A 72,089-nucleotide genomic window follows, 5' to 3' on the forward strand; every position below is an offset into this window, starting at 1 on the left:
TTGAGGCTGGGTAATTCTTTATTTGCGGATCTGTCCTTTGTATTGTAGCACGTTTAACAGCATCCCTGGTCTCTACCCACTAGAGGCCAGTAGCACTCCTTTCCTGAGGTTGTGACTCCCACCGCGCACCACCCCCAACTTCAGATGCTGCCAAATGTCTTGGGAGCAAGGTGCAAAGCTGACTTTGGTTTAGTACCACTGTTCTAGTACAAGGCAAGGAAATGAAAAGGTGCCATGTACAGGAGGCAGACTTTGAAGGAAATGACATTTTCTTTTTAATTTTACCTTTCCCACCTCCAAGCTCATTCCAAAGCCTCTCATGATTCTCAGAATTCATACACTGGTGCTAAGTAAATATTCAGTAAATTCATTCAATGCAGACTACCAATCTGTACATATTGAGCTAATTTTTTTCTTTAATAGCAGTGTAGTAGGTGGAGGATACCACTGGATTTGAATAGTCTGGGTAGCTGCCTCAATTTCCCAGCTCATTTTTTTTTTTATACAGAGCCTTGGAGAGACTAAATCTCCTATTCTATGTGTACATAACACCAAATGAATTATTCATTTTGTGCATTCCAACAAAATTCTCTGAAAATGTAATTTTTATTCATTGACTTAAATTGTAAAATCAGAGCTGCATTTCCATGTGCAATATATAAGAGTGTAGAACATCGGAGGCTCTAGAGCAAGGTTTCTCAACCTTGGTGCTGTTGACGTTTGGGGTCAGATAACTCTGTTGTGGGCATCTGTCCTGTGCATTATAGGACCAGCATCCCTAGTCTCTGCCACTCGATGCCATAAGCACCCTCCCTAGACCCCTTACAAATTTAAAACGTATGCGATAAATATCCTTGAGTCCATACTAATGTAAATAAACAATGAATAAGTATATAAGGCAGAAGAGACAAATCTCTCATAAAGAAGTCCAAATATTTTATGTAGATACCTGCCCCCTCAAGGAGGTAGAGCATAACTACTGACCCTGCAAGTGAGGAATGCACATAGTGACTTGTTTCCAAAGAGTAGAGTATGGAATGAGGTGAAGGGAGGAAATAAGGGAAGATTTACAGTAGAGAAATCTTCACAAACACTATCTTGGACAGGTGGTTAAGATTAACACCATCAGTGATAAGTCATGTTGATAGCCCTAAATATGATGTGATGAGAATGATGCTTCACTTTAACATGCTTCTTAAAAACCCATAACCCCAGTTTAATTATAAGAATAACATCAGACAAATCCCAATTGAGGGACATTCTACAAAAGGCCTGACCTGTATTCTTCAAAACTGTTAAGGTCATCAAAAGCAAGGAAAGTCTGAGAAACTGTCACAGTTAAGAGAATCCTAAGGAGATGTGACAACTAAATGTAATATGGTTTCCTTGATGGGAACCCAAAACAGAGAAAAGATATTAGGTAACAACTAAGGAAATCTGAATGACATATGAACTTTAGTTAATAATAATGTGTCAAATTGTTTCTTTAGTTGTAACACTCTATCATACTAATGTGAGATGTTAACAATAAGGGAAACTTCGTAGAGATATTCAGAAGTCTCTGTACCATGTTTGCAACTTTTTTGTAACTCTAAAACTATACTAAAATTTAAAAGATTATTTTAAAAAATGTCTGCATACATTGCTAAATGTCTCCTAGGGGGTAAAATCTTCCCTGATTGAGAACCACTGCTCTAGGTCAACCTAACCATTTGCTTTTTCATTATAGCACTTTCCACCCTTTACAATATTTTACCAACTCCAGGTTCTCTATATTATCAGCAACTCTTGATATTCAAGAAATTTTCTTATGACCTTAAGATCTCCTGAGTCCTCACCACAGTTTCCAGAACTTTCCTCCTCTCCACTTTTGTCTGGCAATTGACAACATACCAGTTGAAGTGGGGTTCATTGTCATTTTCCTCATAGATAACAATATCTAAGAAATTAAGTCTGTAAATTCTTCTACTTAAAGATGTGGGTTTTCAGTCTGAAAATCTTCATAGTGAGATGACAAATTAAAAAGGGCTACTTCCACTTCCTCACTGTTGCAGTACCTATAGTTTGAAAGTGATACTGTCCTCATATTAAGGCTGCTTTGCCTGCAAAGATACTCCACTGATTTAAAGAACAGAAGTCTTTAGCTTTAGATATAAAAATAGAATTGATTTGAGGCAAAGAAGACTGCCACATTCAACATCATCACTTTCCAATGCATTTTATGGTGAAAAACCATCTTAACTAGTGGTTGTTCAGCTATGAACACTACTTAATTTCTATCCTCTTCTGGATGTAAAGATGAAGAAACAAAAAAGTTTGACTCAATATTGGAATTAAAACTAAAAAAAAAAAGAAAGGAGAATAGTAAGAAAGAACAACAAAGGGAGTCACTGACTCTTTCTGAAGTGCTGGTTCCTTTTATACCACTGTTTCCTTCCTCTGATATGCTCTTCCTATTCCCACCCAGGCTCTAATAGAAACATAGCCTATGTTTTTATTATATGTGCAACAGAGTATCTTGGCTGGGCTGAAGCTTGTGCTAGAACTTTGTCTGAAAGAAATCAGGTGACACTTCCCCTTATCACTTCCTTGACCTATTAGTGTAAATCTAAGTGCATGAAGCCTTTGGGGTTTGGGCTGAAGCAGGAGTGATAAATTGGAGGTTGGTTTGCCTGTTTGTTTGTTTGCTGGGGCACGCAGAAGAAAAGAGAGCTGGAAAGAATAAAGGGTAAAGTAGAGCATTGGTGCTCTGGCTAGTCTTTTGGATTCAAGGCCCAATGGGGGAAAATAGAGCCAAAAGCTGAAGTAACCATTTTCATGAAGCATTTTCTGTGATTCTGGGCTCAAATAATGCTGTGTAGGGCCCGAGTGACAAAATTAATATAAAGTTGGGTGAGGGGCCAGTTCTCAATACCTCAAGGACTGGAACCCAGTGCTATGTGCACAAAGGACATCAGCAACAGAGGCAGTGATGAGGTACCTTGACTATTAGGTCAGATTAAAAGAACATGAGTGAGTTTATTACAAGTACACGTGTGATATGTTGTTACAAGCACATTTCTCTTGCCGAGGAAAAACTGTAGAGTCTTTGGAAGAAGGTTAAATTCCTCGTGAGCAGGTGGCTGATGAAATTTGGATAGTATTGTTCATGTGATCTCATTTCACCATGAGGAAAAATCCAGGATATTTCTGTTATATAATTCTTATTTTCTAGGCCTCACTTCTAATAAGAACTGAAACTTCTTAATCTAGCTTCCATTGTAGAATACTGCTCCAATCATAAGCCATCATTGCCCTTCCAGATCTAAAGGAATTCTACAGCAGATAGCTGAGAGCCCTTCCAGCTATCTTATCTAATATCGTAGTAACTAGCAACAGCCCTCATCCTCTAAATTCCCTAGAGCTACTCTTTCTCAGATAGTCTCTTAAGTCAACAGGACACTCCTTCAGAAGAGTCATTTAGCTTTATTCCCCTTGGTAAGCTCTAAATATTCTCTTACAAACACTTTCAACTGGGAGCCACTTGCTTCTTTCAATAACCAATGTTTCTTTTTATGAGAGTGGGTCTTCTTCAAACCACTACTTTTCTGAAAACCCAGACTTTTGTAATTCTTGGATAAATATAACATTATGTTACTCCTTGTCTCAATTACTTTAAACCGTTTAGTCAAAATGAAATAACAGACATACATACTCTTGCATGGTGACAGATGCAGGAAAAAAATTCAGCAAACATCATGATATCTAGACTATATTAGCAACTAACAAAAGATTTAGCAATTTTCCCTGGACCTTTACCACATATCTTGCTGCTACGATTCATATGAGATCCATTTAAGATTCTATAATAATACAGTCAGTTATATTATAGATATTGGTATCCTAACCAGTCCCTTCTATCGCTAAGGATTTAAAAGAAGGTTGTGTAGTAGGCTCATTTTTATCTCTGACAGCTTGGACTACTAATCCAACAAGAAATTTAGAACTAGTGTTTGGAGTAAGCTTCCAATCTGCTTCACCATTAACATTCTTGTAATTCATACAAGATCCATGTGCTGCTGTAGTCAGTGTTTGCCATGGAAAATAGTCACAAGATGACATGCAAAGGAAAAAGAAAACAAATATGGATACTACTAAACTATATCATAGAAATATTACATTACATCCTGAGATATTTATGGAGATAGACAACTAAAAACTAGTGACATATCCTATCTAGACAAAGTAGAAAACCAAAATTATAAAGTCAATGTCTCAGGAGATTAAGTAAACAGAAATAGTGTTAAAGCAACATCAATCTTTAGATGTATGTGAAGATCTTCAGAGTTGGGTCTAGGGTTTCTTTAATAACTATAATATCATTGCCTTTAAAATCAAATGAAAACTCAGGATCACCAAGGAAGATGTTTTAGAACAAAGGTAAATGGAATTATACTAGATCTGGTGATCATACCAATAGTTCCCACATAGCAAACATAAGTTGGGTAACTATAAACAAATAGCCCCTCCCTTCAAGAAAATGCCATAAAGTCAAAGTAAAGCAAAGCTCTGAGGATGTTCTCATTACTATAGAATTTCGGACATTCATAGTAGTAAATGCACCAACATAGAAGGCAGCAATCACATGAGTCATGAACAAACAGAGCTGCAATGCACATTCACTGTACTAGCGGCCACGTGGGATGTTAAAGAGACATAAGATATAATCTTTTATTGTGGAGACAAGATTTGAATACATAAATCAGAGGAAGCTATAAAACAAAACCAAAAAAAAAAAAATGGGTCAAATGTTCTGATGCTGACTAGAAGTGCCAGAACAGGTCCAAAAATGCCAGGGTAGTAGAGAGTTTCACAGAGAAGTCTGGATTTGAGCTGGACGGACACTGAAGGAGGGCAGAAAGGACAACAGAGTGTTTTCTCGGAAGAAGAGACAATATAAGCAAGGGAAGAAACTGAGAATATGTCATGGCAAGGATAGTCTAGAGATTGTTCTAATGGGAGCAGAAGATTTGTGTTGGGCAACAAATGGAAGGAAGTTGGAGAAAGACAGACTGCAAATTGGAATAGACCTTTTGAGCTACAAACCATGAAAAACCACAGAAATGGCAGCTAGATCTCCTTACACACATGAATGTAGAGAGGACCGCATCACTTATGAGACTCTTCAGTGTCTCTTTCACACAAGGAGGACTCTGCCAACATCTTTTAATAGTGCAAGAGGAAGTGATTATACTGCAAAAAGGAGCAAAGTAAACATAAGAAAGAATGGCTTGTGCTGTAGTCCCTGTCTTCTGAAAGTGAATCATTAATTCTCCACCCATTGAGGTTGAAGTTCTTTTCTTATAGACAGCCTTTGTCTGGATAGAATAATAACTATCTGATCAATTGTAGAGTTAACTTACAATAAAGTGCTTATCTTTCTCACCTGCCAATACTTCAGTAAGAAATTCACTCTTTAACACAGATCAAATTACTTTCTTTTGTTTTTAAAATAATAATCTAGGGGATTCTAAGAAATGTGACAGAGTGAGAGATATCCTCAGATCTCTCCCCTTGAAACAACAATAAGCTGAACATCTAAAACTGAACAAAAAACATGCAAACTGCACACCAGAATGTCTAAGCGTGGGATCTGTGCAGAAGACCTACCACAGGTCAGAACCCCTGGGTTTCGGGCGGTGGACTGGAAGAAATAAGGAAGCTGCCTCTCACAGCCGCCCGAGCTCCCTGATCATAATGCTTTGAAACTAGAGATTAACTGCAAAAAGAAATCAGGAAGAACCAAAATACATGGAGATTAAACAACATACTACTGAAGAATAACTGAGTTAGGGAAGAAATAAAAAGAGAGATCAAGAGATACATAGAAATGAATGAAAATGATAGTACAACATATTAAAACTTTTGGACATGGTAAAAGCAATCATAAGAGGAAAGTTCATATCATTACAGGCCTATCTCCAAAAACAAGAACGAGCCCAAAGAAACAACCTAACACTTCATCTTAAAAACTAGAAAAAGAAGAACAAATGAAGCCTAAAGTCAGCAGAAGAAAAGGAATTGTCAAAATTAGAGCAGAGATAATTGAAAACAAACAAACAAAAAAAAAACAATAGAAAAAATAAATACAATAAGGAGCTGGTTCTTTGAGAAGGTTAATAAAATTGACAAACCCCTAGCTAGATTCACTAAAGAAAAAAAAAAAAAAGAAAGGACACAAATAAACAAAATCAGGGATGAAAGAGGGGAAATTTCGACTGACATCGTAGAAATGCAAAAGATCATGCAAGAATACTATGAAAAAGAATATAATACCAAATTTAATAACCTAGAAGAAATGTACCTGTACTTAGAAAAAATATAATGTTCCTAGACTGAATCAAGAAAAACAGGAAAATCTAAATAGACCGATGAGCAGTATGGAAATTGAAACAATAATAAAAAACCTACCAAAAAGTAAAAATCCAGGATCAGATGGCTTCACCAGTCAATTCTTCCAACATTCAAAGAAGATTTAATACCTATTCTCCTCAAACTCTTCCAAAAAATGAAGATTTAATACCGATTCTTCTCAAACTCTTCCAAAAAATTGGCAATACTTTCCTACTCATTTTATGAGGTCAATATTATTTTGATACCAAAACCTGGTAAGAATAACACAAAAAAAGAAAACTAAAAACCAATATCTCTCATGAACGCAGATTCAAAAATCCTAAATAAGATACTAGTGAACTGAATATAGCAAAATATTAAAAAGATTATACACCACAATCGAGTGGGCTTAATCTCAGGGGCACAAGGATGATTCAACATATGCAAATCGATTAATGTGACACACCACATAAACAAATTAAAAAAATAAGAATCATATGATCATATCAATAGATGCAGAAAAAGGCTTCAACAAGATACAGCTTCCATTTATGATCAACACTCTTAACAAAATTAGTATAGAAGGAAAGTAGCTTAACATAAAAAAGTCCATCTATGGCAAATCCTCAGCCGACATTATACTGAATGGTGAAAACCTAAAAACCTTCCCTCTAAGATCAGGAACAAGGCAAGGCTGTCCAATATTACCACTGTTAATTCAATATAACATTGGAGGTTCTAGCAAGTGCAATCGGTCAAGAGAAAGATATAAAAGGCATCTAAATATGAAAGGAAGAAGTCAAATTGTCACTCTTTGCGGATGACATGATTCTCTATATAAAAAATTCTAGGCTCCAAAAGAACACTACTAGAAACAATAAGCAAATACAGTAAAGTCTCTGGATACAAAATCAACCTTCAAAAATCCATAGCATTCCTATACTCTAGTAATGAAGCATCAGAAAAAGAAGTGGAAAAAATAATTCCTTTGCAATTGCAAAATACCTAGGAATAAATTTAACGAAACATGTGAAGGACTTATATAATGAAAATTATAAGAACCTATTAAAAGAAATTGAAGAAGATACAAAGACATGGAATGATATTTTGTGTTCTCGGATTGGAAGAATCAACATATTTAAAATGACCATATCACCTAAAGCATTATACAGATTTAATGCAATCCCCATCAAAGTCCCAGCATCATTTAAAAAAAAAATAGAACAAAAAATCATCAGATTTTCATGGAAGCACAAAGGACTCCGAATTGCCAAAGCTATCCTGAGAAAAAACAATGAGACTGGAGGCATTACTCTGCCCCACTTCAAATTATACTACAAAGCAACAGTAATCAAAACTGCATAGTATTGGCAGAAAAACAGACACACGGACCAGCGGAAGAGAATCAGAGTCCAGAAGTAAACCCATATTTACATGGGCAAATAATTTTCAACAAAAAAGCCAAAAATGTACAGTGGAGAAAGGAAACCTTCTTCAATAAATGGTGCTAGGAAAATTGGAAGGTCACTTATAAAGAATGAAAGTAGACTGTTGTCTATCACCGCACACCAAAATTAACTCACAATGGATTAAGGACCGGAATATTAGACTTGAAACAATAAAATGCATAGAAGAAAACATAGGAACTAAAATCAAGGACCTTGGACTTAAAGAGGATTTTATGAATTTGACCTCACAAGCAAGGGAAGAAAAAGCAAAATAAATGAATGGGACTACATCAAATCAAAAAGCTTCTGCTCAGCAAAAGAAATCGTCAACAAGGTAAAGAGACAACCATCTGAATGGGAAAATATATTTGCAAGCAACGCTTCTGATTAGGGCCTAATATCCAAAATATACAAAGAACTTTTATGATTCATTAACAACAAAAATAACAAATGATCCAATAAAAAAAAATGGGCAGAGGACCTGAACAGACACTTCTCCCTAGAAGACATACAAATGGCCAACAAATATATGAAAAGATGCTCAAAACCGCTAGCTATTAGGGAAATGCAAATCAAAACCACAATGAGATACCATCTCATACCTGTTAGAATAGCTATAATCAACAGGAAAAGTCATAACAAATGTCAGAGAGGATGTGGAGAAAAAGGAATCCTCATACACTGCTGCTGGTGGGACTGCAAATTGGTACAGTCACTATGGAAAACAGTATGGAGGTTCCTCAAGAAACTAAGAATCTATGATCCAGCAATCCCTCTACTGGGTATTTACCCCCAAAGACTTGAAAACCCATATCCAAAAAGGTTATTTGCACACCAGTGTTCATAGCAGCACTATTCACAGTGGCCAGGACATGGATGCAATCAAAGTGCCCTACGATAGATGATTGGCTAAAGAAGCTGTGGCACATATATACAATGGAATATTACTCAGCCATAAGAAGAGATGAGATATTGCCATTTGCGACAACATAGATGGACCTTGAGATAATCATGCTAAGCGAAATAAAACAGACTGAAAAAGTTGAAAATCACATATCACTTATATGTGGGATATAAACCTAAAAGCAACAAATGAGCAGGACAAAGAAACAGAGACTCATGGACATGACCTATAGACTAGTAGTTACCAGAAGGTATGGGGTTAGGGAGGAGAGGGGAGGGGGAGGGCGAAGTGGGTAAAAGGATCGATTATATGGTAGCTGAAGAAAACTGGACTTTGGGTGGTAAACACACAATAAAATATACAGATGTCAAATTATAATGTACACCTGAAAATTATATCATTGTATTAACCGATGTTACCCCAATAAACTTAATTTTTAAAAAGTTAAAAATAGAAAAAAATAAGAATAAAGTGTAGAGTTTGATGAAAAAAAAATAAAGAAAGCTAAGTTATGAGTAAAACACTCCCCACCCAGAAACAAGGCCATCTGGCAGGTCCTTGGCAACATCAAAAATGAAACAAAGAATGTTAATAATGAAATCTCATTCAAAACTAAAAGCCGTTCTTATTTCTCATCTAATGAATAAAAATGATGCATATTTATGTGGAATATAAACTGCAAATGCCCATCTCACTTTCTCTGAATTTTTTCAAATGATTTGAGAGGTTTGCTGTTTTAACAATTGAAATGAAATTATTCTCCTGCTGCTATCACCCTCTTGCTGGGTGGTTTGTCAAGCATTCACATTGAAATGATCTACTTCCTGGTTGGAAGCCTCATCTAGGAAAACATGCTGTCTGTAGCCACATATTCAAAATCAATTAAAGAGACAATGAAAAATAATAGAAGAGTCATATAAGGGGAAGTCAGTCTTTTAATAAGACAGAACTATAGAGTGTCCCCCAGGAGGCCTCAGGTTTCCTTGTGTCATTTTCTAAAAAGGCACAGTATAAAGCAGCCACTAGTGAGTGTGAACACCTTGGTTCTGATCCAGTGGAGTCCTTGAGTGTCTCAGGCCACAGTAAGAGAATATTTGGCTAAAATATTCTTGCAGCCTAAAGCCGCCAACACACTGTAGACACCACCAATGTTCCCATGGCATTTAGCCCTCATCTACACCCCAAATTCCATATGCCATAGATGATTCATCTGTCTATATTCCTCCTACCCTTTGAGATATTTTTTTGGTTCCTTCATTTATACTTCATATTATGTGGCATTTAGTTATGTAGGAGTCCCCTTTGGTTAACAAATAACAATACTCTGAAGATGTTCCAGTCTTTATTTCTTTATTTTTGGCTGAGTGAATCTTCTCAGCAAGGAAGAGTCAATGGTTTTAATATTTCTCTCTCTCTTGTTTCTTTTTGGCCTGGACCTCTTGAAGTTACCTGAGAGCTGATCCAGACCTCCATCCAGATTCTTGAACAGTCACTGCTTTCCTAGCATCCTCATGATTCTTGACCTGGCCTAAATGCAGGGTGAACCTTATACAGTAACTGTGTTAGAAAGGGTTTCTAAACTTCACTTGACTTTCAGAGGAAATTCAAGGGCCTCTTAAACCATCCTAAGGATTTGGGATGACTAAGTGGTCTAAAACCAGTTTGGGGACAGCAAGGCTAGCTGCCTTGCTACTGAGGTATAGAGAAAAAAAAATTATTATACTTAACACTTATATACTTCTTTATCATTTTCGATGTGTTTTAACATGTCCTCATTAAATCTTCCCAAATCGTGAAGTGAGAGAGTAGATATTCCCATAAAGAAACCAAGGCCAGAAGGTTAAGTAACTTCCTTAAATGTACTATTTCAAACTCTTTCAACTGTAAGAGTAACTTAAGCACAAAAGGGGATTTATGTGTTCACATAACTTCGTGGTACGTGGAAGAATTGTAGGGAGAAAAGGTTTCCAAGAACCAGGGCCTCAGAGATTAAAATAAGAATTCAACATTGCCAGAGCTTTCTCTCCACTCATCTTTATTTCTTCTTTTTTCTGCTTGGATTCATTCAATAGGTAGGCTCTCTTTATATGGTGGGAAAGATGGTGGATAGTAGCCGCAATAATATGCCTTAATAACCCATGATCAAAGTGGGGACTACCTTTACCTCAAACAATTTTGGGTTAAGGATTCCAATTCACTCAGCTTAGATTATGTGCCCTCTCCCTTGGACCAATTACTGTTTTCCAAGAGATGTAGTGCTATCGTTGGGCCAGGCCTGGGTCATGTGCCAACCCTGTAGTCCCACAGGGTTGGGGGTGAGGATAGAGCACTGTGATTGACAGCTTCACCAGGAAGAGAATTATTGTTGATAGAGTTCTCTAAAGGGAAGGGAATAATGTCACTGGGCAAAGAAGAATGACAGTGAGTGGGGAGTAGACAAAAACCACAACTACAACTGCTCACTACACCAAAATTCTAGAAAATACAGGTAACTCTTTCCAAAATACCACACTAAGAGAGAAGGAGAGGAAAAACACACAGGAGAATGTTTAAGGAATTTTAGGTTATTTTAGAACCGTTTAGTCATTATTTTTGAGAAGTCACGAAGAAGAGCTAGACCTATAGATTTGAAAGGTCTGCATGCAACCCATAATTGAAGAGGAAACTTGTTTTTATATTTGGAAAGTTAAGAGAGCAGATGTTCTCAAATATTTTGGTCTGGAGAGCCCCTTACACTCTTAAAAGTTATCGAAGACTCCAAAGATCTTTTGTTTACATGAGTTATAGTTATCTATATTTATCAAATTAGAAATTAAAACTAATTTTTAAACTAATTAGTTTAAAAATAAAAATAATGAATTGCATGTTAATAAAAATAGCATTTTAATGAAAAATAATTATAATTTCTAATGCTTTGTCAAGGACATTCTTAAGCAAATTGGTATTTCTTTTTCTGCAAGTGCATAGTGGCAAATACTAATACAATGACAACGAATACAGTTTCATGCCTCTGCCTTGATTTATGCTCAGGCACCAACAGTTTTACCCACCACTGCTTTTTCATCATCACCACAAATGTCAACACTCCAAAAACAGCAAATAATATTTTTCTGTTATTATAAAAGTAATTTTGACCTCTTCAACAGCCTACAAGGGTCATGGGAACCCCCAAACTTTTGTGGACTACATTTTGAGAACATAACTGTCGTGGTAGGGGAGGTCATCAAATAATCTATTTACCCATCCAGACCAGCATCAAGTACTAAATAGCAAGTCATTCCATGACATTTTAATTTCTCTCTTTGGTAGAAAAGTAGGTCAAGGAGTTAAGAATGAAACAATATCAATGTAATGAAATCACTTCGCAACACTTTAAAAGTCTTGTTAAGTTTTCACAGTCATCAATATCAAAAAAGCACTTGTCAAGTTAGTAATTCCCTAGAACAGATCACTATTTCTTGTAAGTGTTTAAAATGTGAGCTAGATTACGTTGACAGAGTTCACCACAAGTCTAAATATGTAAAATAAGCAGGTAGCATCTTTCTTAAAAGAGATCTGATTTAAACAATTGAATTCATATGTCAAATACTCAAATCTAGTTTACTGTCACACTCTTGCCCATGATACCATCTTCAATAGCAAGTCACAAAAACTTGTCATTATAAACGGCACGAGGGCCACATTGTTCTGAAATCTCACAGCCAAAAATAAAGAGACTTTTAGTGACTCCTTATTAACCTGGAAGTGATGTGAAACATGTTGTTTCACAGTCTGAGCCCTGGGGATGACATATCAAATCTATCTATGACTGCAAAAAGAAATAGAGTAATATATTTTCATATAGCTTTAACCAGGGTACTTTGTTAAATTGGGACTGCATCTTGGGAACAAGTCAGGTAATTTTTTAAAATGTTATCAAGCCACTGGACAGTTTCAGGGCATGGCATTTCTACAGGCAGAGCTTTGTAATTATAGATTTATTTGTGTTTGTTCAACGTCTGCCTTTCTCATTCACCACAGTATCCACAGAGTCTGACATAGCGTACTGTTCAGTAAATATTTGTTGAATAAATAAATAATTGATTACTACCACATGGACCTTCATAGTTTGACCTCTGTCTACCTTCCCAGCACATCTCTCGCCATGCTCCACCTGGCACGTCTGGACTCAAACCATACCGACCTTACTTTAATTCCTTGAATGCACCATACTTTCTACCATCAAAGAGCCTATGCTGTTTCCTTTGCTTAGCGTTCTAAGTGGGGTCTCCTACCTCATTCCCCAGTTATTACTCATTTTTCAGATATCAGCTCGGGTTTTAGGTTTAGGTTCCTCAGGAAAGCCTGAGCTCCTTGACTAGAGCGAACCTCTTATAAGCTTTGGCAGGACAGAACACAGATGCACAGTTTGATTTGTTTGTGTGGTTACTTGACTGATGCTAGTTCCTAACCCTACCTGACCAGATGGTAAATTACATGAAGACAGGGGCGAGGTCTGTTTTCACTCAGGATTATGTCACAGCATAGTGCCTGGGGCATAGTAAGTGCTTCAGCGTTTTGTTATGTATTAAATGAAAGGGAGAATAAATGAAGCATGCCGTTCCCTTGTCATGTAAGGAGGCATCTAATACCATTTAGAATGGGGGAGGGACATTAAAGGAGTCATTGCTTATTCTCTAATTTCTTCACTTCTTCTCACTCCCTTTATTCTCCTCTTCAGTTTGCTTTCTGTGGTTACTCAGCTGAAGGGACCATTACAACCCTGATAGGCTAGGATAATTATTTAGAGCAGGGGTGAACAAACTATGACCCATAGGACCATGATTTGTTTTTGTAAATAAAGTTTTATTGGAATACAGCTATGCCTATTTATTTACACAATACCTATGACTATTTTTGCCCTATAGCCGCAGAGCTGAGAAATTGCAACAGAAGTGGTCTGTTCTGTGAAGTCTAAAATGTCTCTTATCTGGCCCTTTATGGAGAAAGTTTGCCAATCCCCTTTTTACAGAAGTGTATGGTTTTTTTTTTTTAAACCCTGGATCTGAGTTTCACTTCCCATATGTCATTGGATTGCCTAATTACACACTTATAATGATCACTGCGTGTGAGGGTTTGACACAAAAGGACATTAGGCAACTAATAGTCTTTCCACACAACCTTCACAAAAGAAGATGTTCTTTGATTTATAGCCAGTATTACTCCTTTATAGAACCTGAAAATTTTGAGTTTCTTATATAATAATAGCTATTATTTATTGAGCACTTTCAATGAACCAGGCTCCGTTCTAAGCACCTTACATGGGATTAGCTCATTTATTCCTCACAATAACTCTGTGGTGCACAGATTATTGTTATTATTCATGCTTTACAGATGAGGACAGCAAGGCACAGAGAGGTTACACAGCATGCCAGTGTCACACAGCTTGAGGAAGTACTTAAGCAAGAATTTGATTTGGAAGATTTTGACTCCAGATAGTACCTGTGCTTTAAACCACTCCACCATTCTGCCTATCTGAATCCTTTACTCCAAAAGAGCCACCCTGTCTCTGATTTCTAAATGTCAAGACGGTTTATATGCTGTTGTTTCCAAGTGGGACCACTTAGAGTGTTGAGGTTTAGAGGTAAGATATAGAAAGCCTTTTAAAATCCCAGTGCTTTGCAAAGGGCCACACACATAAAATCCAGTGAATAAATGTCTTTATTGTTATTGAAGGTAGGGTGATATTGAAGAGGAAGAAGAAGAAAAAGAATTCTCTACTAGGAGTTTCATCTCATCCTAGGTCATTACTAATGAATAAGTAATTTAAGGTATTGAATTTACTGCTTAGGGATCTGCATGAAAGAGGAAGTAGAAATATCTCAATTATTTGATTAGTTTTTCCTTGTAAATAAAAAGGAAAATAGAAACAAGCTGTAATTAATTAACTATTATAATGAATCAATAAGTCATACTTCATAAGTTTTAAAATAATAAGAACATAGATACAGAGAACATATCGGTGGTTGCCAGATGGGAGGAAAGAGTGGGCTAAATGGATGAAGAGGGTCAAAGGTACAAACTTCCAGTTATAAAATAAATAAGTGGGGATATATAAGTGAGGGTGCAATGTACAGCATGGTGACTATAGTCAATAATACAGTATTGCAATTAGAAAGTTGCTAAGAGAGTAAATTTTAAAAGTTCTCATCACAAGAAAAAATGTTGTAACTATGTATGGGGACGATGATAACTAGACTTATCACGACCATTTCACAGTATAGGCAAATATTGAATCATTATGCTGTACACTCGAAACTGCTATAATGTTATATGTCAGTTATACCTCAATTAAAAAACGAGAACACATTTCACTAAATAAAATGTGATTGCAAAATTTAACCTATTTGATTCAGTTTTTTGATATGACTTAAAAGAGTTCATCAAAGCAATTCTGTCATGACTACCACCACGATCGATGCTTAGCTCTACTTTTCTTTTTATAGTTATTCACTGTTCTTATGGGCTATGGTTAGTTCCGTGATACACTCCGACAGACCATCATCCCCTTCTCTCATAAAGCAGTCGTATGATCTCAGACATGGGACTATGTAAAGACTAGATGCCCAAATTCCAACAAAATTGAGATGACTTCCCCCTGCCCCCAACAGATAGGCCCTACTGTATGCACGAAGCTTTGCTTCTGCCTTCTGTGGTGATAACTGGACCATCTGGAGTCAGCATGGGCAGCAGTATATTATGTTGTACTCTATTCTCTGGTTTGTGTTGCAATGAACTAACATTTTTTTCAATGCCAATAGCCTGGTTGTATTCCAGGGTTTGGTTATTGGTGAATCTATCCTGATGATTAATGCTAGTTAGAGCTTGTAGCTGACCCTAACACATTTAATTTAGCAAGGTAACAAGTTTAAGGGACATCTAGATGAGATGTCCAATTTCCACTAACAGGACCATACTGTTTTAGTGTTGGGGAACTTGTGAACATGCTAGGATTTTCAAGGCAGTCAGAATTATTGAAAAGTTGCCATAGCCCAGTTCTGTTGATGGCATTAAAGACCTCTATTAGGTCAAAATACCATGTGCAATTTTGATGTTCTTCCCCACATTTTTGTAAAATCAGGCAAATGATCATGCCCAACAGAAAGATCTTGATGCTTAGCATCCCATTCTAATTCCTAAGTTCATGGTTGTGAGGTGCTATGTTAGGAAAGATTTTGCCAGGCAGAGGAGCAGTAGGAATATGTTCTTTCATTCTTCCATTCAACAGCTATTTATTGTGTGCTTACTATAGCCTTACTATGTGCCAGGCTATGTTCTAAGCACTAAGGATACAGCAGTGAAACAAACCGGAAAAGAATCCCCTGCAGGGCTAATAAGCGTGAGGAGTGTGTGCTACTTTAGGTAAGGTAGTTAGGGTAGTTAAATAGGGTAGTTAGGGAAAGCTTCTGTATCTACCAAGATCTGAATGAAATGAGGGATGTCAGAGGGAATTGCATTTTGAGTAGCAGCTTGGGTTATTTTGAGACACTGCTTGGGTTATTCAAGGAACGGCAAGTAAAACTTTATTAAAAGGTTAAAACAGATTGAGAGAAAGGGGGAGTAGTACAAACTGAGGTCAAAGAGATAATTGGGAAGTAGCTAATGTAAGGTCTAGTGGGCTAAGTCAACACCTTATAACTCATAATAAAAATTAATCTTGGTTTTGCATTTGTTTTAGAGTTTCCATTTGCAAGCTGGACCATTGATTAATATAATAATGTTTTATTTAGATATTTTGATATTTAGTTGTAGTGGTAGTAGCAGCTAGTATGTCTCTAAGCATCTCAGAAGGCTTCGTTTTCAAAGGAAACATGATTTAGAAATAAGACAGCACAGGAAGTGATACAAGTATAGTGTAACAAAGTTGTATCTTATTCAAGACAGACCAGCTTTCAATGGATGGCTTACTTTATGGCATAATAATGTCTGACATTTTCAAAATGCTCTCAGATATGTGATCTCATCAGACTCATAACAACCCCAAGAGATAGGGAGTACAGGTGGTATTAACTGATATAGAAATAGAGGGAGTTGATATGGTTTACCCCAAGAATACCCAGCATGAGTCAGTATCAGAGCTGGAAATTCCTGACTCTTAACACACCGCCCCCTCATTGCCTGCTAAAGGATTATTGAGTAACTTCTTGATTCAGAGGTCAAAATGTTGAATCGACCAAATAATTATCTTGTTCTTTCGTTCCAGCTCTCAAGAACATAAAAATATGCACTACAAAATTGAGTAAGGGAGGGGGAAGAAACTCTCTCTCTCTCTCTCTCACAGTAGGGTCATTGACTGGAAGCCTATATACTTTGAAAGCACGGCTCTGCTTTCACAGAATGTCTGGGGATATAGAACCCCACTACCTTGAACATCACAATAATACAGGGGCTATTCTTTCCTCACCTGGCAGAAACCACTCTGGAAGGCTACAGAAGCTGTCTTTGAGTCCACGTGTTTACAAATAAGGCTCGGCATTTTACCAAGTTAAACTTCTACCATCATATTCTCAACAGTATATTTACTAGCATCTTCCTAATAATATTTGGCAAAAAGTAAAAGTATCCCTTATAAAAATGACACCATCCCCTTCAACAAATGGAATGCTGATTTAAAGAGGAGAGAGTTAGTTTTGGATATTATCAAGTAATTGAGTGGCAAAGCAAAAGAAATAATTCGGGCTTTACAAATTTCAGAAGTAGAGAGATAATTTAGGTATTGTCACAGGTACTTTTTCATTGCAAATGTTGACTTTTCCTGAGTTCCAGTCCTCAGTTGTCTCCCATCTCACTCTATACTCTCTTCCTGGGCAAGTTCGCCCACATCTACAGCTTAATTAACACTTGCATTCACATGGGTTACCCAATTTATATTTCCAGCTCAGATCTTTCTTCGGACATTCACACCAGTATATCATAATGCCCACTAAATCTCTCCTTTAGGATATCCAAAAGCCTCCTCACACTCAACTTGTTCCTCAAGCCTGGTCCTTTTCCAGCCTTCCCTATCTCAGTGGATTGCCCTACCATTCCATCCAGTTGTACAAAGGGGTCTTTTGATGCCTCCCTGCTCCTCCCTTATTCTGAAACCTGGTTTTAGTAGGGGTTTATGGTCCCATTTTGCTTATTTTACTTCCTAACAATCTCCAGAATTCTTCCATTTCTTTCCATCTCCATTACCACATCCTACCATCACGTCTTTCCTAGATTGCTGCAATAGCTCTTAATCTACTCGCATTTACTCTGGCTCCCCTTATATCTGTTCTCTTGATTGCAGCCAGATGGTCTTTGTGTAAGAAACTCCATATCACCCTTATGGTTAAAAGCTTTCTGGTTTCCCATCACTGTTACAATAAAAACAAAACACTTTAATATAGCCTTCAAGGCTCTCGATAATCTGGCACATGCTTATTTCTTCAGTCTCATCTTGAACACCATCACTCTTTGCACTACAATCACATTTGTCTTTAAGTTTTTCATGTCACCATGCTCCCTCCTGCTATGGGGCCTTGTAAAATTTTGATTTCATTGTTTGATTCATTTGTTGTTCTTTCCTTTATCACCTCTTAGTCATCCTTCAGATTTCATTTTGAGTAACTCCCTTGGGGTAGCCTTCCTTGATCCTCCTGAATAGGTCAACTCCAGCTGTTATAAGGTGTCTTAGCACTGTGTACTAGCCTTTGTACCACTGGTCACAATCCTTTTGACATGTGTTAGTGTGATTACTTTACTATTGTCAGTCTCCCCACTAGATTGTTAGTTCTTTGACAGCAAGAACTTACCACAGTATTTCTAGTGCCTAGCATACATTGGGTCAGCACATTGAAGAGAATACCACTTTATTAGTGCCATTAGAATAATTTAATATTTAACGATTTCTTCATTGTGAATTTTTCCCTTTTTAAATATAGTTTATTTTTAGAGCAATTTTAGGCTCATAGCAAAATTGAGCAGAAAGCACAGAGAGTTCCCACATACTCCATGCCCCAACACACATTGCCTCTCCCGCTATCGACATCCTGAACAAAAATGGTACATTTGTTACAACTGACAATCCTACGCTGACACATCATAATCACCCATAGCCCATAGTTTACATTAGGGTTCACTCTTGGTGTTGTACATTCCATGAGTTTTGATAAATGAATAATGACATATATCCACCATTACTGTATCATACACAGTATTTTCACTGTCCTAAAAATAGTCCACGCTCCACCTCTTCATTCTTCCCTTCACCACACCCTGGCAACCATTGAGTTTCTTACTGTGTCCATAGTTATATCTTTTCCATAATGTTGTGTAGTTGGAATCATACAGTATGTAGCCATTTCATATTGCCTTCTTTCAATTAGCAATATGCATTTCAGGTTCCTCCATATCTTTTATTCGCTTGATAGCTCTTTTATTATTATTATTTTGTTAATGTTTTATTTATTTATTTATTTTTAAGTTTATTGGAGTAACATTGGCTAATACAACTATATAATTTTAAGATATACATTATAATTTGACATCTATATATTCTACTGTGTGATTACTATCTGGAGCCCAGTTTCCTTCAGCTACCATATATTTGATCCCCTTTATCCTGTCTAACTTTGCCTTCCTCGCCCACCCCCTACCTTCTGGTAACCACTAGACCATTGTCCATGTCCCTGAGTCTCTGTTGATTATAGCTATTCTAACAAGTGTGAGATGCTATCTCATTGTGGTTTTGATTTGCATTTCCCTAATAGCTAGTGATGTTGAACATCTTTTCATTTGTTTGTTGGCCATTTGTATGTCTTCTTGGGAGAAGTGTCTGTTCAAGTTCTCTGCCCATTTTTTAATTGGATCATTTGGTTTTTTGTTGTTATTGAGTTATATGAGTTCGTCGTATATTTTGGATATTAGGCCCTTTGGATTGGAGGCACTGCTTGCAAATATATTTTCCCATTTGGATGGTTGCCTCTTTACCTTGGTAAGGGTTTCTTTTTTCTGTGCCGAAGCTTTTTACTTTGGCATAGTTTCATTCATTTATTTTAGCTTTACTTTCCTTGCTTTTGAGGTCAAATTCATAAAATCCTCTTTAAGTCCATGGTCTTTGAGTTTAGTTCCTATGTTCTTCTCTATGCAATTTATTGTTTCAGGTCTTATATTCAGGTCCTTAATCCATTTTGAGTTCATTTTGGTGTGTGATGATAGACAACAGTCTGGTTACATTCTTTTGCAAGCGGCTTTCCCGTTTTCCCAGCACCATTTATTAAAGAGGCTTTCCTTTCTCCACTGTACGTTTTTGGCTCCTTTGTCAAAAATTATTTGCCCATATAAATGAGGGTTTGCTTCTAGACTCTCAATTCTGTTCCACTGGTCCATGTGTCTGTTTTGCTGCCAATAAATACCATGCCGTTTTGATTACTGTTGCTTTATAGTATAATTTGAAGTGGGGCAGAGTGATGCCTCCAGCCTCGTTCTTTTTTCTCAGGATGGCTTTGGCAATTTGGGGTCTTTTGTGCTTCCATACAAATCTGATGATTTTTTTGTTCTATCTCTTTAAAGAGTGCCAATTAGATTTTGATGGGGGATTGCATTAAGTCTGTATAATGCTTTAGGTAATAAATATTAGCTATGTTGATTCTTCCAATCCAAGAACACAGAATATCTTTCCATTTCTTTGTGTCTTCTTCAATTTCTTTTAATAGGGTCTCACACTTTTCATTTTATAGTTCCTTCACATGTTTCTAGGTCTTTTGGCTAAAATTACAAAAGGTACTTTGTGGTTTTTCTTTTTTTTTTAAGCTTCTAATCATAAAATTGCCAGTTAACCAAAGAATTAGGTCAGAGTAGTCTTTGCCTTTTTTAAAAAAACGTGCTATAGAATTCAGAAAGTTTACAAACTAAAATTCTGCTGTAAACAGTTGGGGCAGTACTTACTAAGTTCCAGGCACTATGCTAAGTGCTTTAGGTAGATTATCTCCGTTAATCCACCTTAAGACTCTGCTAGATGGGTCCTGTTATCCACATTTTATAAAGAAAAAACTTGCCTAAGGTCACAGAGCCCTTAAGTGGTAGAGTTAAAGCTTGAACTCTACCAGCCTGATCCCACATTGTTTTGGTTCTTTTTCGGGGGAAGAAGTTTGTTGGCTTTATTACCCAAAATACAGGAGTCCCTAGTGAACCCTATCAGAGAACATAGTTAGGGAGTGGGAAGGGCTGAGAAGTTTAAATTTAAGAAGTCATATCTGAATTTAGGCTTGAAGGATAAATAAACAAGAGTTAGCTGATAAGCTGTGTATCTTCTAATTACCCATCCTGAGTTTGTGTTTTGAGAGGCTAACATCTGGGAATGAATTACCAGGGCTTACCTGCCTTCTGACTACTGGTTGGGTTTAGCCAACTGTTGGCACTCTTGAGAGATCAGGAGGCAAGGAGAGAGAGGGGTCTGCATACTTACTGCCTTTGCTCCTTCCCTGCTGGGCTGCAATTTGGGGCAGTTGTGAGTCACCCATGGGACACCCTCTTTCCTATTGGCTGTAACCAGGTCTTTCCTGTGGCTGCAGCCCTCATTCAGGTTCTAATAACACTTCTTTCCTTCAGGGCTAAGAATAGGAAACCATTTCTCATGTTGCTAGTCCATTCAAGCTTCGCTGGTTCCCTTAGCATCTTATACTCCTCTATAAATAGGTCTTAAAAAATCTTTTTATTGACAATTATTTTTGGTAGGTTCTGTTTTCTGAATTTGTTCTTTTCCTGATCTAGAATAAAAGATACATTTGGTTTTGTAATATTCACAATGTGAGAATTTAGATAAATCACTACTTCTTTTAAGGAGCAACTCAATTGAACATGTAATATTAGGTTGAAGTAAAGGGTGACTTACTGTGCTAAGGATAAATCCCGCCAACTTGTTGCAACTGTATTGTGTTTCTTACTCACTGAGGCCTTTCTGTGCCTTTGATGGGTATTTAGTATTAGAAGGAGCAGTGGAAGTGCTTCTCACATGTCTGCTCACTCCTGTATGCTTTTTTTTAACCCAACATCCCATACATTTTTAAGAGGAATTGTTAGTTATAGGATATTAAAGCCGTTTTAGAGAACTTTTGAGATTTCTCAATCATGGATCTAGACAAATATTTTAATTATACGATAGCGATTCCTTTTGGGGAAATGGAGAAAACAACATTGTACTATGCTTGAATGCCAGGGTAGCCTCCCCACCCTCCAGCTTCATTGAGATATAATTGACGTATAACATTGTGTGAGTTTAAGGTATACAACATGACGATTTGATATATGTATATGTTGTGAAATTAGTACCACAATAAGATTAGTTTAACACATTAAGCAGTTAAAATAGTTCCATTTGCATGTCTGCTGTGAGAACATTTAAGGTTTATTCTTAGCAGCTATCAAGTATACAATACAGTGCTGTTAACTATAGTCAGCATATTATACATTACTTTGTACCATTTGATCAACGTCTCCCCATTTTCTCCACCTCTCAGCTCCTAGCAACCTATCTGTTGCTATGAGCAGCTTTTTTAGATTCTACATGTAACTGAGATCATACAGCATTTGTCTTTCTCTTCTGACTTATTTTACTTAGCATAATGCCAAGGAATGGTTCTTCGTCTTTGTCCCCCCCTTTTATTAAGAGTCATTCATAAATTTATTCATTGTAGCACGACTGAATTTGTACTAATTGTTATTTTAAATATTTAAAATTAGATATTTATAAATAGGTGTGTTTTATACAATAATTCATGTTAATTTGTGTTAAGTAATTTCAAGAAAAATAATTTAGTGATACTCTGGGCTTTTTTATTTGTTTTGTTTTTTTATTTTGCATGTATTAATTAGCTTGGGAGTCAGTTTATTCCAAACCTAGTCTTACTTCTAATTTTCCAAGGAGTTGTGACCAAGATTCCTATTCTTTTTTTTGTTGTTGTTAGCTTCTATTAAAATGGAATTGAAATGTTTAAATTAGAGGGAGAAAAGAATTTTATGAAACTGAAGCTCTCTGTCATGCTCTAAGAGTCACAAGTTAGTAGTAATAAAGAGAAAACATCAGGATTAGATTAGATTACTTGCGTGTTTTGGTGCTATTTGAGAATAAGTGAATTTATTGGCGAGGATAGAATTTTGAGAAGAATACTTTTATGTATGACGCGAATATTTATATTCTACTTATTAACGTTTTTAAAAATTTTAGATAATCTAGTGTATAGAACTGAAGAGACCCCAATTTATAGTGTCTTTGAAATAGTAAACAGGTAAAGTCAGTGAAATTAATTATATTATAAAGTAAATATATCCATCATACATAAGGCTTGAATAAGATGTTATACACAAGGTATCTTCAACTAAAGACTGTCTCAGTGTTGGTGTATTCTTTCCAGATCATTGAGCATTTTGCTTACCTTATAGGAAATCATGGATAGAATTTATAAGAATGTTATGAGCAAAGTCCAAGAGATGAATTATATTCAGAAAACTCTGTTCAAGATAGGGTATGACTACAAACTGGAACAGATTAAAAAGGGATATGATGCACCACTTTGTAATCTGTAAGTACATTTTATAGTTTGAGCCTCTAATCTTTTTGTGTTTTGTGTGTGTGTGTGTGTGTGTGTGTGTGTGTGTTTACATCTGGAAGTTAAATAAGTAAATGGTAATTTAATTTAATTTGAACATCACCACCATGATTATAAAGTTGAGTTTCTCTTTTATTTACTTTGAAGCCTCATTGCTTATATAGCAAGCAGATGACCCTGAACTCTGATCTTGGCAATTTAATGAATTTTAATAATAGAATAAATATTTAATATTTAATTATAAAATGTGGTCTCAAGAAGAAAAACTAGAATACACTTTTTTAGACATTTTTTTTAGAATAGGCTTTTGAATCAAGACATTTGAGTTTAAAATCTGTCATTTCTAACTTTAAAAAGTGATTTTTCAAGTTTATTCTGCATGAAGGTTTCTGATTACTGTTTTCATAAAATATTGTAGTAAGTATATAACAGTTATTTTATTTTTTATTTGTTTTATTTTTCAATTATAGTTGACATTCAGTATTATTGTATATTAGTTTTGGGTGTACAGCATAGTGTTTAGACGTTTATATAATTTATGAAATGATCCCTCTGATCTAGTACCCACCTGGCTCTATACATAATTATAATATTATTGACTGTATTCCTTGTGCCGTACTTTACATCTCCGTGACTATTTTGTAACCATCAAGTTGTACTTCTTAATCCCTTCCCCTTTTTCACCCAGCCCCCCAAACCCCGCCCCTCCCATCAGACAACTATCATCAGTTTATTCTCTGTATCTATGAATCTGTTTCTGTGTAACAGTTACTTTAAATGCAGTGCTGGGGCATGGAGATAGGGGAGCATTTTTCACTGGAAGGGAGATTAGATAGATGCCGAAATGTTCCAAAGATAATTTAAATTTTTTTTCCTTTGACATCATCATTTTCATTTACCATATGTCAAAGCAATTTCCTGACAGTGCACTTTTTTGGTGTTTTTAAGAATTTATCTGGCATTTTTTTCAAGGCGTTATTAGTTGTTGCTTTGTTAACTTTTCATTATCACCATGCTTTTGAAATTTAGATGTTTCAATTGAAGTTTAGAAATCTTCCCAGAGCTTATAAATTAGTGTGTTTCCAAGAATAATGTATACATGTACTAAAATAATTTATCCCTCCTTTTATTAAGGATACTATTTAAAAAGGTGAAGGCTCTGCTAGGAGGGAATGTCCATATGATGCTGTCCGGAGGAGCACCGCTGTCTCCTCAGACACACCGATTCATGAATATCTGCTTCTGTTGCCCAGTTGGTCAGGGTTATGGATTGACGGAATCATGTGGCGCTGGGACAGTTACTGAAGGTAAACATTTTTAATGTGGCAAATAATCCTATATTAGTCACTACTCATAAAGCCCCTTTGCATTACTTTTAGGAACCATGATCATTTTATGCCTCTTAAGTAATGTCAGGATTTAATGCAAACCTGCCTAGTTTTAATTTTAGAAACTTTTAGTTCAATATCATATGTACTCTTTATTTTTAAGCCTTGTAAATATTTATGCCACATTGTGAGTCCTCAAAATTCTGTCACCTTGATTCTTTAATCTTATTTCTCTAAATGATTGCTTCCTTGGAGAACTGCACTCTTGGAATAAACTATTACTTTTCTGGTCCCTTACAAATCTATATATTCCTGCCCTGACCTCTTGTTTGCTTTCTCTTCTGTTATTTCCAACAGCCTATAGCAGGATTTCCCAGCTTCGGCATTATTGAAATTTTGAACCAGATAATTCTTTATTGTCGGGGGCTCTCTCATGCATTAGAGGATGTTTAGCAGCTAGGTAGTAATAGTAACCCACTCCCCCTGGTTGTGATAATGAAGTATCTCCAGACATTGCCAGATATCGATATCCTCTGAGGGGCAAAATCACACTAGCTTTTGAAACAGTGGGCATAGAAAATTTTTTGGGGGTTAACCTACTTTTGCTTTAAACTTATTGTGTCCAAAATTAATGCCATTATCCCAAACTGTTTCTCCATTGCTGAATTGTTTGTGACAGTGGTGTTATCATCTTCAAAGTCATTCAGGACATTAGCTTTGAAGTCCTCTGATCATTTTTAATATCTTTAACTTTCATCATATCGTTCTATTTCTTCATTAGATCACTCCCTCTCCTACATGCCACCTTCAGCATCCAACCTTTCATTGCTTCACACTGCTCTGAGGTAACAACAGCCTTTCAAATGCTGTGTCTGCCTCCCTTATATCAGTTCTGATCCTGTATACTTCTGTCAGACACATCCACCTCAAACACTGCTTCACATCTGGTGAGCCTAGCTTTCAAGACAGCTTTAATCTGGCACCATTGTTCCTACCCATCGTTGTTTTCCATTTTTTCCACATCTGTATGCATACCTGGCTCTCCTCTCCAGACAAAATAATCTTCTCACCCTTTCTCATACATGCATTCTTGGTCTCACCTTTCTGTATTTTCTGTTCTGTTCTCTTGGAATACCCTTCTTCCTAACTGGTCATAGCCATCTCCAAATGTATAACTCTTCAATTAAGTCTCCTCCATCTATTTTATTTTACATCGATCTTTCTAGTCTCAGGTTCTGTGGTGCTTACCATCAGTGCCATGCAGTTTAGTGTTTAAATGTGCTCTAAATTGTTTCACATGCATTTTTTCCCAGGTAGTTTGTTTGTAAGCTCATTGAGGGCAGGGTCTCCTTACCCGTATGTTGCCCTCACAATATTTAATAGTGCTAAGTACATAATAGGGTGTTGATAAATACTTGATTATTGCTGGCAATAATCACAAATTCCATTTAAAAAAGGTCATCATCATCATCTTCGATAATAGCAGCTAACATTTATTGAACAATTTATTTTTGCCAAGAGGTGTTAAACACTGCTATGTATCATCTCATTTCATTTGCACAAAATATTTCTATATAAAATAGAGTCTGTTACTATCCCCATTTAATAGATGAGGAAATGGAGGCTTTGAGAGGTTAAAAAACTTGTCTGAGTTACACAGCCAATCAATGAGTGAGTGGTAGAGAAGGATTCCAATCAAAATCTGTATTATCAGAATCCTAGGTAGGTAATGCTGGAGCCAGCTTTCCTATTTATCAGAGATTTTTATATTTAATTATCTGAAATAAAACCAGGAGGAGCAAAGATGTTGTAACGACATTGGAATCAATTACACTGTTGAAGTTTTCATATTGAAAAATATGGTACTTCTTTCACTATGGCTTATTCTTTTGTCATCTTTCAGAATCTGGCTATAACTCCAACATTCCTCTTATCATGTTGGTGCAAGTCTGGAATGTGGTATGCTAATATCTTTGTTGCTTTTTCCCTCGTAGTTACTGACTATACTACTGGCAGAGTTGGAGCCCCGCTTATTTGCTGTGAAATTAAGCTAAAAGACTGGCAGGAAGGTAAGAATTTTACAAGTGCTAGTGATTCTAGATATGCTGAAAACCACTGTGAGCCTCATGACTTCCATTTCTTTAAAGTATTAGGTCGTCTGTTGTTGCTTTTTCCCAGAGCTTTCTTTTTCCTCAGTTATATCTTTAGGTTAAGTTTCCAAGAGGAAAAGAAAACCTCTAGAATTTAGGCATGCTGATTCTGAACTTGGGAATATTTGATGGTAAAGAGGAAAAGAGGGATAGGAGGATCTGGCTTGGACCCCTCTCTCCCTTTCTCCTCCTCCTCTCCCCTCCCTTCCTCCCTCCTCTCTCTCCTCCTCTCTCTCTCTCTCTTCTTTTCACACACAGCCGTCACACTCCTACACACAATACACACACACACACACAACTTCTTAGAGCTTGACCCCAGCAAATATTTTCATAGCGGAGACTTAACTGTTCAGCTATTTGTATAATCGAATTTTTATATGTAACTGTAAAGGCAAGCTACTTAGAAGAAACCTGCACTATGCAGACATTGATGTAATCCTTTTAACATATCAGCTGAAGACAAAAGGAAACCAGTCTTCCTATGATGAAATTGTGAAAAATACTAAACATATACATTAACTGCAAAATATATAAATAATTAACAGCCTAGCCTTTCCAAATAAAGGAAGAATAATTAAAATTTAAGATTTTAAAGGAGAATATTCACCTTGGTTTGGTGCCACAGACTGAGAATTTGAGGGACCAGTTACCTTATGGGACATCATTAAGTTGGTCAGACCCAAGAAAATGAATAGTCTTTGTCTGACATAAACTCAAAGTTTTTAACAGTGTTTCTCTTATGTGACTTTCTTATTATGTGCATTATTGTTGATACTTTATGAGCAAATAACCATTCCTGTTTAAATACCACATTGAAGAGCCAATTTCATTCCATAGAGTTTTATATCTTGGGAATAAGTCCTCCTTTATCTCATGATAATGCCCTTCCAATTTTAGAATGAAAATCTGAAGAAGATACAGCTAGTATGCATCTTTGTGTATTGGGCATCAGCTTTAAAATTCATTATGAGATGGGTTATTTACTAGGTAGTGGAATCAGAGAATTTTGCCATTAATTTTCATTTAATGATTTTCTCATTGTACTTCAATGTCAATTTTCAGGAGTGGATTTATTTTTGGACATGTAATTTATTTGGAGGAATCTTTGCCTTATATAATAGGAACTATCTTAATATTTTACATAAAATTGGTTTTGTCATAATGAAATATTGAATAGTTTTCCATTTAAAAGAGCATCTCGACCACCCAAGATGGTGTAGAAGGTAGATGCTGTACACATCTCTTGTGACTACACCAAAATTATAATGAAATTACAGAGCAACAATCACTGGGAGTCGACTGAGGTCTGGCTGAACAGAAGTCATACAACTGGGGACATACATAAGAGGTCACCTCAAGGCTGATAGGATGGTAGAGATGCGAAATGGCCTGGTCGAGAATCGAGAGGGTCATCTTAACTGCAAAGCCCTTACCCTTTCCTGAAGAGCAGGGCTTCCAGGTCCCACACTGGGCTCCCCAGCCCAAGGTTCCATTGCTGGGAATAGAAGTCCCCACAACTTCTGTCTGTGAAAACCAGCGGAGATTGTGGCTGAGTGAGACAGAGGGCTACGGGTGTCACAGACATTCCTCTTAAAGGGCCCAAGCCCGCACTTCCTCACTGACAGACTCACTCACTCTGAGTTCCAGCGCTGAGGCAGCTGCTTGAGGAGCACCAGGGACTTAACTGGAAGACAATGAGTTGTCGGGCTTCAGTGCGAGGGCTGGAGGGGTGGCTTTCTCCCAGAAAGAAGTGCTGGCAATATCCATTGTTCCTTGATTGAGCCTTTCCCGCTCCCTGTGTGCCGACACTGGTGGTTCCCGTACCTGAGTCTCCATCAACTTGTATAACACAGGTCATGCCACCCAGGTGATTCCCTGAGACCTCATCCCATCTCTCTCAACCTGTAAACCCACCCAAGCTGCCTCCGGTGGTTTATTCCATACAAATGCCTTGTCTTGGCTCTCACTGCTGACTTTCCTAAAATCTCTCAAAGGCTCACAAAACCCAGACAAGCAGTATCTAGCCTCAGCATGCTTTATACGTCTTGCTAAGCAGCACCAAGTCCAGCACTAGCAGCAGCCTGCCTCAGTTTCTGGCTTGGCCTCTCGAGTCACCTATAAACCCAGCACAGGTGGCAGCCATTTGCGGATTGCTCGAAGACTCTTACCAAGTGGCCCCAGAAGTACACAGGCTACAGCTGAACTTGACCTGCAGCTGGGCCCCTCCCAAGAGGCCCTTGGGCGGGCACACCCAGTGGCCTGCTTCGACTTGCGATGGAACCCGGCACCACCCAGGGGTGCATCTGAGGAGAACACACCCGAAGGACAGACTGGGCAGGCACCAGAGCCTTGCTAAAGTGAGTCCTGCTCTGCAGGGTCAGCCCCTCACCGGCCAATCCTCACAACCAGTCAGCCAAAAGGTCAATCCTTTCCATCGAAGTGTAAATAGCAACTAAGGCTCAACCACATCAGGAGGGCACACACAACCCACACAAGGGACACACCTTGAACACCTTGCTCAGGTGACCAGAGAAGACTGTGCCACTGGAACCCACAGGACACCTACTCTACTACATAAAGCCACTCACTAAGACTGGGAGATTTAGGGGCCCTACATAATACATAGAAACAAACACAGGGAGACAGCCAAAATGGGGAGACAAAGACACATGTCCCACATGAGAGAACAGAACAAAGCTCCAGAAAAAAATCTAAACAAAGTGGAGACAAGCAATCTATCAGATGCAGAGTTCAAAACATTGGTTATAAGGATACTCAATGAACTTAGGGGAAGAATAGATGAACTCAGGGAGAACTTTAACAAAAAGATAGAAATCGTAAAAATGGAGATGGAAAACAACATAAAAGGGAACCAGTCAAATGAAGAATACAATATCTGAGATGAAGAGTAGATTAGAGGGAATCAACAGATTGGATGAAATAGAGGATTAAATCAGCAATTTAGAGGATGGGGTAGCAGAGAACACTGAATCAGAACAGCAACAGGAAAAAAGAACTCAAAAAATGAGAATGGTTTAAGGGGCCTCTGGGATAACACCAAGTGCAACAACATTCGTGTCATAGAGATATCAGAAGGAGACGAGAGAGAGAGAGAGCAAGGAACTGAAAATCTATTTCAAGAAATAATAACCGAAAACTTCCCTAACTTATTGATGGAAGTAGACATAAAAGCCCAAGAAGCACAGAGTCCCAAACGAAAAGAACCCAAAGAGGCCTACACGAAGACAGTCATCATCAAAATGCCAGTGATTAAAGACAAAGAGAGAGTCTTAAAAGCAGCAAGAGAAAAGCAATTAGTTACCTACAACGGAGCCACCCATAAGATTGTCAGCCAATTTCTCAACAGAAGCTTTGCATGCCAGAGGGCGTGGCACAAAATATTCACAGTGATGAAAAACCAAGACCAATAACTGACCAAGATTGCTTTATCCAGCGTAGCTATCTCTTAGGATCAAAGGATAGATAAAGAACTTCCCACACACAAAAAAGCTAAAGGAGTTCATCACCACCAAGCCAGTATTACAGGAAATGTCGGAAGGACTTCTTTAAGAAGAAGAAAAAATTACGTATCAAAAATATGAATAAAAAATGGCAATAACTATATATCTATCAACAAGTACTTCAAATGAAAGAGAATTAAATGCTCCAATCAAAAGATAGGGTGCCTGAATGGATAAGAAAACAAGACCCTTACATATGCTGCCTACAAGAGACTCACTTCAGATTGAAAGATACACACCGACTGAAAGTAAAGTGATGGAAAAGGATGTTTCATGAGGGACCAAGAGGGTATTATGCTGAGTAGAGTAAGTTAGATAAAGAACAAAATAAACAGAAACAAACTCATAGATACAGAGAACATTTTGAGGGGTACCAGGTGGGGGGGGTCAGTGAAAAAGAGGGAAGGGATTAAGAAGTTCAAATTGGTAAGTTATAAAATAGTCATGGAGATATAAAGTATAGCATAAAGAATATATTCAATAATGTTGTAATAACTATATATGGTGTCAGATGGGTACTAGATTTATTGGGATTATCACTTTGTGAGTTATATAGATGTCTAATCACTATATTATACATCAAACATAATATTGTATGCCAACTATAATCGAAAAATAAAAATTATTATTTAAATAGAGCATCTAACAGCTGAAGGGAGTCCTGCTTTTAATCCTTTTATGATATAAAAATCTAATCAGCATGTCATTTTATGAGTTCAGATTTTTGTATACTTTCCTTAAAGTAAGCTTTATTTATTAATAAACAGGTAATGAATAGTAATCGAATATTTTAAGTTATTGTCAATTCCTTTAATTTTTAAAGTCAAGACTGGCTAAAAGCCAAATTAAGAAAATAAAATGTCCTTTCTGCTCCCCATAGTTGCCCTTTCTCTCTCACTTAATGGCATTGCTTTTGGTGGGCATTTACTACCTGCTCCCTTTGATTAAAATCTCCTTAGGATAAATCTGAAATGCATTGATATTAGCATATTATTAATTTACTTATAACAGCTTCCAGTATTATCCTTCTTGTGGGTAATTTTACCTTAACAGAGTTCTGTCAACCATAAGCTTTAATTGGTTCTAAGTGTGAAATTTTAATGGTCATGACAAGGTTTAGGATGGATGGTGGTTGGTGATTATCACTCAGCCTTCCCTGGTTCTCCTGAAATCACAGTCACCCACTATCCTCACATAAATCTCAGTAAATACAAACTAATATTCTCCTATAAAGTGATGTACAATTTGATCAGCAGAAAAAGATTAGCAGAAGACCTTTAAGAATTAATGCAAGTAAATTTTGTTTTAGAACAATAACTCATTTTGATTTAATGACTTCCAGGTGGTTATACAATTCATGACAAGCCAAACCCAAGAGGTGAAATCGTAATCGGTGGACAAAATATCTCCATGGGATATTTTAAAAATGAAGAGAAAACGGCAGAAGATTATTCTGTGGATGAAAATGGCCAAAGGTGGTTTTGCACTGGTGATATTGGAGAATTTCATCCCGATGGATGTTTACAGATTATTGGTCAGTGTATTATTATTTTATGATTTCCTTGGTTTTTGCAACTGCGGCATATACAAAAGGTGATATTGGTCAAGTCATTAATAGGGTTGATGATTCCATTGGTTTAAAGTTTGGGCAAGTTATTTAACTTATGTCTGTGCTTCTCCATCTGTAAAATAGGGATAAGAATACTGACCTGGTAGGATTTTTATTAGGATTAAATGAGTTGACATATGTAAAATGGTTAGAGCAGGGCAGTGCCTGTACCTTAGTAAGTGGTAGCAGCAGCAGCAGCAGCAGCAACATTGAGGTTAGGGAGGATGGGCAGGAAAATAGCACATGGGTAATGAGAATACTAAAATTGTTCATAAGAAGTATATTTTTTGGTCAATAACATGTGGTTCTGTATAATAGTCTACTGTAACATACCCTATTCTAGGCCTTCCTCACCATTTACCTCCCCACACCAAGGGGCAGTGTAGACATTGTTTTCTCTAGTGTCCATTTATATGGCTCTAACTAGCCCTGAACCTTAGAAAATTATAGCATCAATCCTCAACATTAATTTGCTCTGAGAATGTTCATTGGTTTATCACTGCCCTTATTGAGCCTACTAAAATATTAAGTCAAAACATTACTCCAAATGGTCCTATACTATTCACTTTAATCAGGTAAAAGTTAAGATAAAAATTTGGCTAATTGATAAGGACCACTATGTCAGGTCCCAGTCAGATCCTTTTCAAGCCATAAAATTTCCTCAGTTATATTTAAATCTGTCTCTGTACCCATATCTGACCTGAATATAGTTAGAGATTTCCAGGGACAATTGGTTCTTCATCGAGAAGTTTGATTTGCTGGGGATATTCCCAGGAAACATGGTTCAATCTAGAACCAATAACAGCTTCCCTTTTTTCCTTTTTCATTTTTTTGGCATAGAGTGGGTTCCCAGGCTATGGGTAAGCGAGTCAGCACTCCCATGATGATTATTTATGCTGTGCCAGCATGTTCTTAGAACACTGTCATTTTAACAAGATAATGTCAAATATGAAAAATGAGGAATTAACATTTATTCACCATGTTCTGTATGTAAACACTGTATGTATGAATGTATGAGATAGGCTAAATGCCTATATGAGGTAGGCATCATTACCCCTGATAAAATTGAGTATTGGAGAAGTCAACTGACATACCTAGGATCACATAGCTAGTAACAGGCAGAGCTGTCATTCAAATCTAATGCTCTAAAGTCTTTGTTCCTTCTATTAACTTCATTATAATGTTAAAGATTATAATAAGATATTAAAGCTTTCGGTATAAGGTATAACATTTTATCCAGTACTTCTTTAACTAGGCATTTTCTTTTTTAATTGATACGTCTGGGCAAGCATTATGTTTAACAAAATTTTAGAAATATCTTTGTGAATAAAGATTAAGGCAATAATATTGAAAGAAAATCAAAATTGTACAGACTGTAATAAAATGGATGATGTATAACTTTTCATGACTTAACAGATCGTAAGAAAGATCTGGTGAAGTTACAAGCAGGAGAATATGTATCTCTTGGGAAAGTGGAAGCTGCACTGAAGAACTGCCCACTTATTGACAACATCTGTGCTTTTGCTAAAAGGTAATTTTAAAAGTTAGATTTGTGTTTCATATACTTAGAGTAAAAGAAAAAATGGGAAATTTTTTTGATTATATTTTATCGTAAGGGAAACATCAAACTCTCATCAGAGTTGGGGAAGGCTATACATTCCCAAAATATACATTCTTGAGTTCATCAGCTTGAAGATTATATGAGATAATCCGATATTTTAAGTATTTATTAGACACCTACTGTGTTTTGCTAAATACTTAGCTGTGCTACAAAAGTTATTTCATTTAACATCCATTAACAACTGAGACTTAAGTAATTTTCCCAAGAAGGTAACACAACTAGCATACATTTTCTAAATAAAAAAAAACCTGAGCGATTGAACCATTTTCTTTATATTTTAATATGGTTTCTTTTTATGGGCTTTATTACTTCCTTTAAATTTTTTAATTGTAAAAAAACACAAGATAAAATTTATCATTTTTTACCATTACAGAGTGTATAGTTCACTAATATTAACTATTCACACTGTTGTACATCTAATCTCCAGAACTTTTCATCTTGTAAAACTAAAACTCTATAACCATTAAACAATCTCCATTTTTCTCTCCCCCTAAACCCTGGGCACCACCATTCTACTTTCCGTTTCTGTGAATTTGCCTACTCTAGATACCACATATAAATAGAATCATACAGTATTTGTCTTTTTGTGACTAGCTTATTTCACTTAGCATAATGTCCTCAAGGTTCATCTATATTGTAGCATGTGTCCGAATTGCCTTCCCTTTCAAGACTGAATAACATAGAATTGTATGTATAGAGATTGGATTTTGTTTATGCATTTATCTATCAATGGATAACTTGGGTTGCTTCCACCTTTTGACTTTGTGAATATACTGCTATGAACATGGATATGCAAATACCTCTTTAAAATCCTCCTTTCAATTCTTTTGGATATATACCCACATGTGGGATTGCCAAATCATATGGTAGTTCTATTTTTATTTTTTGTGGAACTCTCATACTGTTTTCCATAATACAGCACCATTTTTACTTTTACACCAGCAATGCACAAGGGTTATAATTTTTCCACATCCTCACCAACACTCATTTCTATTTTTTCATAGTAGTCATCATAATGGGTGTGAGGGGATATGGCTCCCTTAATGATTATTGATGTTAAGCATTTTTTATATGCTTGTTGGCCATTTGTATATCACCTCTGGAGAAATGTCTAGTTAAGTCCTTTGCCCATTAAAACATTTTTTCTTTTATTTTCAATTATACAATACAGTGTTAGCAAGTATATTCACTATGTTTTACATTAGATCCTCAGACCTATTCACCTTATAGCTGAAAGGTCATGCTCTTTTATCAACTTCTCCCTTTTTCCTCCACCCCCAGCCTCTGACAACCACTTTTTTTTTTTTTACCTCTGTTTCTATGAGTGACTTTTTTTAATTTTAAGATTCTACATATAAGTGTTACCATGTAGTATTTGTCTTACTTTGTCTGGTTTATTTCACTTAGCATAATGACCTCAAGATTCATCCATGTCATTGCAAATGGCAGAATTTCCTTCTTTCTCATGGCTGAATAATACTTCACTGGGTACACACACACACACACACACACACACACACACAGCACGCACACACAGACGACACACATCGACATTATACTCCATTACACACACACCACCACCCCCCTCTTTATCCATTCTTCCGTTGGTAGACACTTAGGTTGTTCCAGATCTTGGCTATTGTGACTATTGCTGTAGTGAACATGAGAGTGCAGATATCTCTTCAATATTCTGTTTTCATTTCCTTTAGATTTATACTGAGGAGTTGGATTGCTGGATTATATGGTAGTTCTATTTTACATTTTTTGAGGAACCGCTATACTTTTTTCCATAGTGGCTAAACCAATTTACATTCCCACCAGTAGTTTAGAAGGTTTCCCCTTTCTCCACATCTTTGCCAGCACTTGTTATTTCTTGTCTTTTTTTTTTTTTATGATAGCCATTTTAACAGGTGAGAGGTGGTATCTCATTGTGGTTTTGTTTGCATTTCCCTAACGATTAGTGATGTTGAGTACCTTTTCATGTACCTGTTGGCCATGTGTATGTCTTTGGAAAAATGTCTATTCCATTTCTCTGCCCATTTTAAATCAGATTTTTTTTTTTCTTTCTTTTTTCATTTTTCTTTTTTTTTTTTTTTTTTTGCTATTGAGTTGAATAAGTTCTTTATATATTTTGGATATTAACTCCTTATCAGATATATGATTTTCAGATATTTTCTCCCATTCCATAGGTTGCCTTTTAATTTTGTTGATGGTTTCCTTTGCTGTGCAGTAGCTTTTTAGGTTTACATACTCCCACTTGTTTATTTTTCCTTTTTTTGTCTTTGCTTTTTGAATCAAAATAAAAAAAAAAAATCATTGCCAGGACCACTGTCAGAGTTTACTGCCTGTTTTCTTCTAGGAGTTTTATGGTTTTAGATCTCCATCCATTTTTTAATTGGGTTTTTTTGTTGTTGTTATTGAGTTATAGGCATTTATATATATTCTAGATATTAACCCCTTATAAGATATATGATTTGCAGATATTTTCTTCAATTCAATAAAAATAATAATAATAATAATAATAATAATAATTATTATTATTATTATTATTATTTATGCCTACAGCACTTGGTCTTCCTAGGTGGTCTCCCATCCAAGTACTAACCAGGCCTGACCCTTCTCAGCTTCCAAGATCAGACATCGGGCTTGTTCAGGGTGGCATGGCCGTAAACCATGGACCGTGGCTCCACTGGGGCACAAACCCAGGACCTTTTGCGTGTAAAGCAGATGTTACATTATGGAACGTTACATTATGGAGCCGCTACATTATGAAACCACGTCCAACATTTTTTATTTTTGTTGTATTCCCATTTATTTTTTGTTGTTGTCACCTGTGCTTTTGGTGTCATATCTAAGAAAGCATTGTCAAATTCAATGTCATGAATCTTTCTATATGTTTTCTCTTAGGCATTTTGTAATTTTAGCTCTTACATGTTTAGGTCTTTGATTCATTTTAATTATTGTATGTGATATAAAGTAAGGGTCCGACTTCATTCCTTTGCATGTGGATATCCAGTTCTCTCAACACCATTTGTTGAAGAGACTGTCCTTTCCCTATTGAGTGGTTGTGGCACCCTTGTTGAAGATCATTTGGCCATATATGCACGTGTTTGTCTCTGGGCTCACTATTCTAGTTCATCAGTCTATATTGTCTGTCTTTATTACTTCTTAATGAAACTGTAACAAATAAGAAATTATACATATATTTCATATATATAAATTCAAATATATGTATATATTTGAAACTAATCTGTACTGTATCCTCGAATATGGATAATTGTTCTCAGAGTTTTAATTTCTATTTTGTTTTATTCTCTAATATTTTAGTGACCAGTCCTATGTGATTAGTTTTGTGGTTCCTAATCAAAAACGGTTGACACTTTTGGCACAACAGAAAGGGGTGGAAGGAACTTGGGTTGATATCTGCAATAATCCTGCCATGGAGGCTGAAATACTGAAAGAAATTAGAGAAGCTGCAAATGCCAGTAAGTAAAAAAATTGCTTGTCTATTGAAGTCTCTCACAATCATTTAATGATATCTTGTGCATTAGGCTCTTCAAGATGTCTATATTTGTTTTGTTTTCATAATAAAATACAGGATTTTAAAAACCTGTCTCTTAAATGTACATAATCAATTTCCACATTGGAAGGATTATTAAACCTCGTATAATAGAGTAACCTATCTAGTTCTTTATTGTATGTTATAGCATCCCTGCTAAGTGGTCATGTAGGTTTGTTTGGAATGTTCACTCTTTGTTCTGATAGTTTATAATGATGTGCCCTTATGTGGATCTTTTATTGTTTATCATTGTATATACTTACTTGGTGTGGGCCTGTTCAATCTAGAGGCCTATGCCCTTCAGTTCTGGGAAATATCCATCTGTTTATCTTTTGTTTGTTTGTTTGTTTGCTCTTCTTTCATAGTTTTCCCCTTCGAAATTCTGCTTGTGTTTTTATCTGGGAATACTTTTATATGGCCATTGGACCTCCTGCTTTCAACATCTAATTTTATCTTTTTTTCGTTTGTTTTCTATCTCATCCTTTTTGCTTCATATTCTGGCAGAGTCCCTCAACTTTGTTATCTCTTCTGTCTTTTGCATTTCCAATTTCCAATATCAGAATTTTAATTTAAAGAGCTCTTTCCAGCTTTCTCAGTGTTCTTTTAATAGCATCCTGTTGTTTCATGGATACAGTCAATATGTTTTCTCTTATTCCTTGAAAGATGTTAAAGGAATTCCTTTTATGAAGTTTTCTCCTGCTGCTGGCTCTATTTCCTCCAAGTTACACTGTGCTTACTTTGGTCATGGCCTTTCATATAACTACTGATCCTTTTATGTCCATTCACATTTGGGAATGAGGTACTGAAAACCTGTTTGGAAATATTACTGGGCTTCATTGCAAAATTATTCAAATGTAGTGTCTTGGGTCATTCCATTCTTCCAAAGAAACTTTCTCCATTCTCTTGCCTAGAGGATATTAGTCTGACTGCCAGTATTCTGGTAGCCAAATAGAAGACACTGGAAAAAGGCTGGGGGTGAGGCAGGTGGGTCTTACCTTCACTGAATCCTGTTTTCAATTCAGCTTTATCTTTTCCCTTTATTGTACCTAGTGTCCTTGAATCCAGAGTCTCTAGTTCAATTTTTTTTTTTTAAATAAACCTGTCTCCAGCCTGGCTGGGAAAGGGCAAGATGAAGAACTGTCCTCTCAACAGGCTGGTGGCCAACCCTCCTGTTTTTGGTGTACCACTCATCTCTGTCTTCAGAGACATGGGCTCAGGAGGTTGCTTTGCTTCTTGTGAGCTTCTCGTTAGCGGTTAGCTTTTAGCTCTCTTGGCCCCCAATCAGTTACTGCTAGTCTGTTTGCTTTTGGTCTTATAAAATTTTGTTGAAGTCTCTCATTCAGTGTCCTCTTTCTCTCTTTTTCGTTTTTTCATTGTGGTTAATACCTTTTTAATTTTTAAAATGATTTTAGACTGTCTAAATTATTTTTCCAAGGGAAGCAGAGATAAACTGTAATTTTCTTGTTTAATTGGAAGCTGTGAACCTAGTTTTAATCTGTTGGTTTCCATACTAAAAAAATAAAAGAATCATTGTTCTGATTATAGCTTATCTATATTCATTATAAATATTGGGCAATATGAAAAGTTATAAAGGAGGAAATAAAAATCACATGATAGTTATTTTCGGGTGGTGACATTACATTCTGATATATCTACACACACACATACATACATACGCACACATACTTTACATATCAACATTATGGATATTTTTCTAAGTCAGTAGTAGATACAGAATTGCATTATCATTTTCAGTAGCGAAATAATATTTCAGTATAAGAGTATACACCTAAGTCCCTGTCGTTGGTCTTCTAGGTTGAGTTCTACTTTTTACCCCTACTGTAAACAAATATAACATATCTTGTATACTCAATTATTTTTTTATGTAGTGATTTTCTTAGTATGGCTCCCTAAAAATGGAATTTCTGAGTAAAAGGAAATGTGTATTTTCAAGGCTTTTCTTTATGTTGTCAAATAACTCCCTCTTTCTCCAGAAGAACTAGGCTAGTTTATGCTCCTGTCACAGATACATGAGCACACCTATTTCCCTAATCAGGCTACTATTTTTTTTTTATTTTTTAAATTAACTACTTAGATTCCATTTTGGTTTAAACATATAGTTTGTAATATTAATTAGCATGTTGAAGTTGAAAAACTAGTTTTCCTTAAGAATATATTTTTTTCATCAAGAATATTCTTATAGTCAACTCTGGACACTGTAAAGTTATTTAAATAACAGTTGCATATTAACAAAATCAGACTGAAAAGTGAGTTACTATATATACTTAAAGACAGTGGCTTAATTTTTTTTCTTAAAGATGGTTTTGTTAATTATGGTATTATTAATATAGCACACTTTTTATGTTACCAGGCTGCCAGAATTGTCATTGATATAAATCCCGAATTTTTCTTTAAAGGTATTATTTCAAAAAGTATTTTAGCCAATAGGCTGTTATTCTTAGTAACTTTCTGAATTTACTAATGGCATAGAATGTGACTTGAGTAATTTGCCATTGCATATCTAACTGTGTAAAAGCAATAATGGGAAAAGTCAAGCTGGATCACAAACAGGTGGAAAATGGAATAAAATTCTAGGACCCACTAGGCCCCTATATAACTTTCCTGTGTTTGGAATGAGGAATGAAATTGAACATTTCACAATTTGGATAATGAACACTAATCATGAGCTAAATGTATAAATTATAAGCTTTTCTGTGCCACAAAAGATTTATGGCAACCTTTTGCTTGAAACTGTAACTTCAGAGAATTATGCCAAAAAGTATAAAATAGCCTTGATTGTTTTCAGGTAATTCTATCTGAAATCATACATATTTTATAGCATTCTTCTTCATGTTTTAAATATAAGTATGAGGTGTAGGTAGTATCATAAAAACATGAAGTACAGAATCTTTTGGGAGTGATTTGACAACTACCAATGGCCAGAAAAATTGACATTTGCTGCCACCTACCAGTCAAATTTCATAAGGTTCTAGGAAATTGAGATAAAATGCCACATGTAAAATCACTTTTCTTTTTTCTTCCCCATATTCTTTCTCACTTGTTGGCAATTTGTCCCATTTATAGAAAACTGCATGATTGCTTTTTGTGGTACCAGATAATGTTGAGGGTTTCCCAAAATGAAATCTTTAATGTAGCTTCTTTTTTGGGGGGTGGGCTTTAAATAATAATTTAGTTAATAAAGTGTAAATATAGAAACTTATAAATATGCTTAATTTGCTTGTGCGCAACTTAAATGATGTGCCTGCCTAGTCCCAATTTTGTCAATGTTTCTGGAATAGGACCTGGGTAAGTAGGGAAATTAATATGAAATAAAAGGTTTTGGAGCCAAATCTGTACCTGACAATTTAACAGTTTCCTTGCAATCCAAATATGACCTTTGGGTATAGATAGGCTTATTTTAGGCATCTCTGCACAACTGAGGTGTATCAACAGAGTGGCTATGGTTTATTTGAACAAATTTTTGTTCTTTCCTATTCAGGCATTGCTTTTAGGAAGTTGGTTCTAAGTAATTTGAGAGATTATTTTTCACACTTAGCTTTATATTTTTCTCTCATTTTAATAAGAAACTCACAATTCGACCTTGCTCTCATAAAACTCAGGCTAGTATTAAAACAAAAACTTCCATGAATTTGAATTTTTTGTGCTTGTTACTGAAACCAGTTTCTTTCTAAGGTCACTTGGCCGTTAGCTGTAGTTTTAAAACATGTAGTCATTTGCTTCTTCAGAATTGCTGTTTTAAATAATTGGACATAAAGTAAAGCTCATCTGTAGGTTAACATTAATATTAATGGGCCTTTAGAAATTTAAGGATGAGCTTATATTAATAACAGGTAACTTGATCAAATGTAATTTATTGAATTTAAAATTGAATATTGTACTAATGCTTCTATATCCCTAATCCCTACTTATATTTCCTTCATGTGTTATGTTGTCTACCTCAAATACAGTATTGCTGCATCTTATACCATCTAAAAGTATGAAATTCACAATCCCCTTTTTTATTCTGACTTGAATGTATAATAAAGCTTATGAAGGACAGTTGTCTAGAGGATTTGTTTTCTGTAGAATGAATGAATAAACATGTATGTATTTACTGAGGGCTGTCACTGTAGCCCTATGGATGACAGTGAACAAAACAAACACTGCTTTCATGGAGCATACATTCTAATAGTTGAGACAATATGTGTTGGTGGTGAGTGTTTTGAAGAAAACATAGTGTAAAAGGATATAGAGAGACAAAAGGACTTCTGTTTTGTTATGAGTGGTCAGGAAAGTCCTCTCTGAGGAGATGGCATTTGAGTGGACAGCAGGATGAAGTAAGGAAAAGAAGTGAGCCATGCATCTACAAGGGGGAAGACCGTTCCAGGCAGAGGGAACATCAAATAACAAGATTCTGAAGAGGATCTGCATAGACCAAAACAATTCAACTGAAACAATTTAAATATACTTTGAGAAATATAAAATGAAATTGTAAGATAGTGGTATCATTATGTTAACTAACATATTATTAAATAAGTTTTCTTCATCACCTGCATCATCTAGGTAAATCCCACAAAATACATCCTACTAATTTTCTCTCTCCCATTCTCCACTTGCCCCAAACTCCCCCCACCTACCCCCTCTCATTTCAGTGAAATTGGAACGATTTGAAATTCCAATCAAGGTTCGATTAAGCCCAGAGCCATGGACCCCTGAAACTGGTTTGGTCACTGATGCTTTCAAACTGAAAAGGAAGGAACTGAAGAACCATTACCTCAAAGACATTGAGCGGATGTATGGGGGCAAATAAAATGTTGCTCTCCTATTTACAGTTGTGCAGGAGGTTGCCTGGTGTTTTTTCAGCTGTCTGTTAGAATATAAGGTATATTGTTTAAAGAAATGGTAGTAAAAATACCAAGTGATTAAGATAATTGTTAAGTCTACTTTAAGTTAGTTTTGTATAGTTCTAGTGAAGCTTAAATTGAAAAGTTATTTCCCTTTAGCTGTGTTATTAATTTTGGAGCAAAAATTTTGTTTTTAAAAATTAGCCTAAGATATACCTGTTTTCATAAGAGAAATATGTAATGTTCAACAAAATAAATTGGAGTTGGAGTAGAATGCAGTTTGAGGAAATTTGCAGCTTCTGAGGTCTATTGTCTTTCTAGTTCAGAAGAAGCTTAAATATCAAGCATGACAAAAATATGTATTAACACTACTCAAAGCAGAAGTGCTACAGGCCTTTAAAATTCTCTTGCAGCCATTTATCTTAAAGGAATAAATTCAATCATAATATAATATACAGAATCAAATTATACTTTGGAAGCCATCTTAGGATTCATAATTATTGCATAGGTTAGACATAGAATCATTGTAATACTGTGAATAATTACAGTTCCTGAAGTAAGAATAAAACAGCATAAACACCAAAAATATCTAGTAATATATTTAAAGGGAAATTGAACTGCTTTTTTGAAACTTGGAGGTCTGAAATCAGTAACTGTAATTATTTGAATGACTTAAGAGTATTTAAATACATTTGAAAAAAATGCTGAAAATTGTCTTTCTCTCTTCAAAATATAAGACTGAGACCAAGAGTAAAATAAAAGAAGTTAATCAAATTTTAACAGGAAGCATTTTCTGTTAGAAAAGGTGAGGAAACTATAAATGTTTAGAGTCAGGACCCTTGCACAGCCCTGAACCTGGGAGAGGATTTAAACTCTGAATTTATCTTTGATAACAGGGACTGATTTAAAATGTGCTCAAATTAAATTATACTTGTAATTTCAGGTCTGTTTGCTGTTGCTGACTGGATTCTTGAGCAATAGTTTATATTTCAGAAAGCCTTTCATTTTGCTTTAACTTTAGCAAAGCAGGTTGTGATGAATGACTTCTCCAATATCATGTTTGAATCTATGAATGATTAAGTAACTTGGTCGAGTTTGGGGAAGTTAAAGGGAAGAACACACTGTTACCACTGTTTTCCTGTTTGTGAGAAGAGTTTAGAAACTGGAAATGCCAGATTCAGGAAAAGGGAAGTTACTTAAAAAGGGACTGATTTTTGTGCAGTAACTTGGAGTATGGGCTTCTTCTTGAATCAGGGATTATATATATATCCCTGATAGATATTCACACTTGACCCATAGTTACTGTAAAAAGCAAAAATTATTAATACTGTTACTCTTTGCACTTTTTTCTTATTCACTATATATACACATATACATATACATATATATGTATACGTATATGTATATGTTGCTTACATTGCTTTGTACAGATGTGGGCCACCACTGCAACAAAATACATTCTTTTTGCTCTAAAATATTTATAATGAAAATATTTAAATGTTATGTATATGGTGATAAAAAAGAAAAAATCATCTGGTGTTGTTATAAGCAAGAATGAAGGTTTTGTAAAGATTTCTGTTCAGTGTTCTGCAGTGTAAAATTTGAGGTATGTTCTCCCTGCAGTTATGTATATGTGAGTATTCTCATTCTTCTCAGCTTGCCTTTGAAGAGTGAAAAAACATTATCATCAAGTAGACTACTATTCAGCTTCTGCTGTTTCTGGCCCACTGTTGATCCTTTAAAGATGATTTTCTTAGACTTTTTCAATATGCGATTTTTTTCCCCCCACTTGGAATTGTGGTTTTAAACGTGCAAGTGCATGCATATTCACATATTTGCACCCCCACCCACTCCATCTCCCGAAAGCTAGAACACTGCCAACTAATCTGTTGTATAGGTCCTTTAGAAACACGTAATTAACACTTAAGGTTAGGTGCTGCTAATTCTTTGTGAAAATCCAAATATTGTTTAGGGACCAGGGAGATGCCAATACCCCCTAATTTTTCATTAGGAAATATACATGTTTATGTAAACAGATCTTTCCATATTCATAGTGACTTTTCAAATATTTGAGCCTAAAGATTTTGATCCTACTCTTTTATACCTGTTTAAATCATTCACTGTTGTTATTACATGTCAGCTGGTCAAATAAAGTTGTACTTTAAAAATGTACTACAGTTATATACATTTCTAAGTTGAACATGTGTGACTTTTACATTAATTACATGGAAGTATCTTGCCTCCTTGATATTTGTATTGATTTTTTTCCCTCTAGAGTGAAGGTATAATTGTATGGCTTTTCAGAAATGAGATACAGATGACTGATTCAAAAAGTCAGAAATTAAGAACAGTAACATTTCTTTGATCATAAAGACTGATTAGTAATCCTCGCTTATATTTTCCTGATAGCATATGACAAATGTTTCTGAAATAAGCAGACGAAAACAGGATAAAGATTGTGTGGTATTTAGAATTTAGAGAGAAATATTTTAATTTTCAAATATAGTTACAAATTAGAATGTATTCATATTTGTACTTTCTGTTAAAATGCACGATTGCAGGATTGTTACTTAGATTTTTGTTTATTGTTGATGAAAAGCTTTGTTCTTGTTTTTAAGTTTGCACTCAAATCTTAAATAAATCCACCCATGTTACCAAGCTAGTTTGTGCTTAATTATATACACTGAGATAAAGTCTGTGAGTTTGAAGACTATTAGTCAAGACATAGTCATGTTGTGTGGATTATTAGTAGGTATTAATAAATGACAACTGTTACCTTTAGGCTAATTAAAATTTAGGGGAGAAATTAGTTAATCTGCATTATGTGAGGGCATCTATAAAATAGTGTTAGAGCTCTGGAACCAGACTGCTTCCATCTGTTTCCTGGCTTTGCCACTCACTGGTTTTGTGACTTTGGGAAAGTGAACTAATATCCCTCAGCTGCATTTCTCCACCTACAAAAGTGGAGTGGACTGATAAGATCTATCTCATAGCATGATTATGAGGTAACGTGAGTTAGTCCATATAAGGTGTTTACAACATAGTGAACTTATGTTAGCTATAATCATCATCATCCATCATCATCATCATCATCCATCATCATCATATCCAGACAATATTCATCAGCCAGGTTGTTTAACATATTGGCCAGCACATTCAGAGCCTTAAAGGATTGCCTGCCCCTGAAGACTTGGTGGAAACAGTTCTGGCTTTAGAGGTAAGAAGACCTGGGCTCATTCTATCACTAGCTTTGTAAACATGGACAAATCTCATAACACCATCTTAGCCTTAGTTTCTTATTCCCTTTATTAAAAAAAAAAGACCGGACTTCAAAAAAGATCACCTTTGCAAGAAGGGAAAGATGAAATGGTGGAAGAAATGGGGAATGTAATCATCCCTAAGGTCCATTACATCTAGCTTTAATATTGTAATTCTGCTGTCCTAGGTGTGTGTGTGTTTTTTTGTTTTGTTTTTTTTTTTTAATAATTATGCTCTCGGTCCCAAGTTTCCTGTTAAGGATATGAGGCTGTGGATGATGCCATAAGGAAGTGGAGATTCTACTAGGTACAGGGAGTCTGTCATTCTCATATTCCCTCTTTTTTTAGTAAAAAATCAGATTGTGCACACATAATTTAAAGCAATGCTTTCAAACTTTTCTACTGTGACCCACAATGCTGCACACTTACACTTACGTGTATATAAAACTATTTTAGGACAATGTTTATGTGAAAAATATTAATGAGATGCTCACTGACTTTATATTCTATCTCATTGATCTAAATGCTGGTTGTCACTATGAAATACTATTTTCTACCCTTTAGGATGGCTATTATAAGCAACAACCACCACCAAAAAGTAACAAGTGTTATGAGAATGTAGAGAAATCAGAACCCTTGTGAATTGCTGATGGGAATGTAAAATGGTTCAGCTGCTGTGGAGAACAGTATGGTGATTGCTCAAAAAACTAAACATAGACTTACCATATTATCTAGCAATTCTACTTCTGAGTATATAACCCAAAGAACTGAAAGCAAGGACTCGAATAGATATTTGTAAACCCATGTTCACAGCAGCATTGTTAACAACCAAAAGGTGAAAATAACCCAAAATTTCTACCGATGAATGAACAAAATGTGATATATATACACAATGGAATATTATTCAGCCTTGAAAAGGAAATTCTGACATACTATAACATGAATGAACCTTTAGAAGATTATGCTAAATGAAAAGCTAGACACAAAAGGATAAATATTGTACAATTGCACTTATATAGTACTTACAGTGGTCACATCTTTCTAGAAACAAAGGTGGTTGCTAGGAATAGGTTGGTGTAGTGGGGAGTTAGTTTTTAATGGGTATAGACTGGGAAGATGAAAAAATGTTCTGAGATGGTGGTAATGGTTGCACAACAATGAAAATATTTAATGCCATTGACATGTATGCTTAAAAATGATTTATAGCAAATTTTATATACATTTTATCATAATTAAATGAGCAATTCTAATTTGCAGCCACAGCTGAGAACTGGTGTTCCAAATTAAAATGGGAGTATGTCCAGTAAAAAAAATGCTGGTCATGACCCAAACTGAGTTCATGCCCCTACATAATAATGCTGTACAATAGAACTCTGTGAAGTTGAAAATGTTCTATGTCTCTACTATCCATCACAGTAGAGACATACCCACATGTGGCTATTAAGCATTTGAAATGTTAGTGTGACTGAGGAACTGAATTTTAAATTTCATTTCAATGTTGGACAGCACAGTTCTAGACAGTTTGCAAGCCACAGTTTGGAAAGCATAGTTTAAAACGAGCTATTCTACAAAAGTCTGTTAAAGAAAGCCGTCCCCTGGCCTCAAACTCCCCATTTCCTCTGCCTCAGGCAACCACATTGAACTCTTAGTGGATTGTTTGGGTGTTTTTACTGCCTTGTATCTAAGTAATGTACTTGTATTGCTGTTTGTCAACTTTGTCATTATTTACTTACCTTACTATACACTTCTTATCCTCCCAATATCAGTGTGTAGTTAGATCAATAAGTGTTTAAATTATAATAACTATGCTACTCAGAACTGAAACGTGTAGTAGGAAAACTGATATATTTTCCTTTCCTGCACTTTTAATCCTACGGCACTCTCTTGCATTTGTTTGGTTTTCGATACTTGTCACTAAGAATTCAACCTCAGACTCTCCGCCAATTATCTATATCTTCTCAAGACTTGCAGATAACAAGAATTTTAACAATTTCAACTTCTAAGGCCAATCGAATTCTGAGGTTTATTCTTATCTTTTGTATGGAAGCTAAATTTTGAACTACCAGTATTCTGGAGGAACATATACAAAAAGAAAGCTGAGGAGGGGGTTGTTTCTGTATTCTTCATTCATACAATTGCTTAATTGCCCTGTTTTCTGTATAATACCCCTATGCTGTGCCCAATGCACTTCAGTTTTCCTGCTTCGATCTACTGGGGTGAGAGGAGGGGCGGGGCAGTCATCACCCCAGTGGTATGGATGAGAGAAGTGATTGATGGGTCTGTGTTTTTTTTTTTTAATATACCTCAGTCTTTGTCTGCTATAACAGAATAACATAAATGGCATGGCTTAAACAACATTCACCTCTGGGGGCTCTAAGTTTCATATCAGGGTGCTAATATTGTCAAATTCTTAATGAGATGCCCCTTTCTGGTATACAGATAGCCAGTCTCTTGCTGTATCCTCATATGGCAGAGAACAGAGAGCTAGGTCTTGTGTCTTGTCTTGTAAGGAAACTAATCCTATCATGAGGCTTCTACCCTTATGACCTAAACACCTCCCCAAGGCCCCACTTCCTAATATCATCACATTGGAGATTAGAATTTCAATGAGTTTTGGGGAGACACAAAACTTCAGTTTATGACAAAAGCTTTCAACCAAACCTTATTTTGGCTTTAGCCCCTTCTACTTTTAGAAGTATGTGGTGCTGCCATTTTCAGAGACTTTTGGACATTCTATACAATATAGAAAGCTTGGTTCTGTTTTCCTCACTGCCCATTTATGATTCTGTTAATATTTGACTTTCCATCGGCCTTCTGACTTTCAAAAATCGTTACTGTTATCATTTCTATTTCCCCACTCCTTGTGGGTTTACACCTTTAAAAATTTATTTACTGTAGTTTTGGTGGGTTTTCTTTCTTCCTGAAACTCCTTTATTCTTTACCCAGAAGTCACCCCCAGATTTCTTTATCAGATACGATGAAATCTGTATCTAAGTTATTAAGAGGCGCTTAACTACACACTAGAATAGCTAAACTTTGGAAAACTGACAATACTAAGTGATGGTGAGAATGCAATAAAGTATGTCAACTCATACATTGCTGAAAGGAGTGAAAATTGGTGCAACCATTTTGGAAAGCTGTTTGACTATTCATAAAGCTAAATATACATTTAACCAATGACTTAGATATCTCACTCTTGGGTCTATACACAAGAGAAAGAAGTACACTAAGTCCTCACTTAATTTTGTCGATAGATTCTGTAAGTTTAAGTAAAATGTATAACAAAAGCAATTTTACCCTACACTAATAGATAAAAAGAGTTAAGTTTCTATGGCAAAAAAAAAATTGCATCAACATTATGGCAAAGTGACATTGAATGAAATAATGCTATTCAAGTATCTGCTGTACTTCTGTACACATACAGACCCCATAATAACCCCAAATTGGAAACGACTACAATGCCTAGCAACAGGAGAATAGATAAAATAGTTATATTCATAAAAGGAAACACTACATAGCAAATAAAAAGAATTAACTACTACTACAGGCAAAAATACAGATAAATCACAGATTGTGTCATACAAAAGTTAGTCACAAAGGAGTACATTATGAGTCCATAAGAAGTTTGAGAACAGGCAAGACATCCATAGTGATAGAATACCGAATAATGTTTGTTTGTTTGTTTTTTTCCTGAATAAGGTGGTGTTATTGCCTGAACAGAGGCATGAGAGAACCTTCTGGAATGCTAGAAATATCCTTTATCTTGTTTATAGGAGTACCCTGGGTAGGGTCAGATGTATTTGGCCTAGGCAGGTAAGATTGGTAGTATAGAGGAGAAACTGAAGGATGGGTGTATTTGGGTGTGTTGAGGGAGAAGAGCATGAACCAATTAGGTTCATTGTATTCTGTCCAGCATATGCTAATCCTCGAACTGATCAGTCTTTGGAACAAGTGTGTTTAAATAAGGATGCAGAAGAACTTGAAAGACTCATCTGATGAGGAGCATATTTGTAGGCCTAATGGAGAGGAAGCAGATACAGTGTGAAATAAGGGGCCCAGACAACTTGGGTGAACTTAGCAATAAAAAAGGAATTCTTTCCATTTGTGACAACATAAGTGAACCTTGAGGGTATTATGCTAAGTGACATAGGTCAGACAGAGGAAGACAAATACCATATGCTCTCAATTATACTTAGAATCTAAAAAAAAAAAAAAAACTTTAAAAACAAGCTCATAGATACAGAGAACAATTGGTTGTGGGGGCAGGAGGGGACAAAATGGGTAAAGGGAATCAAAAGGTACAAACTTCTACTTATAAAATAAGTCTTGGGAGTGTAATGTACAGCATGGCGACTATTGTTAATAATATACTATATTACATATTTGAAAGTTGCTAGGAGGGTAGGGCTTAAAAATTCTCATCACGTGAAAAAAATTTTAACTATATATGATGACAGATGTTAACTAGATTTATTATGGTGATCATTTCACAACATATCGAATGATAGGATGTTATATGTCAATTATAATACCTCAATTTTGAAAGTGAAGAAAATATTTCCTGAAGGAAGGAAGGAGAAAATCTAGACCTTGAAGGATGAGTAAAATTTGGATAATGTGAAAGGGTTAAGGGTTTGCAGGGAAGAACAACATGAATAGAGCCAGATATTGTCATGGTGTGTGCCAGGCACAATTTAGAGAATAGCTGAAGTTACCAGAAATGTTTATGTTTTGAAGCAGTGGGAAATTAGCAGGTTGCATACTGCCTATTTAACATAATGCTGGATGAACAAAGAGCTGCTGAAGCATTATTGTCCCCAAAACAAAGTCGAGATTAAAACAAACACACGGTAGTTGACAAGACTGTTCTGGTTTTTCTCTTAGCATCTAATTTTAAGTCAATCTCTGCCTATCAACTGTGGGAACCAATTTCTCAGGTGGTCTGGGTCTTCATTCCAATAATTCCATAATTGTCCCATATCATCTTCCAGCTCAGAGGCTGTCACTGAAACCCCTGGCACCCCCGAGGCAAAGGACGCTGGGCCATCCTTCATAATGTAGGGGTGAGGGGAGGTGACCATCTTGTTCTATTTACCCATACGTTGCAGATATTGCTTTCCACATGGAGAAGGTGTCAGAGTGGCTACTCAAAGCATCTCAAGTGTCACACCCTTAAGGACGTCTGCTCTGAGCTCTCTAAGTTAAATGCCCCTCTTCTGGGTCCCATAGCACCGTCTGCTTATTGCTAATGATGAAACAACCACAGCTGACATTATAGAATATTTTTTAAAATTAGTTTTAAATATTTTTCCAATTATATTTGACATACAATATTATATTAGTTTCAGGTGTACAACATAGTGATTAAACATTTATATAACTTCTGAAGTGATCACTCCAATAAATCTAGTGCCCATCTGACACCATACATAATTATTCAAATATTATTGACTATATTCCCTATGCTACACTTTACATCCCCATGACTATTTTATAACCGCCATTTTGTACTTCACCGAAACCCCAACCCTCTTCCATCTGGCAAGCATCAAAGTGTTCTCTGTATCTATGAGTTTGTTTCTGTTTTGTTTATTTTATTCTTTAGATTCCACATATAAGTGAAATAATATGGCTTTTTCTTTTCATGTCCGACTTACTTCACTCAGCATAATACCCTCTGGATCCATCCATGTTGCTGCAGATGGTAAGACTTCATTCTTTTTTAAATGTGAGTAATAATAGTCCATTGTATATATGTGCCACCTCTTTACCCATTCATCCGCTAATGGCCACCAACGTTGCCTCCATATTTTGGCTATTGTAAATAATGCTTCAATGAACATATAGATGCACATGTCCCTTTGAAGTAGTGTTTTGGGTTTCTTAAAATAAATACCCCAAAGTCGGATTATTGAGTCCTTCTTTGTCTCTTGTTATAGCCTTTGTTTTAAAGTCTATTTTGTGGAAGTATTGCTACCCCAGCTTTTGTCTTTGTTTCTTTCCATTTTCATGAACTGTCTTTTTCCATTCCTTTACTTTCACTCTGTGTGTGTCTTTTGATCTGAAGTGGGTCTCTTGTAGGCAGCATATGTAAGAATCTTGTTTTCTTATCCATTCAGCCACCCTATCTTTTGGCTAGAGCATTTAATCCATTTATATTAAAGTATCTGAAGAATAAATATGTAGTTATTGCCATTTTATTATTCACATCTTCAATATTGTCAGATGGGGGGTGCTGGGATCGGTGAAGTGGGGAGAGGATTAAGGGGGTACAAATTGGTAGTTATAAAACAGTCATAGGGATGTAGAGTATAGCATAAGGAATAAAGTCAGTAGTATTGTAATAACTATATATGGTTTCAGATATGTACTGGATTTATTGAGGTGATCAATTCATAAGTTATATAAATGTCTAATCACTGTGTTGTACACCTGAAACTATTATAATATTGTATGTCAACTATAATTTAAGAAATAAAAATATAAAAATTACTATATTGCTTGGCAATCCCTCTTCTGGGTATCTACCAAAAAAAATTGAAAACTTTTATCTGTAAAGATATATGCACCCTGATGTTCATTGCAGCATTATTTACAGTGGCCAAGACATGGAAACAACTGAAATGTCCTTTGATAGATGATTGGATAAATAAGATGTAGTACAGATATACAATGAAATATTACTCAGCCATAAGAAAAGATGAAATACTGCATTTACGACAATATGGATGAATTTTGAGGTTATTATGCTAAGCAAAATACATCAGACAGAAAAAGTTGAGAACCATATGATTTCACTCATACATGGGATATAAAACTGAAAGTGACAAACGAACAAAAGAAACGAACAGAGACTCGTGGAGACAGACAACAGTTGAGTGGTTACCAGAGGGAATGGGGGAGGTAGAGGTAGATAAGGGTAAAGGGGGTCAAATATAAGGTGACAAAAGGAAACTTAACTTTGGGTAATGAACACGCAGTGCAAATACATATGACGTATTATTGAACTGTACACTTGAAACTTAAGTAATTTTATTAAACACTGTCATCCCAATAAATTTAATTTAAAAATAGGATTATAATAAACAAAAAGTACAATAATGTTTCAAATTCCCTATTATACAAAGAACACTGCAAATCGAGAAGAAAGCACTAAAAACCTTTTCTTTAGAAACAAGTCAAAAGCACAAAAAAACATGTATAAAGGAATATGTGATTTAAAAATATTTTTAAATTAAAAAAAAAAAACTAAACTATGACCCACTCCTAGGTATTTACTCAAGAAAAAAGAAAACATATGTCTGCAAAAGGATCTGTATGAGAACATCCATAGCAGCTTTACTTTTAATAGTCTATTAAATGTCTATTGACAAGAGAATGGATGAACAAATTGTGGTATCGTCATACAATGGTATATTAGTCAGCAGTAAAAAAAAGTACTCATACTTGCAATGACATGGATGATTCTCAAAAACATCAGACTGAGCAAGAGAAGTCTTATACAAAAGATTTCATATTATATGATTCCATTTATATGAAGTTCTATAATATGCAAAACTAATTAGTGATGAAATTTAGAACAGTCGTTGTCTCTGGGAGTGAAGGAAGAGGATTACCTGAAAAGGACAAGAGGAAATTTTCTTGAGTGATGATGATGTAGGGGTTTAAGTTACGCAGTTACATTTGTCAAAACTCAGCAAATGTACAATTGGTATTTACATATTTCATTGTATTACATATTGTACCTCAAGAAGGAAAAAAAGAATAATAGTCAAATATTGAATTCCAGTTAAGAGTAGGTTTATGGAAAGGGTTTAAGAATGAAGTGTACTGATATCTGCAACTTCAAAAAGAGAAAAAGACAATGGATAGATAGATGGACAGACGGATAGGTGAGGGATGGATAAAGCCAATATAGAAAAACATTAGTGAGAGAATTTAACTAGTGAGTAACGAGGTGTCCACTGTAAAATTCTTTCAACTTTGCCTTGTTTGAAATTTTGCATAATAAACATTTGTGGAAAAAAAATGTTACCTCAAATTCCCACATATTGCACAGAACAAATATTTTTCAAATTTGAAAGGCTTCATGAGAGGAAAGCAGACCTCAGACCTAGGTAAATATATCCTGAGCACCTACTATATGTCAGGTACTGTGCCAAGCTAGGTGAAGGATACAAAGACGAAGAACACAGTATTTTCCCTCAAAGGGATTGTAAGGACCATCTGACAGGCACACATATCACTGTTATCTTATGCTGTGGGGTTGTTAAGGAAAGTGAAATTTCATCTAATTGCAAGTATCTTAATTGTTCTCACCACAGAAAAATGATAATTATGTGACATGATAGAGTTCTTAGTTAATGCTATGGTGATACTTATATTACTATATATACACATATCAAATCAACACATTGTACACCTCAAACTTACATAATGTTACATGTCAATTATAGCTCAAAACACAATAATTCATAAAACAGAAAAGAAAAAGGAAAAAGTATCTGGCATTGAATACATGCTGTATAGTTATTGATGCAAATATAACTGGAAGGCATCTTCAAGAGAGAACACAGAGTGTTTTGAAAGCCACACTAAGGTGATAATTAGGCAATCTAATGGGGCTCACCCATTCAAGAATTTTCAGCATTCTTAGGAAATTGCTGGGAGAAAGGGTCAACTGCAATACATATCATTGTTTTAGAGGGATTGTCAGTCAAAGGAGCTTTTTCACATAACTGCAATGAGCACAGGGAGCAGGTAGAAGTATCCATGGAGAGGAGGGAGGCTCAGAATGACCCAGGAGAGCTCGGAAGCCCAAGGAGATAAGACCTGGAGTTCACTTTCTGGGAAATAGGAAGGTATTTAGTCTCTGTCCCTCTCCTACTTCTTCGCCCTATGATGCTGTGGCTCTGCAAGGCTATACTGGTTGTTTACAGCCAGCATCTAGTCTGTTTGTTGGTCCATTCTGACTGGTCCATGGCCAAGGCATACTGCTATTAAATATCTTTATATCAACTGTACCCACCTCATAGGGTTGTTGTAAGGCTAATTACTGTAATGTATATAATGTACCTAGCACATACTAAGCGTTTGATAAATGAGATCAGGGACCATATATGATGCTTTAGTATGTGGCCTGGATATAGGATTACCTCAGCACAAGTCCACCAAGACCCCAAGAAGTCTCTAAGGTAGTTATTTGAAGCCCCTGATGTTCATTCCACCCCACAAATATTGTGATCTTTATCAAACCCAGGTCACCCCAAAATACTGCACATATTCCCATGAAACAACTGAGAAGCACCAGCTGGACCCAAGAACTATCACATTTATTCTCCCTCTTTTGAGAATGGACCTACTGTGGTGGCTCATGGCAGACCACACCCTCAAGATGGTGCTGTTAGGAGCAGGTAGGGTGGGTTGCAACAGTGAGCTCAGACTACTTGAGATCTTCCTTTTTCAAACAAGGCTTTGGACTCTAGTGCTTAAATCGTGGATCCAGGTCAAAATTCCCTCCAAACCAGAATTCTGGCTGGCTTTCATGCCCACTGCTCATTCCGCTCCAGGTCCTGGCATTCCTTGTTTTTTCCCAGTTCACAAAGTGACTGTAAGGGTCATAAAGCTACCAACAGCTCACCAATGTGACTTGTTCACCAATGTGTTTCTAGGACTCAGCACGGTGCCTCGCACAGTGTAACATACAATAAATATTTGTTGAATAAATGAATAAGTTAATTACTTTTTCTCAGCCTGTAGTTGATATTTCATGAAGGGTCTTTCTTCCCCTCTCTTGGAGCCCACTATAGCTTTGCCAGCCTCTCGGACCCCAACAGTGCTTCCCATATGTGCCCATTCTTTGGCAACTAACCAACCTCGACTCAGTTCAATTCAACCATCTTCCATGGCGTTTCACTACTGGCAGGATGCACTCACAGTCTCAAGGAATAGCGAAGGCATTTCCTAGCTTGAGGCACCTCAATTGTCCTTTGAAAACAACCTTGGTGTGGAACATAACTTTTCCTAAGATATTTTGAAAGTCTAAATACACAATTACAAATTACTTCCCTTTGTCAACACACTTGATTACCGTACAGGAAATAAGTGAGTTATGGATGGTAGATAAACAGATGATTACTTGACAGGTATGAGGCAGATGTAGAAGGAGATGGAAGGGTCGGGAGGAAGGAGACCCAATCCTTGTCAGATGCATTTGCAGTTTCATTAAATGTGGTAAGGAAAGGAGGATGGCATCTCAGCCATTTAGGACTGGCCTGGTACTGGGTTTTGAAGAGATGCCCAGAAGCCCCTTGCATGAAAAGAAAGCTAGAATCCTCACACACAAACCTGTTTTTTTTTTCCTGAGGGTTGGGCCTTTTTAAACGTTATCACTATTCTCTATTCCTGTTTCCACCCCTTCTACACATCTCCCGCTCCCTATCCCAATCTTCTGTAAATTAGTAATGTGCTTTCTCTCTGGTAATTATTTGTTTTAATGGAATTAGAATTAGCCTCTTATGTGTTCATTAAAACCTTGTTTTTTAATATCAATAACTCAGAAATAACCAAAAATCTTACAATAAGAGGTAATTTAAATGTATAATATTAGATCCATTGTCTGAAATACTGTGTAGACAATAAAACAATGTTATAAAAATAGTAATTGATGTAGAAAAATTCATATGTTGTTAAGTGAAAAAGGTAGACTACAAAACGATGTGTGAGCTCTCTGTGTGTGCTTGTGTGAGTGTATGTGTGTGCAGTGTGCAGTGTGCAGTATTGGTAACTTTTTTCTTGGTGTTTTTCTGTGTTTTATAAATTTTCTGCATTGAATACTGCAGTCTGAGTTGGGGCACGACCAGGAGGGGTGCATTATAAAGACTCTGAGAGCACAAACAGGTATTAAGCAAAGCTTTCTTCAGTCAATGAATTTTGAGGAAAGTGAAAGGCACAGAGTATTGGAGAGGAACTCGAGGAATATACTCTTTTTCAAATACAAAGTGGAGGACATGGTGGTGAGGACTTAAGGCACACCAAAGAAGATGGGATTCCATTAAAGAAGCAATAGGGAGCAACTCTGGGTTTATGAACAAAGGAGCGAATTGATGGGAGTGGTGTTGGAGGAGAATTATTCTAACCATAAGCAGGGTGGATTGGGCTGTCTAGCAGAGAGATCTGCAAGGAAACTCTCAGTTTGCATATTTGACCTGAGGTAATGAGAGCTTGGATTAAGCTTGTGGCAATAAAACCAGAAAGGAAGAAGCGGATGGATCTGAGAGATGTTACCAAGGAAGAATCAGAGCGAGAGGTTCAAATTTGGCTAAATATATGCCAGGTGGTAGGAGAAACCATGTAAGGAGGCACTTTCCAAGGAAATGGATGTTAAGAGAGGATATCAGAGGGATGAATCTTTGGGAATTCCAACAGTTAATGAGAGGAGGAAAGAAGAGGAGCCAGGGAAAGAGACAGAGAGTGATGGGTCAGAGAGATAAGAAGAGAAATTTGAGAATGCAATGCCATGAGAGTCAAGGGCAGAACATTACAGGAAAGAGTGGGTCATTGACGATATCAAATTCATCCTTGAGGTCAAAGATGAAAACTGAGCAGAGCCCCTTGAATTTGGCCAAGAGGTTGTTACTGAACTTACTCAGAGGGTTTGTCAGAAAGCGCTGGACTCTAGAATGTTCCAGGGAAGGGAGGGGTGGGGAAATAAAGGCAGCTCATGGATATCACCTGTGTGACAAGAGTAATGTATTAAGACTGAGAAGAGCAATGTCAAACTATCATTCTAGTCCTGCTACTTAACTACTTGAATTATTTTCTCTTCTGGAAATGGCAATAATCCTACTAGCTCATAAGGCTGTTGAACTATAATACAAGTTTAAATGATTATTTTTAACACGTTTATTCATTCAGTTAATCATTTACTCAACAAATATTTATTGATTAAGCGATTATTTTTATACTTCAATGAAGGAGCTTCTTCCTCCTTCTCCACCCTCCCCCCTGCAAAAAAACCTCAGAGATTTCTAGACATATTTTAACAGATAAGAGGAGTCTTTTAGCTTAACAGTGCTGTCCCTAGGTTGGTACTTACTTGAGACTTCTTAGCTGTGCCACCTGCCATTTGTCATGCCAAGTCATTTTTAACATTCTTTCCTGAGTCCTTCTGAAGCAAGGACATTGAGGCAAGGTGATTAGGAGAGAGCCAGTGGTCAGAGTCAAATGGAATGTCTCTGAGACCTGTGTAGAGGGTGTAACTGCAAGGAAGGCTCTGTTTGAAAGCCCTTTGTGCCAACCACACTCCAGCAACAGAAGGCTGCAGCTCCCGAGGGGGTGGTAGGCAGAGGCACCAGAAAACCTTTCTTTTTCGACCATGTCCCCTGCAGACTGAATGGCCCCTGGGCCAAATGGTCTTGAACAGGCAGCTCGATTTTCAAGGGCACACACTTTTCTTTCATTCTTTCTATTCTCACTTGGCAACCAGTTACAACCAGACCTGACCAGTACTACCTTATTTTTCTTTTCTACTCACTGTGTACAAATCAATCCTTTGAAAACTTTTCTTTTGTGAAGCTGAGTCTGTTTCAAGTTTGACATACTATGGATTGATCTTTGTCTTAGCGCCTTGTTTTATTTCCCCTAAAAGAAGATGCCCTATGAGAAAATGGCTGCCCCAGAAGCCAGCAGGGCCTAGACCTGTTATTAAGCTCTGGAAAGTCACAGACAGGGTGCTGGCTAAACTGGATAATGGCGGTGAGGGGTTGGGGTGAGGGGACCATATTTTCTAGAACTGGCACTTCTCGGACACTGAGACATCTAGAGAGTATGGTTAAAGGGCCTTTTTAAGGTTTCTATTCCTTTTAATAGAAGAACTTGGTTTCATTTCGAAGAAGATGGCTTACATAAGGGAAATGGAGTCACATTATGGATGGTACACTCACATGCTAAGATGTGTGGGCACATCTATAAATGTGACAGGACAGCAGAGTTGGGGTACTTCCAAGGAGGCTGGTACATTATCATAAACCTTTTTGGAAGACTAGAGAGTCCTACTCTGCTTTGGTCTTCTTGCAAGTGCAGACAACTCAGCTGCAAAATTTGGTCTGAGCATCTTCTGAGTAAGATGCTTTCCTCGGCCAGAGGAAGAAATGAGGGCTAAATAGCTAGGCCAGGGTCTTTGTCTATGAGAGTAATTGCCATAAGATGAGGGCAAGAGGTCTCGGCTGCTACTTTACTAAAGAGCGGGCCGAACCTCAGGGAAAAGCCTGCCTTGGGGGCCAGATGCTGTATCTCTGCCAAAGCCAGGCCTGTAGGCCAGGTGGCCAGAACTTGGAAGAGACTCTATTTCGCAGCCCAGGGTCCAAGCTTGGCCTCAGCAAGCTGCCTGGCCAGCCTCTGCTGCCTGAGGCCTCGAGCATTCTGAGTCCCCGCCCCTTCTCCTCCTTCCATCAGCGGTCCCCTTTCCCTGGAGCAGCGAGACAGCCGGAGCCTGGGAAGAGGAGGCTTCGGGCGGGAGGGGGCGTGGTGGGAAAGGGAAGGAGGGGCAAGGGTGCGGGGATAAGGAGGCTGGGGCGGCGGGCGCCTCCCAGCCATTGCATGGTCCGCCAGAGACCTGTGTGCTACCGCTGTCGCTTGCTTGCTTCCTCTCACCCAAGGAGAAAGGTAAGCAGCGTCCTGGAGCCTCCGTGTCACTCCCTGACAGCTATGAACTGCAGCGAGAGCCAGCGGCTGCGAACCCTCCTGAGCCGCCTGCTGCTTGAGCTGCACCACCGGGGCAACGTCAGTGGCCTGGGCGCCGGCCTCAGCCCAAGCATGGGCATGGGGGTCGTGCCTAACCCCTCCGTGGGCCGCGAGGTGACCAGCATCAAGGGTGATGACGCCTATCTCTACATCCTGTTCATCATGATCCTCAATGCCTGCCTGGCCGGAGGCCTCATCCTGGTCTACAACCTCTCGCGCAAGCTCGTCGAGGCCAAGGATGAACCGTCCCAGGCCTGTGCCGAGCACCAGTGGGTCGCGAGTGGCACCCTGGCCGCCGCTGACGCCGAAACTGCCACTGGTTCGCCGGCAGAGGGCCGCCACAAGCTCGCTCCCAGAGGGCTCTCCTCCCTCACCCAGGGCACCGAGGGAGTCTAGAACCACAGCCCCAGCTCTCTCGCGCTCTTCTCATCTCGCTTATTCCTGGGCGTAGCCATACCTTTTATTTTCAACCCCTTTCCAGGGTTTGCTTCACCTTTGGCCCAAACAGTGATGAGAGGCCAGGAGACCTATTCTCCCTGCCAGTTTCTCCTTCCTTTTTCCCATGCCTCCACCCCGCACCTCACACATCCAACTGCACTAAACTGCCTCTGCTCTCTTGTCTTCAGGCAGCCTTGACTCCAATATTTAGCCGTCTGGGAACTGAATCCAATACATCTAACACTTGGCATTGAACTGAAGCAGTGAGGTCTGTCAGAACTCCTAGCTGTCTAACTGGCAGCTGCTCCAGGGGCTGCCAGACACTGCTCACTCTGCAGAGCCAACAGGCCTGCCATCACTGCCATGCCTGCTGCAGCAGCTCCAGCTTCCTGTTGCCTTAGGGACAGAGACAAAGAAAATGAAGAGTCTTCAGACATCATTTCGCTTCCTCCCTCCCTCTTTCAGCAGGGAGCTAGCAGGACACTAGGACCAATCTGTGAGATAAAATGGACTTAATGGAGACTGAAGTGGGGGTCACAAAGGGGAGGGGAAGACCTATGACCCCAACTGTATGGATTTTTTGCATCCAGCTGTTGCTCCAAAGGTAACTTGCCTGATTTTTAGTAGTTTTGCCATCCATCTTCCGCCATGGGTACCATTGCTGGATGTGTCACCCCAATACGTTCAAATGCCTCTCCTATATAGATTCAGTTGTTACGGCAGCTGTCTGCTTCATCAATGGAACACAAAGCTCAGATGTCCCCTACTCTGTAACCTGGGGAATGTCTAAGGCGGGTAATAAAGGTTGTTTAAACAATAACCTAAGACTTCTCTCAAAGAGTACTATATAGAGAAGGAATCTTTTGCTTTTAGAAATGATGTTTAGATTTAGAGGAGGGGATTGTGGTGATATTTATATCTACATATCCAATTCCGATAGGATATTTTGTGGGTGAAGAAAAGTTTTATATGGCTAAATGGGTTATTTTTTCAAGTGTTTTAAAAGTTATAATTGCTTTATTACTTCTTTTTTTCCCCTCGATTATGAAGCACTTTCAAATATCACTAAGCTAAATAAGGATTTCCCACTTCTCTTTTGCAGTGTTTCAGGATAATTAAAAAAACCAAAAAACAAAAAAAACCTCTTATACTATCATTATCAGCTATTATCAAAGTTAATTTTTAGAAGCCACCTTCATAAATTGCTCAAAGAAGTGGCAATTATTAAAAGAGAAAAAGCTACTAAATAGTGTAAATCTTAGGTCAGAGGGAAGATGCTTGAACTAAGCAATCTCAATCAATGATGGGTACAGTTAGAGGTGTATATTTATTGATTTATTTTCCCTGTCTCAGGAAGTTCATCACTTGATTATGGCTGTTTGGGCTTAATCAAACACACGTAAAATCACCTCTTAGCATTAAGCTAACTAGCTTAAATATAGCTGGTTTCTCAGTAATAATGGGATATATATATATATATATATATATATATATATATATATATATATAATATATATATATATATATCACCTAAATGCATTGATAATATACAATCCTCATTCAAGGCATTGATTTTGACCATGTAGCCCATTTTGTATTTTACTGGAACTACTAATAAGTTAAATAAACTTACTTTCATTCCCAAGTTCTACTACTTGAAGATAAACTGACCTTGCCCCATTGGTCCTTCTCCAGTCCTAGTTTCAGCCCTAAGATAGCCCACTCTCTTTGCAGGTGGGGGCCAGGGATTAGGCAGCATTCCCAATGACAGGAAGAGAGAGGATGCTGTGAAAGTCATCTCTAGGTTTTCAGTGGAGTGTGGAGGGAGGACACCGATATTCTGCCATGCTGGGTGCATTGTGGGGGGCCAGTCCTCAGCAATGTATTTCCAGTACAAGGTCTCTCATTTATCTGGCATAATTGAGGACATGAGACTATTTTGATAATGAAGCATAATCACCGATTTAGGTGTTGAAACTTTGTAAACAATTGTACCATGTTTTTCATAGACATTTAAAAATATATTGCCATAAATGAGGAAAGGAAGGAAGGGAGAGAAGAAGGAAGGAAGGAAGGAAGGAAAGAAGGAAGGAAGGAAGGAGGAAGGGAGGAAGGAAGGAAGGAAGGAAGGAAGGAAGGAAGGAAAAAGGAAGGAAGCTGGGAGCAGTTGGGGCAATGCCCATAATAAAAATTATTGTGCCAGCTGTGGAAAACGAATTCCGCTGCAAAAATATTCCTGCTTTTAAAAATATTTTAACCTTTTAAAGATAATTAGATTACCCATTAAGACCATGTAGCAAGAGTAGCTACAGAACTCTCTCAGTGAGAAAAGTGAACTGGCCTTGGAAGAACAATTTGCTTTACTGCCCAGTTGCTTTCTTCAAACACTTTCAGGGGTGCAACTAGGTCCCAGATAATGAAGTTTTCCAGAAGTCTGAACACTCTATTACCCACTGGGGGTGTTAACAGCACTGAAGTGATCATATCCTGCTTGGCGAAAGATAGAGAGAGGAAAGAAAAAACTAGGGGTTTGACCAACCCCCAATTTTGATAATGTATCCCTGAATAACATAAGCTGTGACCGTACAAATTGGGAAAATGTTAGCTTTATCCTTAATGTGATTCTAATATATTAGAATGCTTTTTTCCCCCAACCCACCCAGCAGTCTATTTCTTCTTTCTGTGTAAGAAGATCCTGTTTCACTTCAGGTTCAGATCTTTGCTCCCTAATAATACCGCAGAAGAAGATCCACCCTTACTTGTAACTTGAAGCTTTCAACAAAGCAAGACTAGGAGATGTTTTGAGTTCCAATGTCTGAAAGTGCTCATTAACAGAGCAAAAAGTACCAAGCATTTCTTCCATTACAGACATAATTCTGTGTTGTTGATTCACTTTTCCAGAGGGATATAAATGGGGTCTTTCATTTGTTTGTAGTTACCATCATCTCTTTTCCAATTTACCATTTCTTTTAGAAACCAAAGATCTGCACATGATTTGTATCAACAGAGAGAAAAGAGACTGGGCTGCTTTCCAAACAACCTTGGTTTGTGTCATGGAGAGAGCACAGGACCAAAATCAGAAAGACTGGGGTCCAGCCCTAGCTTTACTGATTAGCAGGCTTGGTTTCTCAGAGTGCACTGCTTAACCTCTCTGGGCCTTCACAGCTGTGGGGATTTGAGGATCAAATGAGATGACATATGGGAAAGGGCTAAGAGAAGTACAGTAGCTATAGAAGCATAAGGTGTTAAGTTTATATTTTTATTTTCCTTCCTTGGGGGAGTACCCTTAAGCAGTTGCGTAGGGGAAGGGGGAAGAAAAAATTCTTCACTATGTAGAGTGTACTCTCATTGCTTAAACAGGAGGATTGCAGAGACTTGGCAACTAGTTCCCAGATTTCTGAGCCTATCTCCCCCATTCTCAGAATCTTGGATGACTAGGAATCTGTGCATAACCGTCTCACTACTGTACTCTACTCCCCTTTACGTATATGTACACAGTACCTTTTATAAAATTATGACAATGATACTGTATTTTCAGGGCTCCACGAGGACTGGAATCTAGATGGGAGTGAAGACACAGGTCGGGAATTGAGAGAGAGCACGAGAGAAGAGAATGGAGAGAATCGTGGGCTGTGGGCTTTATGAGGGAGTTAGGGGGAAGATCAATCTAGAATGTTTCTGTGAAGGTAAGGGAGCATAACTGAGGACTGTCGAGGGCAAATAGATTAGGCTGATCAACAGTCAACCCTAAGTAAACTTGTATCATTCATCAAAATGACTTTAGGAGAAGTTAGGTGGGAAATCACTTTTCAGCCCCTTTTATTACTTGGCGCAACCTACAGCCTGTGCAGGAAGACAAATAATTTGATTAAAGAAATTCTTGTTTCTATGTAAGATCTTAGAACATGAAACCAGGTAACCCCACCAATCTCTCATTAACTGTGATTTGAAGGGGGACAGGTTCTTGGTGGCCTCAGTTTCTTCCTCTGAAAAGAGTACAGTCAAAGCAGACAGGGGAATATCTCATACACATTTTTTTTAAATTGTGGTAAAATATACACAATTTACTATCTCTGCCATTTTCAAAAGTGTACAGTTTAGCAGTGTTAAGTACATTCATGTTGGGGTGCCAGAGTGCCCCAACATGAAAGTCACAGAAAAAGGCAAGCAGCTAAATTACTTTCCATAGAAGCAACAGGGCTTAATCATTGCTTCAAATGCCTTCCCCTCTAGGGTATTCACGTTTTATACTAGATCACTTAGGACAATGTAAAGGTGAAACCCAAAGAAAGAATCTCTAGTTGAGGATTTCAGTGGAATCTGGAAGGAGAGATATCTTGAAATATTTATGTATTGGGGAAGGTGCTTGGGGGAAGGGTGTACTGTACTTCCTACAGCTTCTCAAGTCACATCCTACTCTTACTGCCAGATGCTCTTACAACCCTGGGGAAGACTAGGGTGGCCATGACGACTGGATTTCAGTATGAATTTGCTAAATTCCCACATACCTGGTCCATTCATGAAAACACCTCAGGTTCCTGGAAAGACAGGGGACTCCCCTTGGTTCTTTTCAGGATCAAGGTGTGATCTAGTAGGGGTTGCGGCTCCATCAGGCCTGCAAAAGGAAGAATGAAGATGAGGGGCATGTTAATTTTGCTCATCTTCTCATGGGGCCACTGTTCTGGGGGGCACTGTGATCAGGACTGGCCCTTGGCAAAACTGTAGAATTGGTATACATCTCATTTTCTCCCTTCCTGTTCCAAGTTTCTCCCTGCCATCTCCAGTCTCAGTTCCTTCCCTACTGTCAGAGTCTAATGATCTTATTCATTTACATCTAATCTACTATTCTTCCCAGCGATGATCCAAGGAATACATCTTTAATGGTGATTTCCAGACCTCAAGTGAGAGAGATATGAAGGATGGTTTGTTCTAAGACTCCCAAATCTGATATGAGTAAGGCTACACCAACAGACACACTATTATGGTAAGCTCAAGAACAGAACTTTAGCTTTTTCCTTATCCCCACTACTTCTGGGTTTATTGGGAAGACTGCAACCTTCAGCTGTCTAGGAGGGCACCCGCATTTCCATGTGAGTCTCCTAGGGTGGAAGGTGGTACAAGGGGTGAAGGTGGGAATAACTGGGACTTGCAGAATGGAGAGAAGCCCTTGGCTTGCTCTGCAGTTAGGCCTCTTTCATTGGAAGTCTAACCTTGCAAACAGGACACCAGAAGGGAATGGCTGAGATGAATGAGGGAAGAAATATTAGGATGGCTCCCCTGAGGACTGTAAGGATGGAATTCCTATCATTTTCCTGCCATCTCCCTATACAGCTCTACCAAAACAAAGCCATAGCCAAATGACAAGCCCTACTTGGAGGAGGCTGCTCTGGAATCAGCTGCATTAGTCTCCATCTCATGTCCCTAGTAACTGGCACCATTCCTTGGAGGTTTGAGCTTTTCCTCTAGAAAGTCCAGGGGGCTGGTCAGTTCTAGAGCCTCTTTCTTTTGACTTTCTCCATCATTCACTAAAACAGAATAGTGTAGTACATAGCGCATTGGCTTTAGAGTTGGACTTCCTGGGTCCAAATCTGTGGTCTGCCTTTCATCAGCTGGGTAATATCAGGAACATTACTTAACCTTCTACAAGCCTTCTTTCCCCTATCTGTAAATGGATGTAAGAAATAGTACCTTTCTCTAAAGATTGTTGGGAAAATTGCGTAGTTAACATAGTGCCTGACTCAGGGTAAATATTCAGTAATGGTAACTTCTAATCTTGCCCCAACCCATTGCAATAGGGTTATCACTTACACCACATCAAGGAAACTGCTTTGTAGTGATGACAAACGACCTGTGTGTTGCCAAATCTAATGTTCAATTCTCACTCCTCATTTTCTATGACTACTTAGCAGCATTTAATGCAATCAATCACTCCTTCCTTGGAACTTTTCTTTTGACTTCCACAACACCTCAGTCTCCTGGTTTGCCTTTCTTCGCCAGCTCATTTTCTTCTTAGTCTCCTTTTTTAGCTTCTCCTCATCTTCCAACTTTTCAATGTTGGATTGCCCAGGGATCCATTCCAGGACTTCTTCTCTTTTCCATCTATTACTCTGCCTTGGCGATGTTGACTAGTCCCGACATGCAAGATATCATCTGCGTATATAAATACCATCTTTACAATGATAATCCGTACACTTATATTTTTTCCCCGAAACCTCTACTCTGAGCTCCAGACTTGCATATCGGACTGCCTACTTAACATCTCTACTTGGGTGTCTAAACCTATCTCAAAGTTAACATAACCAAATCAGAGCTTTTGAGTATCTTCCCTCAAAAATTTGCTCTACAACTTGAGAAAGATAAAGCAACCTCTGCCATCTCAGAATTGGTCTAAAATTTATATTTAGGCCTCACTGTTGTTTAGAAGCTGACTTTGTGCTCGTAGTAGATCATGTTATTCTCCTATTGGAAATAAACCATTTCACAGAACACCAACATCAGACTAGACTAATGACAAGAAATGTCTCTGTAGCTATGATGGAGTGAGACAGAGACCATTTCATAATGTTATCTAAGTATGACAAAAACAAGGTTACTATGAAACTCACAAAATACCAATATTCCTCTTTCCCCAGCTAATCTAATGATAGCTACTTCTCTATCAATTCAGCTTTAGTCTTACTCTAGATTTCCTTCACTTTACATAAGAGTTATTAAGATATCCAATCATAGACTTACTCTCAGTTTCTAATAGCATCCCATCTAGAGCTAACACTTGCTTCCTTGGACCCTCCTTAAAATCACCTGACATAAGCTCTAGTCCAATAATAAGTCCTTTCTAACATCTCTCAGTTAGATATCCATGGTTTTCCATGGTGTGAAATAACCCGTGCTTCCAACTTGTTGAAATACAGGTTTGTTTCTGCTGGTCGTTTGCTGGGGGGCAGGGCGTTGACACATTAATCGCCCCCATATTTTTGTAAATGGTTAGGCCAAAATAAGTGTCATACTGATTCTGCTCTTCCCCTCACCCTTCCACATTCAATTTAGGAGCCAAGTCCTTTCACACTACCTCCAAAAGGGATTCTACATATGACCCTAGGTAAACCCCCATCATTTCCTACCTGGACTAACATAACACTTACTAACTAACCTTCTTTTCTTTACCCTTGAACCCCTTCAGTTAGTTCTTTACATAATAGCCAGAGCAATATTCAAGCATAAAGCAAATCATGGTCCATCTCTACTTAAGGTCCTACATTGAATTATCCATACAATTAGAATAAAATCCCAACTCTTTACCGTAGCCTGTAAGGCCCTGAATGTTCTGACCCTTGCCAACTTCTCTAAACCTCATCTCCTGATACTTTTTCATCTTGCTCACTAAGCTCAAGTTACATTAATTTTCTTGCTGTTCTTTGAACACAATAAACTCATTCCTGCCTCAGAGCCTTTGTATGTTCTATTTCCTCTTCTTGGAATATTTTCTCCCACATCATCTCATGGCTTTTTCCTTCTCATCATTCAGGTCTCAGTTCAAATGCCACTTTCCTAGAGGCCTTCCTTGACCATCTTATCTATAGTTGCTGCTTTTTCCCTGACCCAACCCTATTCTGTTTTAATGTCGCAGCGGAAGCACTGTCTAAAATGTCATTTTTGTTTACTTATTAGTTTATTCTCAGTCTCTTCCATGTAAAGTGTAAGTTCCGTGAAGGCAGGAATTTTTTAGGTCAATTTAAAAAAAATTATAATTTATTTTTATAACTTTTTGAGGTATAGTTAACATACAAAAGTGCACATATTTAAAATGTGTAATGATTGATTTTGACATATGAATACACCTGTGAAATCATCACCAAAATCAAGTTAATGAACATATAAACCACCAAAAGTTTCCTTGCAACACTTTGTGCCTTCTTCCTACAGATTCAGACAATGATCCGCTTTTTGTTGTTGTAGATTAATTTGTATTTTATAGAATTTTATATAAATGTAATCATTCAGTATGCACTTTTACTCAGCATACTGATTTTGAGATTTACTCATATTGTGGCATGTATCAATATTTCTTTTCTCCTTGTTATTTAGTAATTGTGAGGATGTTCCATAGTTTATCCATTTACCTGTTGAAGGATATCTGAGTTGTTTCCAGTTTTTTGCAATGATGAACAAAGCTTCTATGAACATTGTATGCAAGTCTTTGTAGGGATATATGTTGAATGCAATGATTTTGTGTGTGTCTTTGGTTTTTTATAGCATCTCTCATGCCCAGGTACTCGGATAATATTTATTTAGTATGTAGTGTTAAGTATCTGCTAAGTGAATAAATGAGCCTTCCTTTTTAGCTCAGGTCTATGACATTTCCACTGTTCCTGTGCCCATCCTAGAATTCTTAACCACCCTAATTTTTGTCCTCTTCCTGTCTTTCTAATCTGAAGCCCTGAGTGACCCCTTAAAGGTGACTGTTTCCACTCTTGGCTTGTTGGAGAAACCCTGCTCATCGAGTATGCTACCAATGCATGCTCTACTCTAAGCTGGCCCCTCTGGCTGTTCAACAATTCATTCATTCCTCACTTGCTGATGCCCAATCACATTCCCTACAGCAGCTGCTCCAAACTTCCTGCCCTCTCCTCAAGCCCCAGCCCCATCCCTGCATTTCATTCTCAGGGAATGACTTCACCTCCTTCATTACTGAGAAGCTTGAGGCCAACTGACAGGGAGCTTCTTCATATTCCATCTCAGCCATCTCCACACAGCCATCTCAAATGCTTCCAGCTCTCAGGAAGACATGCTTCTTCACCTTGCCAAAGTTAAGCTCTCTGCCTGTGTGTTTGATCCTAGCCCCAACTTAAATGATATTAATAAAACAACAGCAGCAAAAAAAAAATGTATTTAGCTATTAATATGGACCACACACTGGGCCAAGCAATGAGCAAACAGCTCTGATTTTTATTGAAAAACTATGTCTTTAACATGTATCGTTTCTTTTTTTCACTAAGCTTAAAAACCCATTTTTGAAAGACAAAAGTATTGCAAATACTAAGTACTTGGCATGTGTTATCTAATTTAATCTCTACAGACAGATTGTAGCATAATGCTATTAAAAAAAAAACAGATAAGGACACTGGAGTTCAGAAAGGTTAAGAAAGTTACTTCGGGTCATATAGCTAATAAGTGGTGAAGCCAGAATTTGAGCTAAGATCTAAATTCAAAACTTTCCCTTTCTTATCTCTCTTCCTTTTGCACTCTTTCATTCTCTCTCTTTTTCCTTGAGGTGCTGAGGGTTCTCTTGATCCTGCTCCTTAGTTCATGGCCAGTTATCATCCTTGGCCAAAACATAAAGCAACTATAAGAAAAAGTAAAATAAAGGAGAAGAGAGATACACTAGGGGAAGACATGAAGAATCTTGCCAGACTAAGGAGTTTGAAATTTATCCTGCAGGCAGTGATTCTCAAATTTTAGTAAGCTCTCTGTGCAGTGCTTGCTAATGAGGCAGATTCCCAGGCTCTGCCCTCAGACCTATGGGATCGGTACCTCTGGAGGACAGTAAAAGGGGAAGCATAAAAACCAGTTAAGGGGCCATGATAGATTCCAGAGGAGATGGCAGTGGTCTGGACTATAGTGGTGGCTATGGAGATGAAAAGAAATGGACAGATTTTTAAAAATTGCGGTAAAATACACTTATAAATTTACCCTTTGCACCATTTAAAGTATAAAATTCAGTGACATTTAGTACATTCACATAGTGTGAAACTATCACCACTATCAATTTCAGGACACTTTCATAACCTCGATCGGAAAATTTGAAGAGGTAGAACGGAAGGCCTATGCAACTGATAGAATATCAATGGTGAGTGAGAAAGATGGGTTGAGCTCATTAGGTTTGGGCAGCATGATGATTGAGATAATGGTGAACTCTAATTGAGATGAGTAAATAAAAAGTGGAATCTTGCACGGGTAGAAATGAAGGAGACATGAAAGCAATTATGAACATGTTGAGTTTCTTAGAGACCTTCTGAGGCATATATAAAGCAACTACTTGGAGTAGATCTGGAGTGCAAGTGAAAGTTAGGGCCTGGGGCTCATACTATATAGTAACAAATACTTGTGAGAGGCTCACTACGTCAGAAACTGGTCAAAGTGCTCTATATACACGACCTCAATTAATACTCATGTTACTCATGAGCAAACAGAGGTAAAAAAATAACTCACCAAAGTTATTAGCTTGTGATAGAGAGGGAGATTGGAACTCAGGCAGACAAACTTTAGGGTCAGTGCTCATAGCCATTATGCTCTGCTGCCTATCACAGAGGCCATTTCATCTGCAGAGGGATAATACCAAAGCTAGGAGAGTAGAGGCAAGGTTGAGGGCAGAGCCTTGATCTTGAGATCAGTGATGACCAGACTGGTGTCACCAACTGCTGGTAATAGGAACATCCTCTTGGGGCCACCTCAGAATTGAGTCAAGTCATGGAGGTTAAACTCAAACTACAGCAGTTTAAGTATAGATAGCCCCTCAATTCATTACCCGAACAGTGAAAAGGGTAAAGATTGTGTGAACTCGGTATATGAGTGACGAGGTGGAGAACGAGAACCTTGAAGTGGAAATGACTTATCACAGACCATTCCCTGGCCTGGTCTCTAAGCATCTAAGGAAGCAAATAAACCCTAGTGCTTTTTGGTATTAGGTATTTAATGAGATTTTCCCACTTGCAAGATGGGACATTCTCTCTTTCTCCCTCTCTCTCTCTGTCCCATTTGAAAAGCCTCCACAAACTCCATACAAATATTATGTCATTTGAAAAATGAGAATACAGTAGAACACACAAAAATCCCAAACTTTCCTAAATGTTACTGAATTTTTTTCAAGATTCTGAATGCATTTAAGGATCTTGCAAGATCCCAGAGGTTAGACATGTCTATTGTTCAGGTCTTTATGGGATGTAGAAAAATTTCTAGAATCAGCATCAACCTCAGGTCATTCCTCGAAAGTTGCTTTTATTTTTTAAAAAAAGATCTCTCCTGCCATCTTCTTCTCCTCAAACTTTCATGCCTAATGATTCAAAGTCAGACTCGTGGTTATTTGAGATTTCCAAGTTCAGGATCAACAGGAATTTACTAGAGACATGTTCCCTAGGGAAGTTCTGCTTAGTGCTCAAGGCATACAATGGCAATCATGAAACCCATCTTCTGGGGCTGGCAACTAACTACAGTGCCCATCTTACAAAGATACAGAAAACAAGAGCTGACTGAATGCTCTCTGAGCAACAAGTAGGCCCTGGCTCCTAGGAGCTTCTATCCAAAAGCAACTAATAAGGAAAAGGATATTATGCTTCTCTGAATTTTCCTTCTCTACACCACCCCAGTTTCTTTATCTCCTTTGTCTTTGCTCTTCTGTTCCTTTCCATTGAGTCTTTGGAGTAACCACCCACAATTACAAACCCTTCCTGCTCTCTCACCTACATTAGTCTCAGAGATGTTTGCCAGTTGGAAAGGCCTTATTCCCATGGCTGAAAATGCTTCCTGTGCATGTCTGGTGACACTGACCAGAGCTTTCCTAAGTGGGAGTCTGTTTCAGCAGAGAACTGGAATTCAAGCAAAATGCCTGGAAGAGGATATGCGGGAGCAAGTGGTTTCTGTAGCAGATTCAGAGAAGCCTGCCATTGAGCCCTGTCAGCTGATCAGAAGGGAGTCCCAGGGTTCAGAGAAAAAAGCCTGTTCTCATTTATCTATAAGAAATGATCATTTCTCCATAAGAAATGATCATTTCTCCTTCAAGCCCAGGCCCAATACAAATACAATGTGATAGAACCTACTTCTCATCTTGTTCACTCCTTTGGGGAACAGAAAGGCTCAGCCACAGGATACTGGGGACCTGTCTTCAAAATATGCTGGTTACCTTTTGGGAAAGAAGAAAGGTTGTTTCAAAGAAGTAGAGCCCTAGATTCTGAATGTAGTCTAAGTTCTGCCTTTTGAGACTCTATGAATAATTGGGCATGGTCCTGTGACCCAAGGCCTCCTAGCCCCTCTAGCCTGTGACTTTGGGTCACATTTAGAGTTATGCTCAAGTTTCTATACTTCCCCATCCCTCAGCTGCTCCAAGTTGGTAGTTGGCCTCCTAAGAAAGTCCCCCACTTGTTTCTGAGAATTCTGTCAAAGTAATGCCTCCTATGTGTCTATAAACCACTCTGTCAGCTGTACCCTCTACTTGGCTCTTTTACTTCTACTCCAGAATCAATTGTCTGCATCTGCTATTCTGATGGGACCAAGAGGACCAAGTGCTGAGCCAGTCTCCCAAGTCAGTCTCTTCTCTGCTCAGCTGAAAACCCATTTCCTCCCAAAGCAGGCTTGTCTCCCCTACCATGAGCAATGCTTTTCATCTTAACTTCGAGACAGGTTTTAGCAACTTGACACCTCACACACAGCATCTCAGATACCTTCACTCTAAGGCGGGGTCTGTCTTTGCTTTTATAGTTGCATAATTGAAAGGAGCAAGTTGGAGGAAGACCTAGGATTGAAGACAGGGGTTTGTGTTTGTTTCTATTTCTTAAGAAGAGAGAAGCTTAACTATGTTTTACTACAGAGAGGAGAATCAGTAGATAGAAATAAGGTGAAGATAAAGGAATGAGGAGGGGAGAATAGCTGGAACTGGGTCCTGGAGTGAGTGGAAGGAGCACTAGATGGGG

General features: G+C 37.4%; 2 protein-coding genes across 2 annotated transcripts; both read left to right on the forward strand.

Annotated features, from left to right (window-relative positions):
- Nucleotides 1-23,150: 23,150 nt before the first annotated feature.
- Nucleotides 23,151-44,622, forward strand: LOC120616362 (long-chain-fatty-acid--CoA ligase 4). The gene is made up of 7 exons (XM_039879691.1): nt 23,151-23,309; nt 24,471-24,643; nt 26,659-26,733; nt 31,678-31,869; nt 33,361-33,475; nt 36,893-37,050; nt 41,777-44,622. Exons 1-7 carry the CDS (start codon nt 23,176-23,178, stop codon nt 41,932-41,934), a joined length of 1,005 nt encoding a protein of 334 aa, XP_039735625.1. The 5' UTR covers nt 23,151-23,175; the 3' UTR covers nt 41,935-44,622.
- Nucleotides 44,623-58,756: 14,134 nt separating this feature from the next.
- KCNE5 (potassium voltage-gated channel subfamily E regulatory subunit 5) lies at nt 58,757-59,662 on the forward strand. The gene has a single exon (XM_039879692.1). The coding sequence runs from the start codon at nt 58,825-58,827 to the stop codon at nt 59,362-59,364; it is 540 nt and encodes a 179-aa protein (XP_039735626.1). The 5' UTR covers nt 58,757-58,824; the 3' UTR covers nt 59,365-59,662.
- Nucleotides 59,663-72,089: the final 12,427 nt, after the last annotated feature.

Source organism: Pteropus medius, unplaced genomic scaffold (genome assembly GCF_902729225.1).
Source record: "Pteropus medius unplaced genomic scaffold, Ma_sr-lr_union100, whole genome shotgun sequence".
Classification (NCBI taxonomy): domain Eukaryota; kingdom Metazoa; phylum Chordata; class Mammalia; order Chiroptera; family Pteropodidae; genus Pteropus; species Pteropus medius.

Coding starts and splice junctions, on each gene's coding strand:
- KCNE5 (XM_039879692.1), top strand. CDS start 58,825: ATGGTCCGCCAGAGACCTGTGTGCTACCGCTGTCGCTTGCTTGCTTCC.
- LOC120616362 (XM_039879691.1), top strand. CDS start 23,176: ATGGATAGAATTTATAAGAATGTTATGAGCAAAGTCCAAGAGATGAAT. Junction 31,870..33,360: donor TGGATGTTTACAGATTATTG/GTCAGTGTATTA, acceptor ATGACTTAACAG/ATCGTAAGAAAGATCTGGTG. Junction 37,051..41,776: donor TAGAGAAGCTGCAAATGCCA/GTAAGTAAAAAA, acceptor CTCTCATTTCAG/TGAAATTGGAACGATTTGAA.